At 42.7% G+C, this 72,089-nt stretch overlaps 2 protein-coding genes and 1 long non-coding RNA gene across 3 annotated transcripts; 1 reads left to right on the top strand and 2 right to left on the bottom strand.

Annotated features, from left to right (window-relative positions):
• Nucleotides 1–26,828: 26,828 nt before the first annotated feature.
• On the bottom strand, nucleotides 26,829–33,576 carry LOC137764251 (uncharacterized). The gene is made up of 3 exons (XR_011073941.1): nucleotides 33,007–33,576; nucleotides 32,647–32,702; nucleotides 26,829–28,251 (listed from the first exon to the last, which is right to left on the bottom strand). It is a non-coding gene; the product is annotated as an uncharacterized lncRNA (long non-coding RNA).
• Nucleotides 33,577–34,723: 1,147 nt separating this feature from the next.
• QDPR (quinoid dihydropteridine reductase) lies at nucleotides 34,724–51,908 on the bottom strand. The gene is made up of 7 exons (XM_068543183.1): nucleotides 51,742–51,908; nucleotides 49,399–49,491; nucleotides 45,830–45,926; nucleotides 43,478–43,618; nucleotides 39,302–39,410; nucleotides 38,194–38,277; nucleotides 34,724–35,404 (listed from the first exon to the last, which is right to left on the bottom strand). Exons 1-7 carry the CDS (start codon nucleotides 51,838–51,840, stop codon nucleotides 35,299–35,301), a joined length of 729 nt encoding a protein of 242 aa, XP_068399284.1. The 5' UTR covers nucleotides 51,841–51,908; the 3' UTR covers nucleotides 34,724–35,298.
• Nucleotides 51,909–53,927: 2,019 nt separating this feature from the next.
• On the top strand, nucleotides 53,928–64,947 carry CLRN2 (clarin 2). The gene is made up of 3 exons (XM_068542269.1): nucleotides 53,928–54,180; nucleotides 62,167–62,346; nucleotides 64,682–64,947. The coding sequence occupies exons 1-3, from the start codon at nucleotides 53,928–53,930 to the stop codon at nucleotides 64,945–64,947; spliced, it is 699 nt and encodes a 232-aa protein (XP_068398370.1).
• Nucleotides 64,948–72,089: the final 7,142 nt, after the last annotated feature.

The raw sequence follows: 72,089 nt of genomic DNA, 5'->3' as shown, positions 1-72,089 counted from the left end.
GGGTTTTATCCTTCAATTTGTTAATATGGTTTATCACATTGATTGATTTGTGTATACTGCAGAATCCTTGCATTCCTGGGATAAACCCCATTTGATCATGGTGTATGATCCTTTTAATGTGCTGTTGGATTCTGTTTGCTAGTATTTTGTTGAGGATTTTTGCATCTATGTTCAGCAGTGATATTGGCCTGTAGTTTTCTTTCTTTGTGACATCTTTTTCTGGTTTTGGTATCAGGGTGATGGTGGCCTCGTAGAATGAGTTTGGGAGTGTTCCTCCCTCTGCTATATTTTGGAAGAGTTTGAGAAGGATAAGTGTTAGCTCTTCTCTAAATGTTTGATAGAATTCACCCGTGAAGCCATCTGGTCCTGGACTTTTGTTTGTTGGAAGATTTTTAATCACAGTCTCAATTTCAGTGCTTGTGATTGGTCTGTTTATATTTTCTATTTCTTCCTGGTTCAGTCTCGGAAGGTTGTGCTTTTCTAAGAATTTGTCCATTTCTTCCAGGTTGTCCATTTTATTGGCATATAGTTGCTTGTAGTAATCTCTCATGATCCTTCATATTTCTGCAGTGTCACAAACTGGGGCATTTTTGAGACTAAATTTTTTAAGATGACATCTATATAATTTTTGAAATATTTATTTACTGACCAACAAATTGGTTTTCTTCAATTGGTGGACCTATAAAATTGTCCTATTCAAAAACTGTTTTCAAAAGTAAATACTTTATTTTTTAATTTTTATTGAAGTATAGTTGATTTACAATGTTGTGTTAGTTTCTGGTGTACAACAAAGTGAATCAGTTTATACACACACATATATCCACTCTTTTTTAGATTCTTTTCCCATATAGGTCATTATAGAGTATTGAGTAGAGTCCCCTGTGCTACACAATAGGCCCTTATTAGTTATCTATTTTATATATAGTGGTGTGTATATGTCAATCCCAATCTCCCAGTTTATCCCTCCCCCTAGAGTCACAGATATAGAAATATTTTCTAAAAAGAAAATTTGTGACCATTAGAGTAAAATGGGAGAAATGTTCTTTATGTTGATTTTCTGAACATTCAAAATAACAGGCAGAATAATTATTCTTTACACATTGAATACTTCAGTTTCTTAACCGTATCTGTCTCTAGTAAAATGTCAAAGTTATTTTCTAAATAATTAACGGTTTTATCATTTTTAATGTTTTCATAAAATTGCCTGCCCTATTTTTCCAAATTGCATTATACGGTTAATCAATTTGAAATTGTTGAACACTTCAGTTGACATTTGTCTGTAGATTCTGATTATTAGTGGGCAGCTAAGAAAAAAGGCATGTCCTGATATTCTGAGGGTTTTTTAAATCTGACATTAGCTTAATTATAAAAAATTGTGTTGTTCGGTTACACAAACAGTGTATGTACAAAAAATTGTATAAAATTTCACAAATGAAGCTCTATTTTCATTAGTAGAATATCATAGCTTACTTGGATGCAATTTTGAATCATGTATACAATCAAACAATTCTGAGTAAAAAATTTGCTCCATGGTTTCATAATTTAGTAAAAATATTGTTTTACCTTGGCATTGTGTGGCACCAAAAATTGTATTTGTGTTACTATGTTACGACAAATAATTTTATTTTTAATGTTGAAATTTTGAACTTAATTTACAACAAGAGTCACCATAATATCATATGATTCACCTTCATTAAAATAAATTTCCAAATTTATTTAGTTTCCAATAATTTGGGTGAAAAATTCAAACCATTATAGAAATTAACTAATTTTCTATTTGAACCATCTCAGGACATGGATATGAAGTTAGCACCACTTAACTCTTTGCAAAGTTCTTTTATTGGAGTCAACCCATTAACAGCTGTCGTATTATTTTTTCTATTGCATGGGAAAACCTGGAAAAAAAGATGAGCAAAGTTCGTTTAGAAGAGAAGTCACTTGATCTAAATGAAGAGTCATGCTTCACATAGTATATGCAAAAGCACCTATGGCCACAGCACACATCAATTCATCATTATTAGCCACAGTATTATTAAAACAACTACTAACATTTGAAGTAGATTCTGATACTCCAGTAGATTTGTATCTCTGGTCATCATGTAGTCAGGGAAATATTATGGCCCCCATTGTGAATGATAAATGTCAACAAATACCTTGTACAAGTTAATCTTCATCACCAACTTTCTTGAGAAATGGAAATTCATTCTCTAACTTTTCGTTAAACATTCCCTTTTTTAAGTTCATTGTTGTTAAAAGAATGTAAATATCATCATAAGACAGAAAAGTATTACCTGACAATGAAATAAATAGTTGCAGATTCCACCACACAATAACTGAAAAAACCACGGTAGCAAGATCATGCAGATTACTCTCTGTGCTATACACATGCTTGCTCCACATTATTTCACTTAAACCTCACTTATAATTTCATTGATCCCGCCAGCTGGAGGCCTGGCACAAGCCACAGCACTTCTGTCTGGTACCTATAAACCACTTGACCAGGAGGGACAGCGGCATGGAATACTTACCCCACCACCACCCAAGACCAAAACAGTTAGCAAGCCCTGGCAGCTCCTCTGCAAGCATCTTGCTTGCAGTCCTTGATGGGGTGTTAGTTATTTTATGTCAGAAAAGGCTCAGGACTAGAGAATCATCATGACTGGGTGCCTTTTAAGTTTAGCCATGGGCTAAAGTCAAAAGTCTGTTCACTATATATGCTTCTCTCACACAACTAGAGGAGTCCATGGTAAAAAGTAGAAGTGCAAAGTGGAGGTCTACCAAACCCATTTTTGTTTATTTTAATGTCACTGTTAATAATATTTTATTAAAAATAAAGAAACAAGGGTAAAGGCTAAACCGCTTAGGAAAGCCAACAGGTATAAATCTGGGGACTATCTCTTGCAAACCAGAACACATAGAGGTGGGCACAGCTTCCAGCCTATCAGAACACTGCAACCTCTGGGTCACAGTGATTGGTTCAAAGTTGAACACATGACTCTTGTTGAACCAGTGAGAATCAGCTCCAGATGTTCTGCTGGAAGTCTTAGAAAAGAGCTGCTTCCTTTCCACTAGGGTTGCTGAGCTGAATCTGTCATCTTGTCACCAGCAGAAATAACCTGCCTGAGAATAAAGCCAACACAGAGAGGCAGAGCCACCTGATTCCTGATGATGTCAGTTGAGCAGCGGGTCCAGCTCTGCCCAAAAATAGATGAGACTTAGTCCTAGCTTTCATGAAGCTAATTATATTCTTAGGAAAACAAGTCAAACCAGGAGGCCATTCACAATTTAAGTTGATCATTTTGCGCTAAAGGTCATTAGCTTTTTATGATAAAATAATAACCCAGGTGAGGTATTTAGCAGCATCAGAGATCACCATGGGCTACATTGGTGGGAAAAGGCTGCACGGAGAAGGTTAAAACCTGAACCAGACTTTGAAGAGTGAGAAGCAAGAAGAGAGGACAGAGAACAGCCTGAGCAAAGTTCAAGGCAGGAATGAAAATGGCATTTGTGAAGCCATCTTGCTATTCACACAGTGCCTTTCATAATGCAGCTATAACTCAAGGCCCACTTTAAAGGCTTGAATAGTTGAAAGGGCCAAATAGATGGTCAACAAGTATCAAATATCTACCTAGCGCCTATTAAGCCCAAGCAACTCTACTGGTGCCATGTAGAAAAGCAGAATGAAGCAAGATCCTTAGTTTTCAAGGAACTTAAAGAATTATTGATATAATCTATAAATGTTAAAAAAATTAATTCAGAATCATGTAATACTTCGCACATCCAAACATGAATAGGTGCAATGCTGTAAAGAAGTGCAGCTTATCCATTCTGCCCATTCAGAGTCTTGAATATAAATGATAGGCAGGTCACTCTAATTCCTATCCTTTCCTTTAAACATCCTGGCATGGCTCTTTTTCAATATTTACATTCTGAAGAACAATGAAGACAGTAATTGAGTAAAAGTAAACTCATCAATGAAATGATCATTACACACAGTTTACTACATAGTTTTCTTGAGCTTATTTACATACAACTAAATGAAATATTATATTATATTATACTATAAATGAGATTTGCCATTATATTATAATATATTATAATTATATTATAAATGAACTCAAAATAGAAATATTTAACTATGGTGCAATTCTGGCTTTAACTACAATTCTCCTTATTAGGGAACTATTCCCTTAGGGAAAAAAATGTCCCTGTCCTGATCCAATTGTTTGTGTTCCTTGTTTAACATTTTTCAAGGACCTTCCTTTAATTCCCATGTTTACTCATACGTCAGGCTACACTGGAAGGATGGCTACACGGCACGGCATTTCACCAGCTCATTGAGAGGAATTCTCTGTTTCTCTCTCGGCCATTGTTCACAGGCTTCAGCATCCATATTTCTAAGCTGCAGCTATTATTACCACTGATTTGATACCACATAGATCCATGTAATGGTGGAAATAAAGGAGGCTCATATTTGTCCAATTATACTCTGCAACATCTCCTGCTGCAGCGGCCACTTTCTCCCCGTTGTGACATCAAAGATTGGGTCAAAAATGGGTTTTCATAAAAAAAAAATATATATATATATATATACATATAAATTCTAATATATATGTATATATATACACATATATATGTTCTAAACTGTTCTCAAAATCTCAAAAGGCTTCCACTATTTTGGAGGGAAAAGAAAAACAAACTATTGTTATTTACTAGGTTATTCTAGCAAATATTCCCCACCATCTACAAGTATCAGAGTTTTACTTTCTACCAATTTACTGTTCAGTTATTAGGGCAATACTGGCACTCGTTAGGGTGATATTGGACTTCCAATAATAAGTACCACGTCAGTGGTGCAAACAAGAAATGCCATAGACGTCTACAAAAAGAGAAATCTTACTTCAGGGGTAACCATCCATTCATTTACTCATCTATCAATTCAGGGAATATTTATCGATAACCTGCCACATGCCAGGCACAGAGCTAGGCGCGGTGACAAGCCAGAGACATGACTTCTGTCATCATGGAGCTTGTAGTTTAGGTAGAGATATGTACAGGAAACAGTCACACAAATAGAGAGATCATTCAAAGTGTTATAAGTGCTGTGCAAAGTGCTATGAGAAAGGGCAACCAGTATGGGGAAGGGTTTAATTTAGATTTGGAGAGAGGTTAGGACTTGATTGAGCTATAGGCAATAATCAAGATTTATCATGATCAAAGGAGTCTGAACTAAAAACTAGGTTACCTGAATATTGGGGCCCTGTAAGAGGGTGTCAGACAACCAAAGACAATTATGACGACTTCTAGGTCCCAACAGGTGGTGACCCCTAGCAGGTCACAGGACTAGGGTGTCACAGATGAAGCCCTTCCAGAAGCTGGTGGCTCATCCCCTCTCTGACATAGGTTTGCTATTCAACTTCTGCTCAGATTCACTCCCACCTGTGAAGTCCCCCAAACTATGATGGTGGCAAATCTCATTAGTTGTTTTAATAACAGTCTTTGGGATACAAGTAGTCCCATCCAGGGTTCTTGTCGACTAGCACAGCAGTGGGTAAGAATTAGGGAAGTCTTGGAGTGAGCCTCGGTTGGTCAGTCACTGAGTAATGACCCCAGTGTTCTTGCACCTGTTGCTGAGCCTGGGGGAGAGAACTAGTCAAGGTTGGCATTTTCTCAGCTCAGGAACAGCAAAGAGTAAGAGAGTAAAGGGGAAATGAGCATCCAGGGCATAATTCTAAACTATCCTCTCAGCACCCCTCCTCTCAATTAAACCAAAGGCAGAGTTTCTTTACTGCAGGATTTCTCCATGTCTTTCTTAAAATGCCTTTGTTTATTGTAAATCTCCAGGAAAGAAGTATATTATGCAATATTTTCTAATCTCTTATGACTAATGTGATAGATTGCAAAATTATTTGCCATGTTTCCAGTTTCCCCCCCTGAAGGAAGAATATACATCTCTACACTGATGAGCTCAAGTATGACCATATGGCTTGGTTTGGCCAGTGCAATGCGGATGGAAGTGACATGTCATCACTGCCTGTAGTCATGTCTGGGCAGAAGCCTTAAAAGCCAGCTCATAGCTCCTCTTGTGTCTTCTCTCTACCAGGACAGTCATCAATATTCCAGAAACAGTCTGCTCCAATTCCTGGGTCTTGAAGTGAAGATGACACAGAGCAAACCTTTAACCATTCCATATGGACATGTAGTATGAGCAAGAAATAATGAGCCTGGGAATTCCCTGGTGGCACAGTGGTTAAGAATCCACCTGGGGCTTCCCTGGTGGCGCAGTGGTTGAGAATCTGCCTGCCAATGCAGGGGACACGGGTTCGAGCCCGGGTCCGGGAAGATCCCACATGCCGCGGAGCAACTGAGCCCGTGAGCCACAACTACTGAGCCTGCGCATCTGGAACCTGTGCTCCGCAACAAGAGAGGCCGCGACACTGAGAGGCCCACGCACCGCGATGAAGAGTGGCCCCCGCTTGCCGCAACTAGAGAAAGCCCTTGCACAGAAACGAAGACACAACACAGCCAAAATAAATAAATAAATTAATTAATTAAAAAAAAAAAAAAAGAATCCACCTGCCAATGCAGGGGACACAGGTTCGATCCCTGGTCCAGGAAGATCCCACATGCCGTGGAGCAACTAAGCCCATGTGCCACAACTACTTAGCCCACGTGCCTAGGGCCCGTGCTCCACAACAAGAGAAGCCACTGCAATGAGAAGCCCGCACACCGCTATGAAGAGTAGCCCCCGCTCGCCTCAACTAGAGAACACCCGTGCGCAGCAACAAAGACCCAACACAGCCAAAAATAAATAAATAAAAGAAATAAATTTATTTTTTAAAAAAAGAGTCTTTGCAGTGTAAGCCCCTGAGGTTCTGTAATCATTTGTAATCAAGGCATAACACACTCAAAGTGTGGTCTTCAACTCCTGTGGGTCCTCAGACGCTTTCAGTGTATCCAAGAAGTCAAAACTATTTTCATAATAATACTAAGGCATTGTTTGCCTTTTCCACCATGTTGACACTTACATTAATGATGGAAAAGTAATGGTGGGTAAAACGGCTGGTCCTTATCACAAATCAAAGCAGTAACACCAAACTGCACTAGTATTCATGGTATTCTTCACCCCTATGCACTCATAGTTTTAAACAATACAAATTTCCCTTTATCACTTAATGGAACAGAAAAAAGGACTAATTTTATTAAATCTCACCCTTGAGTACACATCTTCTTAATATTCTTTGTGATAAAATGGAAAGTGGGCATAAAACTCTTTTGCTGCATACCAAAGTACTACGCTGTGTTGTGAGGAAGGGCACTTGTAATTGTTTGAGTTGCAAGCTGAATTAGCCACTCTTTCATTTAAAAATTTCTTTTTATTTGAAAGGATGACTGACAAACTATGGTTACTCAGACTTAGTCAATTGTCAGAGATTTTTCTTGCCAATAATACACTTCAGTGACTATTAGAATTCAATTAATATTAGAACATTAATGTTAGAATTAATATTAGAATATTAGTATTCAAGTGAGTATTTGAATTTTGTTAAGCTTGTATCTGTCACTGTGATCTTGACATTTTTCTAATAAAGATTTTTTTCGGATGAGATCAGTGGTAATATTAATGAATGTGGTTTTCTGATATTGTATAATGAAATATGTCACCACTTGGAAGATCTGTATAACTCAGTGAGCCAGTATTTTCTAAATGACCAATTTTGAAATTGGAAATGCATGGGGTAAAAGACACTCAAAGTACAAGAGAGATCAATGAATTTTAATTTCAGATTTCACATTGCAACTAACCTCTTGAAAACTACCACTTGTTGAATTTTTGTGTTGCATCAGAGAAGAATATCCGCAATTATCTTAAATACTCCCCCCTTTCCAACTATATATCTGTGAGAAGCCAGGTTTTCTTCATAAATTTCAAACTAAACAACATATCACAGGAGACTGCAGAAGCAGATATGAGAATCCAGCTGTCTTCATTAAGCCAGCCATGAAAGATATTTGCAGAAATATAAATCAATTCTACTCTTCTCATTAACACTTTTGGTTTGAAAACTATAAATATTTTTCAACAGGATTTAACATGTAATGAATGAATGGGCTTATCGTTTTAAAGGAATTAATAAATACATGTGTTTAAGTTTTGTTTTACTTTTATATGGTAAGTACCAATAGATATAACGTACTTGAACAAAAGCTCTTTGGGATCTTCAATAATTTTAGGAGTATAAAGGGGTCCTGAGAATCAACGTTTAAGAACTACTGCTGTGCGGTCAAGGTCAAGAGCCATGAAGGAGACAGAAGCCACAGGGAAACTTGAACAGGGAAAGCTTAACATAAAGGTTACTAACCATAAAGAATTTTTCAACATAATAATGGAGTAACTATAAAAATGAACCGAGAACTCTAAATAATGCCCTAGGACCAAGGAAGAGTAACGGAGGAAGGACAAAATCTTGCAAGACAGGGCCTGTCCCCACAGCTGGGATTCAGAGGAAAAAGTGTAGCTGAAGCACACTGGATGGCCAAGAAGGCCTTGGGCTACAGCTGGCCCACAGTCTCAAGGTGAGCAGGAAACACTCCTCCAGAGAGCAGAGGGGCAGGCTGCAAGGTTGTCCGGGTAGCAAGTAGCACAAAGCCTGAGTGCAGAGTGTCCACATCAGGACGACTGTGTGAGGTGATCACCAGGCTGGTCAGGGGCTGTGAGCTTGCTGGGGAACCGCATGCTCTGGGCTTGCAGCTGGGGAACGAGTGCTGCTGACAAGGGTGCATCAGAAGCAAGAAGAAACAAATGCAGTCTGGAACCAAGAAAAGCATCTCCTTCCTCCTACAGTGACTCTCCCGCGCTCTCTACTGACAAAGCTGAGTATCACAGCCGCTACAAAGGAGAATTACTGCAAGCTCCATGACAGAGCTAGTAGTACTCAGGGTGAATTCGGAACTGAAAGCGCTGACTTAAAACACACCACATAAACCCTTTTTATTACATCTATACATAGTTCCAAAAATAATGTTCTGGGGACCACAGTTTAAGAAAAACTGATCTTTGTATATTGTAGACTTGTTCTGAGCCTCATATCCCCCTTGTACGTATTCGTTATTGTGGAATTCCAAAATTCGCTTGTCAACAACCACATCTGGAAAGCACACTCTGCTTAGGAAGGCTGCCAAGGGCCAACAACTGGGTGCGTATACGTGCGGGTTAAATTCTACAACAAGATTTTTTTTAGTGCAGAAAGCAAAAAAGATCTTATGAATCATTAATAAGGGCAATTTAGCAAAATATATCAACAAGTTCTTGCATTCAGTGACAATGTTATGACTATTTTCCCATTAGCCCAGATCTCTGGTTACATCGGCTTTGAAAATGCCCAACTTGCACATCTCCTGCACTAGTGTTTCCACAGCATAGAAATAAAAATCCAAAAAGCTAGAGATACAACACTGGCTGTTCTTCATTTCTCACAGAAAGCTGTCAAGGTCTTTCTCGTCCTTCAAGCACTAGCTCAAACATATTGTCTTCCCACCATGCCCGCCGCCCCCCTCACCCCATCAATGAATCTCTCTCTCCTCTAGACCCTGGCTTTCTGTTGTTTATGCCTCCAGTGAAGCACTTCCCCAGGCTAACTTGTTTTGCAGCTAGTTATGTCTGCATCTTTCTCTCCCACCGCACTGTGAGTTCCTCCAGGGGAGGGTACATGCCTCATTCATCTTTGCATTCCAGAGCCAGACATCTGACTGGATGTGGTAAGCCCACAACCCGTACATGTTGAGCCAGATTTGTTCACTTCAAGTGAAGGAAGAACGGGAGCTTGAAGTCTCCCGATTATCATTCCCAGTTTGAAAAGGAGCCTGGCCACAGACAGGCACTCAGTTGCTTTCTGCTGTGAGCAATCTTCAAGGCATTTTGAAAACAGTGGTCTTCAGGGGGATTCTTCTGAGTTGGGCAAAGAGTACAGAATTTATTTGAGAATTCTGGAATGCAGAAAGTTTATATGGTAATTCAAAACCCAGAAGAAATAATCAGGCACTATTTAATGCTGTAATTCTCTTGCAGCTTATCTTGATTCATTGCTTCCCTTCTTCTTACCTCCCACCTCAAGCCTTGAACCCCCGTAACATAAGACAGGACTATTTGTCTGGAAGAATCTTAAGATATTTTGTTGATAGCATGGAATGCTCCCCACCCTATTTGAAACCCTCCTAAAGAGTCTCTGCTGGTCAAGATCAACTGGATTATGAGGCAGTAACAAATATCAATAAATTTCTGGGCCTTAACACCTTAATAGTTTATTTCTCACTTTTGCGAAGTCCACTATGGGTCTGGGCAACTCTCCAGGGCAGCTGTGACTAATGCATTTACTCAATGATGCAGGTGACTCACCTGGTGCCTCTGAGACAAGGTGAAGAAGAGAGAGCATGGAGATTTAATGTCTGCACGTCTTTTGCTTTGACTCAGAAGTGACACATGCTGTTTCAGCCACAGCCCCTCAGCCAAAACTAGACAGGTAACCCCACTAATAGGCATGGAGGCTGAGAAGCACTGTCCTCTGTGGACCCAGGAAGGAGAAGAAACCAGATATTAGTGAGCTCTGGTGCTATCTACTTCCAAGGCTTCACAAGGACTTTATATGTTAAAAATGTGCAAGTGCCCTTCCTATCAAGCCTGTTCCCCTTGTGAACCTCTACACATAACTGGCAGAGGGAAGGCAGAGGGAAGAGGCAGCTTGCTTCTCTCACCTTTGCCTTCTGTCTTAAAACACACCTAAGAAACCAGGAAAGTTGTCCTCAGCATCTCCTGAATCAGACACCTCAACTGCACAGAGCAGAAGGAAGAAGTGTATCCCCCTCCTTTTCTCATCTATGATCTTATTTACCTGGAGTCATGTTCCAGTAACAGAGGGGTTCTAACCAGCTGGGTAGTTAGAAACAAAGCAAGTAGTCGAATAATTGCCCATTCCAGGACATCTGGCCTTGAAGAGTTCCGTGACCAGGAAAGGAAGAAAGAATTAAGTTTGAAAGGTTTCAGCTTTCTTTCCAACTTCAATAACTAATTTTATTTTAATGTTATACCCCATTTTGATTATTAATATCATAACTCAAAACCTCCAATAAATATTCATTAAATACTTACAATATACCTGACTGCATAAAAAGGAGACCCATGGGGCTTCCCTGGTGGCGCAGTGGTTGAGAGTCTGCCTGCCAATGCAGGGGACACGGGTTCGAGCCCTGGTCTGGGAAGATCCCACATGCCGCGGAGCAACTGGGCCCGTGAGCCACAACTACTGAGCCTGCGCGTCTGGAGCTTATGCTCCACAACAAGAGAGGCCGCGATAGTGAGAGGCCCGCGCACCGCAATGAAGAGTGGCCCCCCGCTCGCCGCAACTGGAGAAAGCCCTCGCACAGAAACGAAGACCCAACACAGCTAAAAATAAATAAATAAAATTAAAAAAAAAAAGGAGACCCATGCATTTTTTGAACAACTATGATGTTCCAAGTTTCAGTGTATGCCCTTTACAAATAATAAATTATTTTATCCTTTTCACCACACTTTGAGGTTGTCATGTTTGCTCCCATTGTAGAGCCAAATAAACTGAGGTTCAAAGAATTATGTCGTTTGTCCCAGATGATGGCAGGTAATAGTGGGAAAGGGGGATCTCAACCCACATCTATCTGGCTCATAATAAGGGAATCCCACATATTCACATCAAATTAATTAGAACTTAGAAGTTGTTGGCTTACAGCCTGATTTTTACTTTATATACTTGAAAAGTATAATCAAGAGATTATTCATTCACTGGAATAACTAGAGTTCTATTTGAAATTTGAAAGAATGTTAATCATCTTGTTTGTGTACTATTCATTATGCCATGATGATATTTTCAACTACATCAAATTTCCTTTCTCTCAAATAACTCACTGAACAGAATGCAGTTCTATTATATGGTCCAGAGATGCCATGTAACTCCTACCCCAGGATTAAATGAAATCATGCTCTCTTAACAAAGTGTCCATAACAAAGTAAGCAGTTTATAAAAAAGATCAACTAATATGTTATTTGGCAAGGTTGTAGAACATTGGATCCTTATCTCATATAATGAGTAAAAATCCAAAAATAATAAAATCCTAATACTCTGGTAGAAGTGTAAATATCAAAAACCTGATAGAACTGAGATGTAGATGGAGATCATTATACATGTGTCTAAAGCAGCAAGTCTTTAGCTTCAAGCTCATGAGCTTAACATAAGCAATGGTGGGTTCAATTATGGAAGAGCAAAAACAAAAACAAATTTAGAAATATCCTGAAATGTTGGAAATGTATTGGCAAAATTCCGACTAAAGGACAAGATGTAAATAAAGGTGTAATAATATTGTTGGACCTTTCGAGAACAAACCCTCCCTTATACTAGATAAGCCTGATGTTTAGACTTTCTTACATTTGATTTTATACCCATTTTCAGTAGCCACTATACACACTCTTCGGATAATGCCAGTGTGTAGTTTTGTACTGTGTCCCAGCATCCAAAGCAGTACCTGGCACACAGTAGGCTCTCAGCAGATATTTGACGAATAAATAAATGACCAGATCTACATAGGAGAATAGATGTGGCAGTGAGAGAAAAGTATTTCAAAAGGTGGAGCTGAACTCTTCTTGGGGAGAGAACTGCCTGTTTTTTGGATGATACAGTGATGGGACTTTTATTTCTGGCAGGATGGCAGACAAGGTACTTTGAACTGCATTTCCAATGAAGAATCACTAAAATGTGAAATGAAATCTTAAAAAAGTATCTTTTAAATGCATCACTAGGTCGGGCTTCCCTCGTGACGCAGTGGTCAAGAATCCGCCTGCCAATGCAGGGGACACGGGTTCGAGCCCTGGTCCGGGAAGATCCCACATGCCGCGGAGCAACTAAGCCCGTGTGCCACAACTGCTGAGCCTGCACTCTAGAGCCCGTGAGCCACAACTACTGGGCCTGTGTGCCACAACTACTGAAGCCCGCGCGACTATAGCCCGTGCTCCACAAGAGAAGCCACCGCAATGAGAAGCCTGTGCACTGCAACGAAGAGCAGACCCCGCTCGCCACAACTAGAGAAAGCCCGCGCACGGCAATGAAGACCCAATGATGCCAAAAATAAATAAATAAAATAAATAAATTTATTAAAAAAAAATAAATAAATAAAATAAATGCATCACTAGGTAAGCTGCGACAGATGTAAGGAGTGTACAGAAGCAAAAACTAATGAGACAAAAGCAGGAGGTAACTGAGCTCTAAAACTTTCACTGAAGTTTTCTGCTGCACCCCACAGACCCTGAACTTTCCTGGGTGATGGGCTGGAATGAAGGGGTGGGAGGCAAAACCAAGTCTGCTCAAGATGGCCAATTCTTATTATTTTTACCCCTTTCTAAGGTTGGCTGCATATAAAGCTACATATAAAGCTGGTACTACAAAGGGCTATAATTCACTTGTAGAGAAGAACCAGAAATTAATTTGTTGTTCAGAAGGGGAGTATCTGAAAGGGAGGAAGGTGAGTGGAAGGTCTTAGAGTGAAACCCAGACTCTGTGACCCCTCTTCCCATTGAGTGATGAAGCCTACTTGTTTTCAGATGTTTTATCCAGAATACCTCCAAGCTCCAAGTTCATGTGAGGTTTCTTCCCAATTTAGTGTTTTAGATCAAGGATTAAAAAGTACAGCAGTGCACTCATTTTAAGGAAACAGCTTATCTTTCTTTACTGTATCAACATTTGTTTTCCTTCGCTTAACCATGAATATGGAAAATGGTCACCTGCTCAAGATTCTCTCTACTTTATAGGAATCTGCTGCCCTTGATTTTGGTGTGATTTGGTGAGAACAGCACATTGCTTGGAGAAGCCACTGGTGACTGACTGGCTATGATGGTCATTAGGACATCACACAGGGGTTTGCTGTCACGTTCAGGGTGTGTTGAAAACTCAGCCCTGGGTTTGACAGACACTTTCATAGTATTGGAGAAATTACATCTCTTCATAATCAAACTTCAGTATTCTATTGATGCCTCCCAGGGACAAGGGGTGCGATTAAAGTTTCTGCCAAAATAATCAACTTGCTATAAACAATAGAAGAGGACATTGATATGCCAGTGAGTGTCTGAGAGGGAAAACAAAGGAGAGGAAATAGATTTTCAAAAGGCACCAGGAAAAAACAGCGCATTCAATTCAGTTAGACTCTACAGAAATCTACTGAACATCTACGTGTAGGGCACAGGACAGGACGAGGCCTGGGCGTAAAAAAAAAAAAAAAAGACCAGATAACACCTGGATGCACACACTCCATTCCAGTGCCATAATCAGTGCTTCTAACAATCCATCCCACGTTTTTGTAAATGTCCTTATTGAAATATAGCTGACTTACAGAAAGGCCCACGAGTGTACAGCTCTATCAATCTACACAAGGTTAACACTTCTAAGCAACCCCTACCTGGATCAAGAAATAGGATATTACCAAAACTTATTTGCTGCTTTGGTTGTCCTCTGATGCCTTCAAACAGCTGTTTTTTGTAATTTTTCCAACTTGGCTATTTTTGCTATTGGCAGGGTTAGTCTCTTACCAGCTAGCTGTGCCCTCAGCCTTCAGCAAAATTTCATTATGTACTACTGAATTCTCGCAAAACACTGTGAGGTGGCACCATTATCCTAATTTTCAATTTTAGGACACTGAGTTTCAGAGACACATACTTTACTCAAGAACACCAGCTGGTAAGTAGCGGAGCCAAGGTTTAAACTCCAGGATTGACTCAGAGTACATGCACTTAACCACAACAGTACAGTGCTTTTCAAATAAGACACGGCCTGTGCACTAGAAGCTCACAGTCTTGAAGATATATTATCATATTACATGAAAATTTGGGTACCAACTTCTTTCTCTATCATATGCACATATATATTGTATACAGATGAATTACACAACATATATTGTCTCATTGAACCATTACAGTGTATTGTCTCATTTAAGCACCGTAACAACCCTATGAGGTAGAAATTATTCTTCATGTATTATGGTTGTTAAGCGACTTTCCTAAGCATGTCACCAATAAGTAGCCTGACTCCAGAGCACTGGCCCCTCCCAGCTCTCTGTCAATCACCCGTCCCTCATCCACACCACCCATGTAGTCTATGGATGTCTGTGGAATAAAAGAATGAAAGATGTCAACACTCACTGGTGACTTAAGTTGACAATAAAACAGGACAATACCGTTGTTCTGAGATCATTCACAAAAATGGAACGGGATGTGCTTAAATGTCAGCCCCGTTGAGAAGAGACAAAAGCCCTTGATCGAGTTGCCTTCTCATTCTTTATCAGCAACTAGGAACTGGCGTGACCTATTTGTCTTGATGCAACCCTCTTCCTGCTGGTCCAATCGAAGTCATTCTTTAATCTAAGAAGGGAGGCATTCAGAGAAAGGAAACTAGCAGGTTCCTGAAGGCCAGCTATGTGTGTGCAGGAAACTATCAATACAGTTCATCATTTCATCCCCACAAAGAACCTGTGAGGTAGGTGTCAGTGCTCCCATTTTACAGATGAGGAGTCTGAGAATCACAGGGGTGCAGTAATGTGTCCAAGTTCACACAGATAGAAGCGGAAAGACTTGGGAATTGGATTCTGCCATCCACTTCAGAGTCACATTCCATTGTAGGTCTTCCCCACTGTTCTGGAATCTTAAGGTCTTCAAAGGCAGTAACTGTCTTGAATCACCAGGATACCACGCAGGGCTGGCACACAGGAGGACTGACCAGTTACCACTAATAGATCTCTGATGCCCAGCGCTGGCATCATGCCACCTCCCTGCCAGCTTTGTAGACGTGAAACTCTGCCTCGTATTCACTTCCCATCCTAAAACGACTCTTGATTAGTTTGTCCTCTTGATAAGTACCTGTTCTCTTAAAACTCAAATTCTCTTCCATATTTTATCCTTCTGCCCCTGGGGAAAGGCTTCTCATTTCCCTGCTCAGACAGCCGGTTTAGGGAAGCTGTACACAGGAAGGAGATCTGCTTGTCCATTGCACTGCCAACCAGGAACACGAGCTACATTTGGAATTCACAGCACAGGAAAACATCCAGCCCGCTAACAAAGCATCTGCAGAGGCTCAAAGAAAACCAGATACAACATAATCCTTTTCTTGTGCTAATGACACTCTCATTTACATCCTCGCCATATTAATTCTCTTTGTTTCAACCTTAACTAAAGTCAAGGAAGGCTTCTTGGGCAACATTATTCACATGTATTTGACAGCCCTAAAATGACAAAATGCTCTAATTCCATCCGCTGATAAAAGTCAATTTGACACCAATGCTAACCTGTTATTTTTCAAATAACAATGGTAACATTTAATTAGAATTTAACTTGGCTGCTTGCTTTCACTTAACAATGTACACTGGTGGTTCCCTGATGAAAGAAAATATTGACATTCAGTGTAAATGCTGTATTTTTAAAAGAGCTGCACACTAGTCCTGTCTAATTATGCATAACATTCTGCTATTAAGTGCTAGTATTTCAAGTGGCTTGAAGGGTCACCTGGTCTTTAGTCCTTCCTATTATGATCGCAGGTTATGTTAAGTCTTTATGGGGCTATCACAATTGCCTTGTAAAGCTTACTTCTATCCGCAGACCCTACAGAAGCCCTCCCAAATGACTGATTATATCTCATGATCCCATTTTAACTAAAAAGATTATAAGAAAGCATCTAGCATCATGCCTGGCACACAGTAGGTGCTTAGTAAATGGTAGCTACTGGCATAGTAAATGTTTCATAAATACTTTGGAATTCAATCATTACCATAGTCTTGAGCTACATATTGATCAGAGAAGTTCTCTTTCCCCTCCTGGAACTCCTTACATCATCTGTAACATTCACCCATTGGTTTATTCATGCCGCACACATTCACAGAGCACCTGCTCTGTGTCAGGCACTCATTCTCTCTAGATATTGATCCCCAAGGAAATGCTGCATGCTATATCTCCCTCTTGGAGATTCCCATTGCACATATTAGAGGTTCTAAGAAGTTCTGTAAGGAATACATAGATAAATGAGAGACAGGCAAAAAATGGATGGATGGATGGATAGATAAATTGATTTTCAGTATTTTCCTTACTTGTGGAAACTTTAAAAATATCTTTACCATCTCTTTTTTACTGAAATATAGTTGATGTACAATATTATATAAGTTACAGGTGTACAACATATTGATTCACAATTTTTAAAGGTTATATTTCATTTATAGTTATTGTAAAATATTGGCTATATTCCCTGCGTTATACAATATATTCTGGTGGCTTATTTTATATATAATAGCTATACCTCCTAATCCCCGACCCCCTTTTCGCCCCTCCCTCCCTTCCCTCTCCTAGCCGGTAACCACTAGTTTGTTATCTATTATCCGTGAATCTGTCTCTTTTTTGTTACATTCAGGAGTTTGTTGTATTTTTTAGATTCTACCTATAAGTGATCATACAGTATTTGTCTTTCTCTGACTGACATTTCACTTAGCATAATGCCTTCCAGATCCATCCATGTTGCTGCAAATGGCAAAATTTCATTCTTTTTTATGGCTGAGTAGGAACACTTTTTGTCATGAAGACCTATTACCACCCTGAGACAATGGCGTTCTTAGGAACACGCTTTGGTAAAGAGTGCAGGTGCATATCCATTACAATGTCCCATACCCCACCTACAAGCATAGTTATCCATACATTATAAATTTTCAGAGCATACTCATTAAATTTGATACTGGACAATATAACTGATGCAACAATGAGTTTCAGGTGAGGCCTGAGCTCTAGCATCAAGACCACCCTATCTCTAAAATGCTATAACCAGGCATGTTTGTCCATGACAACCAATTTGAGAACTGGCCTTCAAGCCAACACAGACATGACTAAAGACCCAGCTGGTCCATTAAGTCCATTGCATAACGTCTCTGGGTCTCAGAGTGTCTAGTGGGGATTAACTGAGATAATGCACAAGGAAGACCAAAACTTCCCCTGAGATATTTGCAAAGGCTTTATTCTCTCGGGTCCCTCTACTTGGTCCAACCTATAACACTGTCCTGACACCTGTTCTGTTCACAATCTGTCCCTCAAGACCTGGATGTGTAAGTCAGTCTTTCCCTTAATTGGGAAGAGGAGGGGCCGGGGATAAAATGTTGGCCAGTGGGAGCCAATAACTTTTTTCAAGCACAGGTTCACACACGTATAAAGCATTTTTATCCCGCCCCAAGCATGAGACCAGACGAAGGAGTGACAAAGCAAGAATGAAAACAACTCTAGATTAAATATCAACATCCTGTTCTTTAAATGTACCTCAGCCTCACACCACCTGTACAAGGCTGTGCATCACCCTTCCCAGTAATTCTTCTCATGCTTTTACGTAGAACAAGTCAGCTTTTTCCAGCGCCCACTTCCAAATTAAACTCCACGTCTACCTGCTCTCAGAAGGGCTTTCCCATGGCACGACCTGCCCTCATTAACAGGCAATTATACATAAGCAACAAGGTCCTACTGTATAGCACAGGGAACTATATTCAATATCCTGTGATAAGCCATAATGGAAAAGAATATGAAAAAGAATGTGTATATATATATATATGTATAACTGAATCACTTTGCTGTACAGAAGAAATTAACACAACATTGTAAATCAACTATACTTCAGTAAAATAATTTAAAAAAAAAACAAACAGGCAATTATGCCCTCAGATAGCAAAGCTTTCCTCTACCTGACCCTTCAAATACACAAATCCCTAAGGAAGCTGGTGTCACGGCTGTAAATGTTCTCCAAGGAAGCAGCTGGGATGTGAGACAGTATTTCCCAAACTTCAGTCATTCAAAGACCTTCGTGATCTCACCACATATTTATACCATCTCTACTCTATGACAGAATAATGGTCCCCAAAAGGTATTTATGTCCTAATCTCAGAACCTATGAATGTGTTCCCTTACATGGCAAAAGGGATTTGGCAGATGTAATTAAATTAAGGATCCTGAAATGAAGAAATTATCCTATATTATCTGGGTGGGCCCGATGTAATTACAAGGCGCCTTATAAGAGGGAGACGAGAAGGTCAAAGTCAGAAAAAGGAGACGTGACAACAGAAGCAGACGTTGGAGTGATGCAAGGAAGGGACCTCAAGCCAAGAAAGGCACCATTAGAATCTAGAAAAGGCAAGGAAACAAATTACACCCTTCACAAAAATTAGCTCAAAATGGATCACAGACCTCAATGCAAAATGCAACTTTAAAACTCCTAGCGTAGGAGAAAACCTAGATGACAAGTATGGTGATGCCTTTTTAGATAAAACATCAAAGATACGGTTCATGAAAGGAATAACTGATAATCTGAATTTCTAGGGGATGCTGTGCCCAAGAGCCTCTGGAAAGAATGCAGCCCTGCTGATCCCTTAATTTTAGGACTCCTGACCTCCAGAGCTATAAAATAATAAATCTGGGTTGTTTTCAATCACTAAGTTTGTGGTAATCTGGTACAGCAGCAATAGGAAACCTATTTTAGGTAATGTATTTTTTCAAGACTATCTTTTCAAGAGCGGGGTTAGGTTTACCTAAAAATTGAAAGGACGGTACAGAGATTTGTCATAAACTCCCAGCCCACACACGTGCATAGCCTCCCCGTTAGCAACATCACTCCCCAGAGCAGTACCTTTTTTACAGAGGATGAACTTACATTGACACATCATAATCATTCAAAATCCATAGTTTATCTAAGGGTGCTATGGGTTTGGACAAATGTGTAATGACATGTACCCACCAGTATGATATCATACAGAGTATTTTCACTCCCCTCAAAATCCTCTATGCTCTGCCCATTCATCTCTTCTCCTACCCACCCCCGCTACCAACACTGATCTTTTTATTACCTCCATAGTTTTGCCTTATCCCAAATGTGATATAGTTGGAATCATACAGTCTGTAGCCCTCTCAGATTGACTTCTTTCATTTAATAATATGCATTTAAGTTTCTTTCATGTCTTGTCATGGCTTGACAGTGCACTTCTTTTTAGCACTGAGTACTATTCCATTGTCTGGATGGACCACAGTTCATTTATTCATTCACCTACTGAAGGACATCTTGGTTGCTTCCATGGTTTGGCGATTATGATTAAAATTGCTCTAACCATTCATGTGCAGGGTTTTGTGTAGACGTTAAGTTTTCAACTCCTTTGGGTAAAGACCAAGGAGGGTGATCCCTGGCTCGTACCATGAGAGTATGTTTAGTCGTGTGAGAGACTGCCAAACTGCCTTCCAAAGTGGCTGTACCACGCGGCATTCTCACCAGCAATGAATGAGAGTTCTGGCTGCTCCACATCCGCACCAGCATATGGTGTCGTTGTTTCAGATTTTGGCCATTCTAATAGGTGTGTGGTGATATCTCATTGTTTTAACTTGCATTTCCCTAATGACATATGATATGGAACATTTTTTCATATGCTTATTTGCCAGCTGTATATCCTCTTTGATGAGGCATCTGTTGAAGTCTTTGGTCCATTTTTTAATTGGGTTGTTTGTTATCTTATTGTTGTTTTTTAAGGGTTCTTCGTATATTGGCTAACAGTCCTTTATCAGATGTGTTTTTTGTAAATATTTTCTCCCAGTCTGTGGCTTTTCTTCTAATTCACTTGATATTTTTGTTATCCAACACAAGTCCATGTGCCTGAAGCACAGTGAGGCCAAACAATACCAAAACGTCAGAGCTGGGAACAGAGAAAGGCCTATTGTAGGCCCATGAAAGGAGACGGGTGGCTCATGCCTTAAAAACCCTGCGCTCCTCGAAAGCTTCCAGCAAAGCCCTTTAATAGGAAAGGTGAGGGAGGGGCATGGTTAGTTGTTGCAAACCTCTCCGTGTCAGATCCTTTTTTTGAGGTCAGGTCACGGTCAGGTCACAGAGTTCCCATAAACCTCCTCCCAAACAAATGTTATTCTCTGTTCTGACAAGAAAGGGCAAGGTCCCAAGGCTCAACTTTCCCCCGCTGAGGTCCAGGCCCTGGCTGAGAGGAGAGGGTCACTGCACGGGCCAGTTACCCGGCCCAGGAGCATTCGTCCAGCACCCAGGCTGGATCCTCCTGCCGGGGCCCAGGCCTGGCTAAAGGGGCAGATCTCAGCTGTCGGCGCCCTCAGGGCCAGGTCCCCAGACCCTGTCCAGCCGTCATCACTGAGGGAGCCAGGCACCCAGGATCTACCGGTCCTTAGGCTTTTCATTTAAGCTGGAGAGAATCATTTGTATAGGATCAATAGGAGCAAATACCCATCAGGTGAATTCCCAGCTCCCAATTGCTCTTCTCTGAGAATAGCGCTAACCACAGAGGTGGACCTGGAGTAATGCTGCACAATGTCCTTACACCTTAACCCTGACCTCTGGCCACCTCCTAGGCTGATCTCAGCTGATCTCAGCTGTACCAAGTTTTGAAAATTGAACGGAGAGACGGAAGCTGGTTGAAGCTGTTACCTTAATGGCAGTGTCCATGTACTCCAGCTGCTGAGGCCTCCGTGGATTGTGACCCATGGTGACTGCCACCACCATTAGGTCGACGAGGTGGGGACGGGGGGTGAAGGGTCAAGGCTCCTTCAAGGCCTGGGCCCGGCCAGGGGGCGGCCGCGGTGAGGGCTCTGGAGCTCTATAGGACACAGCCCTCAGGCTGTCCCCGGGCCCCCCAGCTCACCTGCTGGCCCCAAGGCCAGAGGGCCCGGAGGGCCCCGGGGAGAAGGCTGCAAGCCGCCTCTTCCCGCACTCTCCGCCGCGCGGACCACGCTGACTGTCTGCACAGCCGTAACTCCGCCCAGGAGGCTCAGGGTCTCGCGATAACAGCTGCGTGCCTGCTCCGCCTCTGTTACATTTCCTTTCACGGGGCAGAACTTTTTAATTTTAATGAAGTCCAGCTTATCAGTTATTTCTTTCATGGATCATGTGTTTGGTGGTGTATCTAAAAAAGCATCACCATAACCAAGGTCATTTAGGCTTTCTCCTATGGTATCTTCTAGGAGTTTATAGTTTTGCATTTTACATTTAAGGCTATGAAATGGAGAAATGATCCTATATTTTGAGTGAATTTCCTGAAGGATGTAAGGACTGTGTCTAGATTAAATTTTTTGGAAGTTCTGTTGTTCCAGTACCATTGTTGAAGAGACTATCTTTGCCCTGTTGTGCTTCCTGTGCTCCTTTATCAAAGATCTACTGACTGTATTTTTATCAGGGTCTATTTCTGGGCTCCTTATTGTGTTCCATTGATCTGTTTGTCTATTCTTTCATCAGTACATCACTGTCTTGATTACTCTAGCTTTACAGTAAGTCTTGAAGTCAAGTAGCATCAGTCTTCCAACTTTGTTCTCCTTCAATATTGTATTGGCTATTCCGGTGTATTCTTTATGTAACATTTAAATCGATCCACTTTTTTCTTGCTATCTAATTTAGTCGCATCCTGGCCATAATATCCATGGAATTGAAAGCTTGCTACATATTTTTATATAAAATAGATGATTATTAAATAGAAAGCATTCCCCTGTGTCCCACCCCACATCTCCCTGTACACGTACCCCAATGGAATGGCTCATACTTTGGAAAACTGGTGTAAGGAAACATTCAAAGCCCCCAGAGTTCCACACCTTGCTCTACCATTCATTGACCTTAAACTGGTCATAGCCAGACCCCTGGTCCTTTGTCTTCCCATCTGTACAAGGGGTTCGGTGGAACAAATATTTATTGGACCCCAGCCCTATGCTGGCCACCAGGACTATCCAGGACAGTCCCTGGCTGAGCAGAGGGTCACAGACCACCAAGTTGTCCAAAGTTTTCACTCTCTGCTCCCTTAAGTCTGCTCCCCTGACTGAGCCCTCCAGCCTCTGACTGACTTGGAGTCAAAAAGAACAATGACAGCCCCTGTTCCCTCATGCCTCTTCTTTCCCTCTGGAGCATCTATGCACTGAGCTTAGTTGACATCAGAAGAAAAAGCTGCCTCTCTCTTCCCCACACTGGTCACCCTGAATCATATTCACATTGGGAGATGGGGCTAAATCAAGCAATCCCATGGGGTTTAATGGCAGGGACACTAGAGTAAGAAGTCCAAACTCTGGCTTAAATTATGTTTCTGTGACCTGCCAGCGGCATGATCCCTCTGAGACTCAATTGCCTTATGTGTAAATAGGGAAAGGCCTACTGAGCTCAAAGTACTGGTGTGAAGATTCGGTGAAATAACATACTCTCGATCTCCCAGCACCTAACCTGACACACAGTAGGCATTCAGTAAACGTCAGTGAGACCTGAATTGGAATCAATAACCATCTCCTAGCGTGTACAGGTGATGGGAACTTTACAGGGACTCCTGACATACTGACAGGAAACAGGTCCTTTTCCCAGCGGCTTGTGTACACTCTAGCAGTCTGAACTGTTGCTGTTTCTCGTGTGTGTGTCGTCATCTGTTTGCATGGAGATTGGGCTTTTAAGACGTTGCAAGCTTGGTCATGTTTAGGAAGTTATCTACTACTTTTTTAAACCTGACTTTCCACTTCAGTGAAGAAAAGTACACAAGAGGATGCAGGGCAGAAAGGGTGAGAGGAAAGGAGGAAGGCAGGGAGAGAGAAAAAAGTCAGGATGCACAGCAGCTAGTCTCCAATACTGAGGTTACGTATCGATCTTAGACCTACTCAGAGAGCTGAGCAGAGGCCCCCACAAGGAAAAGAAAATTGAACCAGTTTCACACGCTGGTTTTCCGCACCAATATTCCCATCTATTGCCAACGGCTGCCCCCTTGTGGACGTTCTTCACACTGCTTGGATCTTCTAAAATGCAAGGAAGCGGAAAGCCTCACAGTGGAAAAAAATGTTTTAAGCTTTCAGAGGTTCCCCATTGCCTGCAAGACAAAATTCACTAAACAAAGATCCTTCATGATCCAGCCCCTGCCAACCAAGACAGCCAGAATGGACTAAGACAGGGATGGATACTAAGCTTGGACACACCATGTTCAAGTTACCTCTGGGACACCCAAGTGGAAAGGGTGAAGCAGCTCCTAGGAAGCTTTAGCGCTGGAGTGTGAAGAGATGGAACAGGAAGTTGAAAGGGACCTGGTGTGTCAGTTTTTCTGTTGATGCCCACAGGTGAGAACGTGATAGGTACTAGGTCCCCACATGCCCAGACATAGCATTAGATCATTTCTGCAGGGCCCATCGAGAGCCTGGGAAGTCATTACCAGAGTCCTGGACACCCACCTCCAGTCTGTGACAGAGGAGAGATTGCAGAGGGACAGACAATGTCTTCGGAGAGAACTACTGGAGAGCTATGGCACTTCCCTTCCCTTCTCTGTAAGTGAGAGGAGGCAAAGGCTTATGTGTTCCCGCAGGCCAGATGTGGGCCATGTAAGAAGGAGCCAACCTCGAGGCATCTTGTAAAGGACACCACCCAGGAGAATGGCCTGGAAAGACAAAGTGGCCCAGCACAGAAGGGAACCATGGCAGGTTAGCAGCCGAGGGTTACACCTGCTCAAGGAACAAACTATATTCAGGGTTGCTGGTCAGAGGACTCCAGCACGGATGCACCCAACAAAAAAACCAGCATTTAAAACTCTGCCATTCCCAGACAGCACGTGTGGCTGAATAGATCTGAACTAGTCCAGCACATCATTCCCGTTCTGTACCGTTCCTGGAACCAACTTCCCAGCACCTCCGGAAGTGGATACTCCAGCCCCAATCAAGCCTCCAGATGAATGTAGCCCCAGATGACATCTGACAGCAACTTCATGGGAGACCCTGAGCCAGAATCCCCAAATTAGCCCCTTCCAAATTCCAGACCCACAGAAACTGTGGGAGATAATAAGTACTGTTCTTTTAAGCCACTACTCGTTATGCAGTAGCAGAAAACTAATACATGACTCTACCCTACAACTATGATTCAGATCTGGGGAGGTTTCCAGGAATCCATTTTTAATAAGCTCCCTAGATGGTCCTTTTGACAACTAACTAAAGTTAGAGGAAGAAGAGGACTAAGGCAGTATCTCTGGGAGCCCTGACATTCAGTGCCCCCATGAAGCTTACAGTCCTGTGGGTGCAACAGGCAATAATCACACCAAATACTGTTTTAGGGTCTTGGATTTTGTTTTTATTGAAATATAACTGACATATAATATTATGTAAGTTAAAGGTATACACCATGTTGACTGATACACTTATATACTGCAATATGATAACCACCATAGCTTTCAATAATATCTCTATCACATCACAGAATTATCATTTCTCTTCCGTGGTGGGAACATTTAAGATCGACTCTTTTAGAACTCTGAAGTATATAATATAGCAATATTGACTATAATCCTTATGCTGTGCATCAGATCCCCAGAACTTACTCATCTTCTTGTTACAAGTTGTTTAGTTTTAATTGTAGAATCTGGGTTTGAAGGAGCTAGGAGTTGTCTGGGGCATCAATTTCCAAGAGTCATTGAAACAGCACCGAAAATTACTTGCAGGTAAGCAAGCCAATCACACTTCCACCTAAGCTGACAGCTCCACCAAGTGGACATTTCAAAAACTCCTCTCATCTGAGTGTTTCCCTTTTCTACGCTCGAAGTCACAAGCAGCTAAAAGCCCAGCGTCACCACGGGCTGAAATGCTGATTCAGAACTTGTTTGCCTCTCTGCTGCTAACCAGCTATTGGCCTCCTAAACTGCAAGCCTCTCCATCTGCCTCCCGAGGAGTCTGCTTTAGAAGATCAGACAGGAAAACTGTGAATTCAGAACAAACACTACAAAAAAGTGATGTTGCAAAAGTATTTTCAAAATGTTGGGTCTGCTTCTGCCCATGGAAATAAATATGTTTTTTAAAAAAAAGCATTCTGCAAGAAGTCTTTATTAACCAAAAATCTATTTCTCCACAACAGATAATTTTCACATTCCTTGAGGATTGTCTCATATCAATAAGAATTGTTTGAAAATGTGGTCTTTGATAATGGTATTATATTTGTTATTGGCATAACTAAATTGTGCTCATCATATGGCTTATTTGCAGGCTGCTGTAGTGCAGTGGCTGAGAACACAAACGTTGTAGTCGAAATGCCTGTTCAAATCCTGGCTCTACCTCCTAACTGTGTAAACTTGGGTGAGTAACTTCTCTCTATGCCTCATTCTTCTCAACTGTAAAATGGACTTAAAAATAGGAGTCTCTTCAATAGAATTGTGAGGATTTGTTAATCCTTGTAAAGCCACACCTACAGCATAGAAAGTGCTCAATAAATGTTAGCTACAGTGATTACTTAACAATACTTTATTGTTGGGTCTTTTGAGTTGTTTCAAAGATTGCAGTAATTAATGATGCAGGAATTCATATATTTGTTATATTTCTTGTCCTTGTTTCTTTTTTTATTTTATTGAAGTATAGCTTTTTTACAATGTTGTGTTCATTTCTGCTGTACAGCAAAGCGATTCATATATATCAATGTATACATTCTTTTTCATATTCTTTTCCATAATGGTTTATTACAGGATATTGAATATAGTTCCCTGTGCTATACAGTAGCACCTTGCTGTTTATCCATTCTGTCTTGTTTCTGATTATTTCATAGAATCTAAGATATGGGATTACTAGATCAAATGGTGAAAAGGTTTTTTTTTAAACATCTTTATTGGAGTATAATTGCTTTACAATGGTGTGTTAGTTTCTGGTTTATAACAAAGTGAATCAGTTATACATATACATATGTTCCCATATCTCTTCCCTCTTGCATCTCCCTCCCCCCCACTCTCCCTATCCCACCCCTCTAGGTGGTCACAAAGCACGGAGCTGATCTCCCTGTGCTATGCGGTTGCTTCCCCCTAGCTATCTATTTAAGAGTATTGATAGAGTATCAAGTTACTCTCCTAAACAGTTCTATGTGGCCCTCCCACCAACAGGGTTCAAAAACACATGTCAGCACATGCTTTAAAAATAGTTGCTAGTTTGTGGTGGCGGTGGGGGGAAGAAATTTTCCTCTACCCTTCTAGGTTCTTCTGGCTGGTCTAAGAATTAAGTTGACATGAGACACATTAAAAGGAGAAAATCAAATAAAAGTTTAATAACATGTATGCATGGGAGAGACCCAGGAAAATAGTAGTAACTCACCAAAATGGCCGAAGCCCTCACCTTAAATACCATCTTCAGCTAAAGACAAAAGAGGACACTGAGGGTAGTGGTTGGGGACTTCAAAGGGGAGAAAGACAATTCACATGAAAATGAAAAAGAAAATGTTTGATAAACAAATGTTTGCTAGGCCCTGAAGAGACAAGGGACACAGAGTGAACTCCGATCTCTCTCCCACCACACCCCGCCCATATTCTTTGCAGATACCTCTGGGGGTAGCTCTATTCTGGGAACAGTCCCTTTATCTAAATTCTTTAGGCAGCTAAGGGAGAGGTCAAAAGAAGGAATTCCTGAATCTTCTTCTTCTTAAAGATAATCAGCCTAAAACAATCCTCATGCCAAAGATACACATGTTTCCGTGGCAAATTTGCTCCCCTGCATTTACCTAGTACGACTGCCATCTCATTGTTTCAGTTTGCATTTCTTAAATAACCAGTGAAGTGGGACATTTAATTTTTCTCTCACTCAGACTTCTAGTCCAAATTACTTTATCCAGAGATAACATAATTTGCAAAAATTTTAGTAAGAAATTCTCCCTGAAAGTGGAGCAAATGTAGCTCTAGGAAACTGAGGCAGAGGCCAGAAAGGGACTTGCTTAACTTGGGAGTATTCCTCAGGACACAGTCTCTCAATGCTAAGAACATTCTAGAAACACAGCAGGTTTCTACCCATAATCCCCTACACACAGGTTGGTCTGGACCCCAAGACAACAGAAGCCTCTGGCTGAGTAGGATTCTCTAGCTAATGTGCTTCCCTTAGCCTCCGTGGAGCTTTTTCCCCGTAGAATGTCCCAAATGGTATTTATTTTAATCTAAGTGATAGAGTGTCACAATAGAATTGATCTATGGGGAAAAAATTGGACTCAACCCCGATTTTTTTCCACCAACAGAGACCCAGAAGCAGAACCTTCCCAGCCCTCTTTCCAAGCCCCCAGAGAGGCTCTCGGCTGCACTTTGGATGAAGTGTCTGCCTTCGCATTTTCCTTAGACACAGTACTTCAGCCTTTCCATTTTCTAGGGTTGTAAACAGCTGTGACTTGAACAGGCCCAGAGTAGCAGCACCACTCTCCCCAGGTCCCTGGCTGAGCTGACCTGCCACAGAACGAACATGGTCACACTGGGAGGGTCTCTCTCCAGTCCCAGGTTATTCGGCTGCACTGATTCAGCCCCTCAGGAGTGTCCAGCAGGGTGAGTGGTGATACTGCCACCACCTCCCTTGGGTGAGAAGTGAACTTGAGGACCAATGACTTTGAGGCAAATTAAAAATGCAGAAGTCAAAACATACTCTTTCCTAAAATAGGCCCACTATTTCCCCCTGAAGTATGATAATAAGAATAAATAATCATGTACTATTTCACTGAATCCCCACAGCTACTCCATAAGGCAGATATGATCATTCCCATTTCACAGATGAGGACCAGCCAGCAAACAGAAACTACTCAAACAGGGGGGGACTTAATAAAGGAAATAAGCCATATGGAAGGTGGAAAAATCCAGAATCCAAACACGGGATGGTGAGGTGACCCAAAGATTAGCAACAGTGGAAAGCCACTGCTTCTCCAAGGGCTGAGAATCAAAAAGAAGAGCCCAGTGGGCAGGTCTGCAGGGAGCCACAGGGGAGGGGCTGGCCAGTGGGAGCTGGGGCTGTGGAAGTGATACTGCCATGGCCAAAGATGCCACTGCCCCCAGAGATGCCACCAGAGGCAGGAGGGGACATGGAGATACTGTGGTTTCTCCCCTCTCCCCCACTTCAGTCTTCCACAAGGGACCCCGCTGCCAAAACCTATAGGAAGACAGTTGGCAAGGGAGCCTGGGAAAGGCAGGTCCCTGCAATACAGAGCAGGACAGAGAAGGGCAAAGAACGGGGCTGAGAAAAGAGACCAGTTCTGGCCCATTGCTCATGGTCCTTCCACTACCATGTGGCAGAGCCAGGTATGCAAACAAGGTGCACTTGAGTCCATCAGCCTGGGAGAGGCAACAAGGGAGATGACAGGTGGACAAAATAGCAGATGGAAGAAATAAGATGGTTTAAAAACTGGCTGTGGGAAGGGAAATGACAGTCTTATGTCTCTAGCCAGGGTATCATACAAGCAACAAGGGGTGGGGATCTGTGGACACCTGGCTCCATCACTTACTTGCATCACGTACTAGGAGCACACCGATTAGTTAACTTCTCCAAGCCTGCCTTTCGTCCACTCATTCAACATTCACTGAACACTGAGGATGGGGAGATGCAAAATGGAAAATAATGCTTTAGGAGTTCAGGGGAATCTAACCTTCATCCCTCCTCTCCCTCATCCTCCTCATCGGATAAATCCCTCATCCTCCTCATCCTCCTCCTGTGGCAAGGACCTCAAGAGAGGAAAAGATGTGTCCCTGCAAAAACTGCCCCTGGATGTAGACCCCTTAAGAATCCATGAGGAAGAGGAGCCAGGAATGCACAGGCTGACCTCCGAGCTGGTGAGAGCCCGTCTGCGGAGGGAGCAGAGGCCGACCTCTGGAGTGTGGCAGGAAATGAGCACCTGGGACAAGGGCGCTTCAGGTGAGCTCAGGTGAGCTCAGGTGAAGGGAATCAGAAAATGCCATAAACCAGGCTGCAAACTGCATGCCTCAGATCAGCTCCCCGAGAAAGGGCTTCAGCAATAAAGTAAATCTATGAGAACAACGCAGACCCAAAAGCCTGGTAGACATTTTTAGATTCTGTTCAAGGATAAAGTTTAGAAGACTCTAACAAAGTTAACTCCTTTAACAAAGGCGTCTGTACACCCATTCCTCTTCTCCCCTGCTCTCTTAAGCTCACTCTAACCTTTGACCCCCACTGCTCTACTGAAAGTGCTTGTCAGCACCATCCGTGAACTCCCCACGGCTAAGTCCAATGGTCAGTTTCTAGCCTTTATCTTCCTTCACTTCTCAGCAGCATTTGGCATTGCTGTTCATTCCTTCTTTCTCGATACACTTTCTTCACTTTACTCCCAGGACTGCACATTCTGCCTTATTGGTTGCTCCTTCCGGTGTCCTTTGTTGACTTTTCCTCTTCTTCCCAATCTTAGAGAGCTCAGTCCATGGTCATCTTCTCTGCACACATTTAATGTTTTGCTACTGTCTTAGTTCAGGCTGCTATAACAAACTACCATGGATAGGGTAGCTTATAAAAAAACAGAAATGTATGTCCCACAGTTCTGGAAGCTGGAAGGCTGAGATCAGGGGGTCAGCATGTCTGGATCAGGGGTCCTGGTTAGGACCCACTTCTCAGCTGCAGCATGCTGACTTCTCATTGTGTCCTCCCGTGGCAGAGAGCAGAGTAGAGGGAAGCAAGCTGTCCCGTGACTCTCATAAGGGCACTAATCCCATTCATGAGGGTTTCACCCAATGATCTCATCTCATCCTAATTATCTCCCAAAGGCCCCACCTCCTAACATCATCACATTGGGAGGGTAGACTTTCAACATATGAGTTTTGGAAGGACACAAACATTCAGTCCATAACAGCCAGTGTTTTGCCGCACTGCTCCAAGGTCACCTTCATGGGCTGCTCTGCAGTAATGGTGGTAGACCCTGTGAGACTTCCTGCACAGTTGACATCATGCAAAGTTTTGCCAACAGAGAGTGTTGGAAACCCTGCAAGAAGAAGGGGCTTCTCCTCCTGGTTCTGGTGTGTTTCCTTTCTGCTCCTGGCACATGGATACCACGTGCATGTGGGAGACATGAAGCAGCACTCCCAGGGACAGCTTTGCCTTGAGTTTCGGCAGCACCCCATGGGCAGGATCCCCAGTGAGTCTCAAAGGCACCCCAGTAGGGGTGCTTCTAGCCTCGGTCTACCTGCACCTTGACAGGGTGTTTCCTGCTTCCCCAGTGACTGTAGAGCAGCACTGGCCCAGGAAACCCAGCGAAGCTCTCTGCCATCCACGGAGCCACAACCATCCTGGCTCCAATGAGGTCCACATCCCAGCCTTGGGGAGGGGTCTGTCTTCCAAATGTGTCTTTCCTTGAGTACTCTCCCCCAGCCAAAAGGTATTCTTTGGGGTTCTCTTTAGTCCTTTATAGTTTATTTCTTGTTATTCAATAATTCTTCATGTTAAACTTGCCCTGCTTACATCACTGTGTGGTTTCCACCTCCTAGATGCCATTGACACACTCCCTTAGTGATCTCAGCTAGTCTCCTAGCTTTAAATGCCAACTGTATGCTCATGACCCCAAGTTTTCATCTCCATCCCAGATCTCTCTCTTGAACTCCAGACTCAAAATACAATTCAACATCACCACCGGGATAGGAAAGAGCAAACCTATAAGTAAAAAACTACATTCCTGATATTCCCAGCAGAACTTGCTCTATCCACAGCCTTCTCCATCACATTTGGCAAAAAACTCAATCCTTCCTTCTGCTCATGTCAAAAACCTTGGGAGTCATCTCTGACTCTTCTCTCTCACCCTCACATTCAGTCCACCAGGAAATCCTGTTGACTCTACCTTCAGAATACACTTTCCTCTCACCACCTCCACTGCTACCACCCTAGCCACCATCATTTCTTGCCTGGATCATCACAACAGTCTCAGGATTATCTTCAACATAACAGCTGAAGCAATCTTTTAAAATATATCACGTCACGCCTTTGCTCAAAATCCCCACAACAGCTGCCAAAAGCCAAAGCCAAAGTCCCTAAAATGCACACCACCTTACACTTTCCATTTTCAAATTGTGCACCAGGCACCCCAGGGAATTCACAGGGTCACCACAGGCTAGTTTACATCTCCTAGGTTAACATAGCGATATCTGTCCCACTGGGACTATTAGATTGTTAAGTTAGATATAGTTAGATATATTGTTAAGTTATAAATAGTTAGATATAATCTAACTATTTATAAAGCCACTGTTAAGTATTTCCTTTGATGTAGGGGCACCATGAAAAATTGCTAAGACGCTAATGGCACCACGGACCTAGGAAGTTTGGGAACCTCTGCGCCACACGATCATGTCTCTGGTCTCATCTACAATGGCTCCTTTACTGACCCCACTCACTCCACTCCAGTCCCCAAGTTCTCCTTAAGCTCCTCAGCCATACCTGGCACACTCATGCTGTGGGGCTTTTGTCTAAAACACTCATACTTCAGATATCCAAGGGGCTAACTTCTGCACCTCCTTTAAGATTTGCTCAAATGTCATCTCTTCAAATGAGGTCCTCCCTCACCGTCTTAGTCAGCCCTGGCTGCCATAACAAAATACCACAGACTGGGCGGCCCAAAGGACTGAACTTAATTTTCTAGAGGTCAGAAGTCCAATACCAAGGTGCCAGGTGATTTGTTCTTGTAAGGACTCTCCTGGCTTGCAGACGGCCACCTTCTCACTGTATCTTCACGTGGCCTTTCCTTGGTGTGTGCACTGAGAGACAGACAGACAGAGAGAAAGCGCTCTCTGGTGTCTCTTCTTATAAGGACACTAATTGTATGAGATCTGGGCCCCACCCTTGTCACCTCAATCAACCTTACTTACTTCTTTAGAGGCTCCATCTTCAGCCACATTGGGGCTTAGGGTTTCAACATAGGGATCTGCAGGGGGGACACAAACATTCAGTCCATAACTCTACACTGTCTGAAATTGCAACCCCACCTCCTCAACATTCCTTAACCCCCTTACCTTGCTCTTTTTTCCTCACAGTTCACACCTTTTTCACCTACTCTAACTTATATTCAGGCTATATTTCATTGTTTATTGTGTCTGCCCTCAGTGAAAGGCAGAGGGCTTTGCCTATTCCATTCACTGCATGTCATACATTAGCACCTATTACATAGCTAGCACTCAAAACTTACTTGCTGAATGACTGGCTAAAGCATAAGAGGAAAAACATCCCACCTTCCTCACACCTGATCCCATTACATTCTCTTGGCATGTCACCAGGTTGTAAGGCCTAAGGAAAGGAAAAGAAACACATCTAAATAATCAATGATAAGGTCTGGTTTCTAAATGGAATGAAGACGTCTCCTGAAATTAATTGTATCCTCAGCAAGTCACTTAACTTATGGGACTGTTTCTTCATCTGAAAATGGCAACCATCTATCTCAGGTATTTTGGGGAGGATGAGATGGAAGAGTGGGCATGTAAGGTGCTGTGACTTCCAGCTGTACTGCTCTCTGGGTGGGGGTCTTGGGCCACTCGGGATGCTATAATGAAATACCAGACTGGATGGCTGATAAAAACAGAAGTTGATTTCTCACAGTTCTGGAGGCTGTAAGTCTGAGATCAAGGGGCCAGCAGGGTTGGGTGAGAGCCCTCTTCCAAGTCACAGACTTCTTATTGTGTCCTCACTTGGCTAAAGGGCTAGGGATCTTGCTGGACCTGCTTTTAAAAGGGCACTAATCCTATACATAAGGGCTCACCTCCCAACGGCCCACCTCCTAACACCATCACATTGGGCATTAGGATTTCAAGATATGAATGTACGAATTTTGGAGGGGACAGAAAACATTCAGACCACAGCATTGGGTGACTTTGAAGAAATGAGTCCTATCTTTCTGCGCTCACATCTTCTTTCCTATAAAAGTTGGATAATATCTCCTTGAAATGCAGTGTCAAGAATCAAAAAAGACTCTTCAAATAGTTACACACAGAATTACCAGATGACTGAGCAACCCCACACCTGGGTATATATCCAAAAGAACTGAAAAGAGGTACTCAAATACCTGTACAGGAATATGCATGGCAGTACTATTCACGGCAGCCAAAAGGCGGAAAAAACCCAAATGTCTATCAACAGATGAATGGATGAATGGAGTGTAGTATATACAAACAATGTAATATTATTCAGCCACAAAAAGGAATGAAGTGCTAATAGCTGCTCCAAAGTAGATGAACCTTGAAAACATGATAAGTGAAAGAAGCCAGACACAAAAGGCCACAGAGTGCATGATTGTATTTACATGAAATATCCAGAACAGGTAAATTCACAGACAGAGAACAGATTGGTGGCTGCCAGGGGCTGGAGACAGGGGGAATGAGGAGTGACTGCTTAGTGGGTATGGGGCTGGATTTTGGGGTGATGAACATGTTTACAGAACACTGTGAACAGACTAAACGCCACCAAGTTTTTTCACTTTAAAAGGGTTAATTTTACGTTATGTGAATTTTACCTCAATAAAAAAATTTTTTTTTAAGAATTGAAAAAGAAAACACATGGTAAAAGCCTTTATGAATAGCAGCCATCTGGTGACTGGGTTCTGGGCTTAGTTCTGCCACTTACTGGCCATAAGAATGGAAAGTCGTTGCTCTGGGTCTCAGTTTCCTCATCTGTAAAATGATGGGGTGCACTAGACCACTAATTCTCAATCAGAATGGCCGGTATCAGTCACGTGGAGCACTGTTTCTAAATGCACAGGGCCATCCCCCCAGCTTCAGATTCTGATACGTCCAAGAAGGAAACGTGTCTCTGTCACTGTGCTGAGAACACTTACTTCAGGATTTGAATCCACCCCCCTTTTCGAGAACATCAGGCTAAAGACCACTAGCAGCCTGTGATTCTAGTACCTTCATCTATGACTGTTTCTAAGATGCGTTTTGATTAAAGACAACACAGTAAATGAAGTCCATTTATTAAGAAGATAAACTCCAAACAATCACAAGTAGTTCTCTTGCGCACTTGGCAAATGCACAGGAAAAAGGTACCTTAACAGAGTCCACAGGATTTTGCTTACACTACAGAAAAGAGTTTTATGGCAGTTTAATTCGAGGCTACAAAAACTATGGCTGTGACATAAACATAACATTCAAAAATAACTCAGGGTCCAAATGTCCCTGACCCAACAAATCTCTGAACTAGTCAGGTCGACACAGCCACTGGCAGGGACACAGAAAGAGAGCCTCAAAAGCAATTCAACATGACGCTGAAGCGGAGGGGGCCGTCCTGAGACCTCCTAAATTCCGTGGTTAACACAGACTGACAGTGCTATCTATCTGTGGGCTCCACATGTTTTTATTTCACATAAACCTGTTACACTGTCCTAGGAGAACAAATGAACGTTAGATGAGAGAAAGATAGGACTCACTGTCTTGTACCATGAACAGGATTACAGAAAATGCAAGGCCGGATGTGGCCACGCTAATAGATTAATGACTTTTCTGACAGGCACCTCACAGGCAATGAAACGTAGCTTAAAAATACGCTGGGGTAAGCTCCGTCCTTCCCTTTGTGGTTACCACCTGGATTAGGCTTCCTGAGCTTGGTCGGTTTTTCTCTGTGATCCAGTCATGGAAGGTTCTAGAACAAAGAAGAGAAGCTTTACATTTTAAAAGGAAGAATTTGGACACATGCTTAGAGTCACATTACTGGTTGGGCGGGTGACGGGGTGAGGGCACAGCAGCAGCTGTAAAAAAGCCTCTAAGGCCTCATGGACACAAACCTAGGTCCCCGATGATTTCAGAACTTTACTCCTTCTAACTCCTGAGTGGCTAGATTTGGCAAGGTTTTCATTTTGCTATTTTTCTGCATTGTTGGTATCCTTTATAACACGGTGGTACGATTTTATGTTTTTAAAAAAGATTTTAATTAGTTCATTCTAAGAGATAGACATGGACACAATACTTTACACTTTGTTAGATCACTCCCCAGAATTTAAGAAGAAAGAGAAAAAATTTATTATTTTTTTTAACAAATATTTATGGAGCGCCCACAGCTGTGCCAAGCAATGGAAAAAGATGAAAAAACAGTCTCTTACAATAAAATGCGTTCGGTGTTGGAATGGGGCATTTAATAACCAACTCTGTGGGGAGGGGCAACCAACCGTGCCTGGGGAAGATGGGAGACCTCGTCTAAGAAGAGAGGAATGAAAAAGGGCGCAAGGAATTCACAAGGTTTAACAAGTAGCTGATCAGTTTTAAAATATTTACTCTTGATGTTGAGTATACCATCCCCTCCCACAAACCCCAGGTGGGACCCTGGCCCTTCCTTCGCCGGAGAACTCTCAGGAGCTCCCGGGATCTTTAATGCCGATAAGTAACCTGTTGGACCACAGCTGACGTTCAGCTGTCCAGTCATTCGAGCTCCCACTCTGGGAGTTGAACAAGTGAAGGGACGTCACGCAGGCTCAAAAACCCAAGTGCTACTCCAACTCCCTAAGGTACTGTCATGTGTCCTGAGCCGTCTCTGGGGACAGGGCTCAGGCGACAGCTCTGAAGGAGACCAGTCACAGCTGGATGTGCAGAGGCGTATGTGTTACTTACGCAGGTTAATAAATGGTCTTACTTCTCCCTCCTCCTCGTCAGCCGTCTGGAGTGGGTGGGAGAGAATGGCCATTCTAACCATGGACAGCCAAGAAGGTAACATGCTCACAGACATTGCAAAGCCAACTTTATGTCAACTTGTCACGTGAGTTTTCAAATACCACAAATGGGTGAGCATGATTTCTGAGGCAAGGCATGGCTGTCCCAGCCCACCCTCTGTCAGTCGTGGCCCAGCACTCGTTTACACACGTGGCCCCAGATGTTCCATCTAGGGTCCTGGGTCAATGTCTCTGTCAAGAATTGCTGGCAGTAGTGGCCTTTAAAAAGAAACTCAGGGCTTCCCTGGTGGCGCAGTGGTTGAGAATCTGCCTGCCAATGCAGGGGACACGGGTTCGAGCCCTGGTCTGGGAAGATCCCATATGCCGTGGAGCAATTAGGCCCGTGAGCCACAACTACTGAGCCTGCGTGTCTGGAGCCTGTGCTCCGCAACAAGAGAGGCCACGATAGTGAGAGACCCGCGCACCGCGATGAAGAGTGGCCCCCACTTGCCGCAACTAGAGAAAGCCCTCGCACAGAAACAAAGACCCAACACAGTCAAATATTAATTAATTAATTTTAAAAATTAAAAAAAAAAAAAAGAAACTCAAAATGCAAACACCATTCAAGCGTTGTTCCTTCCACAACTTCAAATTTTTTTTTCTTTTGCAAATCCAGCATTAAGCACGACACCCGGCAAAGACAGGAGTAACTGTCGGGACAGTGGTTAAGACCGAGGGCTTTGCAGCCACACTGCCCGGGTCAGATCCTGGCTCTGCTGTGCGACACTGGGCAAGTTCCTTAGGCCCACACTCCCCATGCCTCCGAGCCCCCAAACCTTAGATAAAGACGACGGCACCTCCCTCACAGACCCGCTATGAGCATTTAATAAGATCATGGTTATGAAGTGCTTAAACAGTGCCTGGCATGTAAGTGCTTGTTCCAAACATAAAAGTCCCAAATATCTCCCAATTCCATTTAAATAAGACGTAACCTCAGGCCAGAAGCAAGCTTCTTCTCAGCCCAAGCTTTAGAAACATCCTGTGCAAACAGCCGTCAAAGCCGCTCAGACACTGGCTCTGCTGGGCGAGTCCGTCCCCACTGCATGAAGGCAGGACCTGCATCTTATTCCAGCAGAGCCCCTGGCCCAAGTGGGTGCTCAGTGAACACATGCTTAACACCCCCTTAAATAGAGGAGTGCGGGAAACTGAGATCTAGGCAAACACAAAAGAGCGCACTCTCTCCGTGACCTTCCAGTGCCACCCATACTCACAAAGTTCTGAATATGATTTCAGGGACAAAGGATGCTTCCTGTGGGTTTGTGGCTTGGCACTAATTCAGGCATGTGGGCCCAGACGTTCCACCTAGATCGGCGGCTGACTCCATGCAGCCGCTCCTCTTTAACAGACAGAATACGGTTTACAGGCTCCAGGCTTACCCAGCCCTGCTATGGGTCACACACAGTGCTGAGACCTTGGCACACACTTCCACGTCTTACCCTCCTAACAATTATCACCGACCCCCATTATACAGACAGGGAAATTGAGGCCTAGAGCAGTTAAACAACATGCTCAGATTGGCCAGCTGGTGGGTGGAGGAGCCAGGATTCAGGTCGGCACCATCCAACCCCTCCACCCCGTGATATTGACAATGAGGTGCAAGGTGCCCTCGGAGGTCAGGCCCTCACGAACCACCCAAGCTGATAAGCCAAGAGAACATGGGCCTGTCCTCTCTCCCACAAGATGCAGAGAATGGAAGCTGCTGAGTCACTGAAATGATTGTGATACTCACTCGACTAGGAACTCCAAGGGCGTCCAGGAGCTGAAGTCGGCCTCAGGCATTGATTTCCTGTTCATCGGTGTGTCCAGGGTAACCCTGCGGAGCACAGAGATAAGCGTGTCACATGTGCCTCCCCCTCAGAACAACAGCTGCCCGGTCCTCCTTGGCCAGGAAAGTACGTGGAGAGATCACACGAAGATAATCAGAGAGAGGCCAGGAAGCCGTCCACGGTTACAGAGATCACATCCCAGCCTGACTCAGCCAAGCGCTTCAGAACTCACCCTTCAGGCAGACAGGAACAAAATGAAACGGCCATGTTTTGCCTTTTTTCTGAAACAGTGTCTTTACTAAAGTAAACTGTTCTGCTGTTTATGTCTCCGTTCACTCCCTAAAATGTGGCAGACTCATTTCTCAGGTTTTTGTAAGTGTAATCATAATATTCCTTTAAATATGGGGAAAAGACAGCCTCGTCCTTCATTTTGTGGCTGTTTTCCATGAAATCTTCTAATTTTCAGCAAGGGAATACAGAATTCAGATATGTATGACTTTCCCAAGAACCTTCAGGCCTCAGAAATCATTCAAAATAGCTGTGAGACCAAGTCACAGAATCACAGAAGCCCACAAATGAATACATGGACAGCCCAGTCCCCTAGAAGACAGACATCCTCTTTATAGGACCACAGCTAAGAGACAAGCCATTTGGTCCTGGAATCCCTCCAGAAACGTCTCCCCATAGTTTCCCAGATTCTTCCCCAAGCTCCCCCTCCCCCATCCCACAAACCTAATACAGTCTCTCTTCCACACCGACCTTATAAAGACTTGAAAGACAGAACTACAAATAATAAAATTAAATGTGTAAACTATTTTTTAACAAGGAGGGAGGGAGGTACGGATAGAGGGAAGGAAAGAAAACAAGAAAGACAGAGGCAAGAGAGACCCATCCCATCAGCCAAGCAACCATTCTGGAAAGCCCAGGATAATCCAAAACCTAAACAGGTATCTTCAGGGCCTCTGGTGAATTTCAGAAGCCAAGGTGACGGCACACACGCACCCCTGGTGTAGAGTGACTCTAGGACACATGTGAACTCTCAGCCGTGGGGCAGAGATGGGGGAGACTTACGGGAGCACGGCGATGGCAGCAGACCCGGACGGCATGCCGCTGTCCTTCCCGGCCAGGCTCTGGCAAAGCTGGTGAACCGCACCCTTGGCCATGCCATAGCCAATCATCCCTGGGAAATAAGGAGAAAACATTTCAGTGACCACTGGCCACCACTGATATGTCCAAAGAACACCACACCAAGGTCCAGAGGAGGCCGGGAAAAGAGAACCAGGGACGTCCATGGAGAGAAAGTGGAAGGGACATAACCTTCTATTTGCCTGGCACTTAACATTTATCACAGAAGCCATGAGGTTAATCTTATTTTTATTGCTAAGGAAACGGAGGCTCGGACAGGGTGAGTAATATGCCCAGGCTCACACACAGACTCGCACCGAGGCCAATGGAGAGGTTAAAAGCCACGCAAGAGTTCTGAACCCTTGAATCGACAACTGCTTGTGAGCAGCCTGCACACACCCACCCTGGGTGCCCAATGGGTCAGCAAAACCGAGCAGTCATTTGAAGCGCAGGCTTTAGAGTCAGGCTGCGCAGGTTCAAAGCCCAGCTCTTCCACTTACCACTAAAGAAATCCAGGCGGGTTCTCAAAACCTTTCTAATCCTCAGTTATCCCATCTGTAAAATGGGGATAAAGTACTTAATTCTAGGCTCAGGACAGGGTAGGACTTCCATAAGTGTTTCCCATCAAATTAATAGAAGTGCTATGCCCTGGAGTCCAACTCCTTGTTTAAAGCATACCATCTGGGGAAATTCCTTAGCGGTCCAGGGTTAGGACTCCACGCTACCACTGCATGGGGCACAAGTTCGATCCCTGGTCCAGGAACTAAGATCCCACAAGCCACGCAGCACACCCAAAAAATTAAAAAATAAAGTATACCATTTGAGCAATTGTGATATATGGGCATACTAGCTACCTATTAGCCTTCCTTTCCTCCCACCAGTCAGAAAATGCTTGCTGACAGAAGTAAGGCATGCCTTTTTTTATTGAAGTAGTTGATTTACAATGTTGTGTTAATTTCTGCTGTGCAGCAAAGTAATTCAGTTATACATCTATATACACTCTTTTTTTAATATTCTCTTCCATTATGGTTTATTACAGGATGTTGAATATAATTCTCTGTGCTTCACAGTAGGACCTCGCTGTTTATCCAGTCTATATATTGAATACAATAGCTTATTAGGACAGGGTTCCATCTGACACCCCCAGACACATGGCAAGCGAGATCTCTCTCCTCTCCAAAGTTCCCCACAGCACCCAGCTGTAGGTGCACTAAATGCAGCTATCACAGTAACAAAGAATGGTTAATTGCTGTCAACACCCCTCCACCTTCGGAAAACCACTACTTCCAAAGGTCAGCAGCGCCCTTAAAAACCCCAGCAGGCATGCTGTTTAAAGAATAACAACTGAGGAGGCATCAGAGGTCCAGGGGGAGGTGGGGCTCACAGCCCAGCCAAGAAACCAATCACTGAACAGCTTCCACAGTAACCTCAAATTGCAAAAGAGGGTCAAGGTTTCAAAAAGTTATTTAGAAGTACAAGAAGAATATTTCACCAAACCTGGCTTCTCTGTTTAATTAGGGGCAGGAGGCCAACAATAGCAGGAAGATCTAACAGTAATTAAAATAAACCGGTGCATGAATCTCATTCGTTCAGCCCCTGTCCCCAGCAAACTCCTGGGACTCTCTCTTCATTCCACTCAAACAGCATGAAAGCAGGGAATGAGATGTAGAAAGAAACAAGCAGCCAGCAGCCCTAATGGTTTAATTCCACAGAATTCTACACAATGCGGGTAAGGGCATCATTGGCAAGATATGGAAAAAAATGCATTTCATTAAGAAGATAAAAACTGTCTTTCCAATTACAAAATGATCAGTGTAGTCCCTAAGGACTGATTTCCAAACATAAAACAGATCCTTAAATGGCAAACAAAAGTGATCACCATCACTTCGATACAGTATACGCTCCAGTGGACAGTCTACAAATACAACCTTGGAAATAGGAGGGTGAGGGTTTTCTCAGTATCTTCCCAAGTGAAAAACTTTCTATTTTTGAACAAGTCTTCTTGGGTTTGAAGGACTCTTAAGCCTGTTCATCACCTGCTTTCACAGATTTCCCCAGATTTTTCTGGGGTCCGAATCAGTTAAAAGATTTCATGACTCAAATTTAACAACATCTAACTAACGAGCTGAAAGATGAACAAATTTATTAACATCTGAAGCAAGAGTAACTGAGCAAAAGTAAGCCTGGAGTAAATAATAATAATAGTTCACATTTATTACTGATTCTAATACCTTTTTTTAAACCATTTACATCCATTAAGATGTTTACAAGTCACAACTACCATATAAAGAAAGTATTACTATTTACCTTCAATTTACAGATGACAAAACTGAGGTTCAGAGAGGTTAAGTAACTTGCCAAATATCGCACAGCAACTAAACGGCAAAACCACAATACAAAACCAACCCGTGTAGTTCCAGATCCCATAGTCTTAATCAGTATCTGAAACTATAAGCAAAGAATGATATTTACAAGCCAAAGGCAAGTAGAAGACTGTTTTGTCCTTCAGAAAAATTAGTCTTTCAGTCCTAGGGTTTTTTTTCAATGTCAAGCTATTACTCATTTCTCTATTTACTTTCTAGTACCTCTGCTCTATGTCACCTTTAATAAAAATCAGATCGTAACCAAACTAGCATCTAACATATGCACAGCTTTAATCATTGCAATAGCCATGGACTTGTAAGATCACATGCTCTGAGAAACATAATAAGAAAATGAGTGGCAAGAAATTATTAATTTGTAAGAGCCTCACAGTTAAGTTAGTTACATTAAAATCAAAAAAGGTGCTCAAGGTTTCTACCACTTACTAAAGAGATCCCAAAAAAGCTCCCCCCCTTTTTTTAAGAAGAGTTCAATGTAGGTAGTCGAGATAAGACAGTTTCTGCCTCCCTGTGCTAACTCCCTGACCCCCTGCTTAAATTCTTTTAGCCCGATCCCAAAGGGACAGTGATGGGTTGAATTGTGCCTCCCAGCCAAATTCAGATATTGAAGTCCTAACCCCCATACCTCAGAATGTGACTGTATTTGGAGACGGAAGTTAATTAAGTTAAAATGAGGTCATTAGGGTGGGCCCTAATCCAATATGACTGGTATACTTCTAAGAAGAGGCAATTTGGACAGACAAACACAGAGGGAGGACAAAGACACAGGGAGAAGACAGCCATCCACAAGCCAAGGAGAGAGGCCTCAGAAGAAAGCAACCCTCCTGCACCTTGATCTTGAACTTGTAGCCTCCAGAACTGTGAGAAAATACTTATGCCACCCAGTCTGTGGTACTTTGTTATGGCAACCCTAGCAAGCTAACACAGGGAGTACAAAATGCAAAGGGAACTTGGATCTGCATGATGTAACAAAAAAGCACAGAATTTAAAAATGATCAGGGTTTCAATTCAATGTACGTTTGCAACTTATTTTTTGCATAACCCAGACAAATTACTTACCCTCTCTAAGTTTTAGTTTCCTTATCTGTACAATGAAAAAGATAATAATGACCTCTACCCCAGGATTAAATGAGAATATATAATAAGACTTACCATGTGCTGGGCACTTTGTACATATTAATACCTCTAACACCTTATAACTACTCTTCAAGGTAGATATTACTGGTGGCGTTGGTGGTATAGTGGTGAGCATAGCTGCCTTCCAAGGTAGATATTACTGTCACTATACTACAATTAAGGAAACTACAGCAGAAATGTCGTCAAAGAGAACAAATGGTTTGTTCTAGGCCACACAGCTAGGGTGAAGAATCTACCTCAGCGTCTCTCGCTCTACAGCTCACACTATCCTTGGGACACATGAACACAATGTGACTATTACCTAGCTGATAGCTACTGCAACACCATTCATTCCCTGGGTGCATCACAGATAAATAAACAAGATGAGGGGCTCCCAGATTACAGCGGTCCTTCACCACCGCGAACATGAGGACAATGCAAATGAAAAGATCAGGAGTTTTTCCCCTAAAAAAATCTGGGCCTAAAAGGAAGCAAAATCCATCAAACTGTAAAGCACCTGAGACGGTAAAGGGCTTTAAGAGTCCTCATCTCACAGAAGTGTCCAGCAACCCCGGCGAGCAAGCGTCAGCATTCCCATTTCACAGACAGGGAAATGGAGGCTCACCCGGAGTCCCATCCAGGGCGGCCTTGGCCCCTGCCAAGGTCAGGAGGCCTCCTTCCTTGAGGTGCTTGGTGGCCAGGTGGCTGGAGATGGTCGACGTCCACATGCTCTGCTTCCACATCAGGTCACAGTTTTTAAAGAGAGCTGAGCAAAGAAACACATGAGGTGAGCATTCACAGGGAAGAAAATGACAGGTGAGCTCAACTCACGGCGCCCGACACTCCAGGAAGCCCTCACGGCCACTCTGTGTCTACAAGGAGATCTAATACAAACAGCCCAGGGCTTGCGGTCAGAGACACGGGTTCGAATCCAGGCCACATGATCACCTGAGTCTCAACTTCCTCACCTGTAAACTGGTAAACGTCAGCCAATAAATGAGGACTGTTGACAAATATGCAGGACTGGCTTGAATTCAAACACTGTCCTACTTTATAAAGGGCATTAGATCTATAATTAGAACCTACATATCTAAGTCAGGTTTCATCTGTGATAAAAAGCTCAGGGACTATTACCACCTGGACATAAAGAGGGCTTTTATGCAGCTACATTGAAACAATGTAGAAACAATGCTAATTTCATTTTTTATGGCTGAAAGTTTAATGCCAGCTTTAAAGACTCTTTAAAAATAGCTGAAATAACAACCATTTTGCAGTTGCTTTAACCCTCTGGCCTTCCAGAGACGTGAAGAGGAATAAGTGGTAAGGAGTTTCACATCACCAGCTGAACAGTTGTCCCCTTCCTCCCTCACAGGACACATAGAACCCAGTAAAGCTGCACCCATGACCCAGAAAGAGAGCCCTCCTGATACAGGAGGAGGGGTCTTCAGTTGGTGACAACCAAGGTACTGCATTTCCCTGCTAAAAAGAACTACAAAAAAAAAATGGACGGACCCACATTTATCACTTCTTGTTACCAAAATACACAAAAGGCCATCAGGGTGTTTTGCCAACCTGATCACCACACAAAATACCAATTTCAAATTTAAGTGTGGTTCACAGAAAATCAACTCCTTTTTAAATGGCTTTGGCTGATAAATGTAGAAGGAATGACAGAATTAGAAAACTACCATTTTCCAATCCCCAATGGGATGACTGACTCAGGTAGAGATTACCAATGGATGCTTATAACCATTAGGTTTTGGGAATTTGGGGTTCTCAAGGTGTTTGGGAACAGGATATTCATACATGATGCCAAAGTACCATCCCATAGGTCACTTATAATTGCGAACAGAAAAATGAACCTTTATGATGGAAATCTATCAGCTTACCACCTTAACCAAGCATGAAATTTGGCATCACTCTGGATGGAGAAGGCCACGTGACATGGTAAGCTCCCTATGTGATGTAGTGTGAAGTCCACATCACTCAGGAAGCATTCTCACCTCAAAATATTTAACCTGAATCTAAGCAAGCCTCTAGACCTACCTTCCAGTTCACAGGAAATACCAGGGACAGAGGAACAAGGTAAATGATACCTTAAAGAAACAGTTTGACAAGTTCAGTGTGGGTGACAGTCTATATGAAAACTGCCCTGGACCTGCCAAGTCTGTCACAGGAAAAAAAAAAACGTTCTAGATTAAGAGACTAGAAACAACAATAAAATGCAGTACATAAACCCTGACTGGAACAAATTTAGAGAAAACAACTATGAAAGATATGGAATAAACTGAGGTAATCAGAACATGAGCTGATACTATTAATCTTATAGAATCACTGTTAATTTTCTTAGGTATGAGAATGGTATTACGATAACGTGGGAGAACGGCTTCATCTTTGGAGGCGCATGTTGAAATACAGTGAAGTGTCAAATTACTTTCAAATGATCAACAACAACAAAAAAATACACAACAGAGGACACACATGTAAGAAAGCAAGAGAATGCAAGTATAGCAAATGTTAACAAGTACTGAATCTAGACGGAGGACATAAGGGTGTGCATTGAACTGTTCTTTCCATTTTTCTGTACATCTGAAAATGTTCACAATAAAAAATGGAAAATATACTCAGCTTTAACAAAAGCTCAGTTTTGAGTCCTTTTGATCTTCAGAATGATCTCTCCATTCCATTCACATCCCCCAACTCCCAGTAATAAGCCCTGAAAGACTGGGGTAGAAACAATGCTGATTTCATTTTGTCTCTTTTTTAAACGTCAGTCTCAAGGTCCCTCTGCCCTAACCCCCTTCTATGGGAAGTTTTTTCTTTATCTGTAAAACGGGGTGTTGATCCCTACCTCACAGCTATGGTAAAGCTTCTGGGAGACATACAGGAAAACATCTGACCTGACATATAGTATAGACCCATCCCACGCACCTGGACAAAGAGAAGAGCAAAATGACTAACTCAGAAAAGGACTCACACTTGGACTTGGCATTGCCCCCAGCCCATCCTCCAGCCACACAAAGGATTGCATCCACCTTCTCTGCACCCAAGAGCTTTCCAACCTCAGCGGTCACCTGAAATAAAAGGGTCGGGAAGATGCACAGTCAGGTAAACCTCAACAGGCTGACATCTTCACAGTCACCTCCATTTATTTTTCACTTCTTTTTAAGTCAGTTCACAGTACCTGGCAATTAATACTTTGAAAATAAGATGCAGGACCAATTTATAATGGACATTTGGATAGTGAAGCTCGACTACATTTCAGTGTGATTCTTATAAAGCAACCTAGTCTTCTTCTGAACATCTAAAGGGTGGAGACATATGCATCCCTGGAATAAAACAATAAATAAAGCAGGAAAAGTTTTAAAAAAAATCACCTAGGGCTTCACTGCCTACAGCTAGCCTTCTGGTATACTTCTTTGCCGACTTTCTTTGCAAATCACAGAATCATAATCTGAAATAATCAATTCTACTCTCCTTGGAATACAAGCATCCCATTAACTGCAACTCCAAGAAAAAAAAAAAAGCCAAAGAGAAATTATTCTTTTTAAAAAGCAATAAAAAATAGTCAATGGCAAAATGTTGGTAAATAATGAGTACATGGGGGTTCATTTTAATTCTCTATTTCTGTCTGATTAAAATGTTTAAAGTGTTAAAAACATATACATGTCCTTCTGTTACAATTTATTAAAACAAAAGTCTGACAAGACAGACAACCCTGGTCATTACCCATGACCCATTTCCATATTTTTCTGGAAGGCAGCTATGCTCACCACTATACCATATTTTTCTGGAATGGCTGAAAGGACCACAGCCTCTCAATAGCTTTGTTAAGATCAATCTTATTAAGACTTAACACAATGGTGTTAAGTGTAAATGGTGTAATTCTCCCAGCAGTAACATTTCAGTCTCTGACTGCTCTCCCTAACAATTTCCAAGCCTCAAATTACTTTTTCAAGGGACTTCCCTGGCGGTCCAGTGGTTAGGACTCCGCACTTTCACTACACAGGGCACGGGTTCAATCCCTGGAACTAAGATCCTGCAAACCATGAGACCCAGACAAAAGAAAAAAACAATTACTCTTCCAAAGAGACTGCTTTGGCAATGGAAACCAATCTTTCCTCTCCGTACATTCTATACCTAAAGCTTTCATTTTAAGAAGATTCCTGAATATCCCTTGGCAAGTATCTCACTTAATCCTGATTTAGCTTTTGTTGACCTTTCTCCTGTTACCCTGGTTCCCTGGCTGTCCCTCCCTTGATTTCTAAGCCATACCCTGTTGCCAAGAGCCCAGATCCCAGCTGCAGGAAATTGGCTCATTTCCCCTGACCTCTGTATAGGCACACAACCTGTGCTCTCTACATTTTAGGGAATCATGGAGCCCGCACCAACAATGCACCTGCTTGATTTGTTTTTTTACAACCTCTGTCTTTTATTTTTATAATAAAATTAAAACGAGGCATTTTAAAACTCCTTCCCCTTAAATTCTGCTTTCTGCCCAATAGTTTTCTAAAGATTTAGTACTTCTCTCACTTCTTCATCTTATCACCGTCATCATGAATTTCCAATCCAGGGGGCCAATTTTACGTGTATTAGGATTGAACTTCCTCTTCTGGAGCTTTAGAAACAAAAACTGGATGTCATGTTTTCGTCCAGAAATTCTTAATTGAGTGACTGGGGGATGAGAGAGTCTCCTACAGGAGGGGTTAAAGATGTTAAAAGCTAAGCTTATAATAATGAAGGCATTTCCCAATCTTCATCGTAAAGATGCACTGTATAGTCAAGACTCAGATGCGGACAACTTCACATTCAGAAAGGGATACAGACATCAGAAACCTGCAACTAAAGGAGCAGGAGAGACACTGATTACAGAGAACCACGTCTGGAGGAGTTGCTGCTATCCAAGCCCAGGTGCCTCCCTAGCATTTGGTTTTAGTTTTCATTACTTTATTCACATGAAGCTATTTTGCTGAGAATCAACTTAAGGTACAGTTAAGAGCACAGACATCAAAACCCCCACTGCCCAGCTTCAAATCCTAGCTCTGCCACCTACTAGCTTTGACCTTGAGCAAACACCAGGGACTTCTATGCCTCAGACTCCTCATTTCTAAAAGGAAGATAAAATAAGAAACTGTTTTACAGAGATTGAGTTAATGCAAATGCAAATACGGCACTTAGTATGGTGTCTAACACACAACGAAGCCACGTCAAGTTTTACTATTAGGTCCATTAAAGACAATAATATCATTAAGTATGGGAAACATTGGGAGCATATTATAAAAAGTAAGGACAACAAAAATCTACATTTTGGAATAAGTCAGCTGGGTTCTTATATTCTAAACCATGATGCTTTAGGAAGAGCAAATGAGCAGTTACAGTGTAGTCATAATTTATTTGGGTTTTTTGGGGGATTTTTGCCGCACTGTACAGCATGCGGGATCTTAGTTCCCCAACCAGGGATCGAACCCATGCCCCCTGCAGTGGAAGCGCAGAGTCTTAACCACTGGACTGCCAGGGAAGTCCCAGGATTTTTTTAAAATTTTTAGATTTATACATGTATACGTTTGGAGAAATGGAGTGGAAGAAAATATAACAAAATATTAACTGCATCGTGAGAACAGAAATGATTTCCTTCTCCTTTTTGCTTTACTGTATTTTCTACATCATACATGCACTACTTTTAAAATTTTAAAAATTTGTTATAAGAAATAGCTGAGGGTTGGCATGAGAACCACATAAAGCACATCCTCATGCAGCTGGTGGGAACAGCTCTTTCAGAAAGGCAGAACCGCTTAAGAGCATCTCAGATATTTATACCAAGATATCCATCAAATTGTTAACAGTGCTTCCTTCTGGGCGGGGGGAGTGACACTATCACAGAAAGAGGGGTATTTCACAATTTACCTATATATTTGTATAGTTTTGTTTGACTTATTTTACAGTAAGCCTATAATTTTATAATTAGAAACAACCTGCTTTGTTAGTATTCTTGCTTTGAACGGGGGGAGCCCACTTTTTAGAATGTATGCTAAATAAATAATCAGAGATAGAGACGAAGAAGTTCACCACAGTATTCTTGATAATGGTAAAAAAAGAAAACCTTGCAAAAAACTTAAATGTATAATGAAGTGCAAACTAAACAAACTGTGACCAATCCACACAAAGAAAAATTACATGTCAACACAGGTTTTATTAAGTGATCTGAATAAGTATCTAAGTTAAAGGTTAAGTTTTAAAAACAAAGCTGACCATAACATATAAAATATGAATTCATCTCAACTTGTAAAACTAATAACATATAGTACGCATAGGAAAGACAAGAAAATGGGCCAAAATGTGAACTAACTAGTGAGCTAACTAGACATGAATTATGGGCTATTTATCTTTGTGTTTTTTTTCATTTTTTCCAAATTTCCCTCCATGAGCACAAATGGCTTTCATAATTAGAGAAATAATACCTGAAAAAAAGGAAGAACACACAGCCAGTGGAACCCTCTCCCCAGCATTCCCCTATCACATGCGCGGTAGGGCCTTCTCTAGACTTACCTGGTCAGCCTGCTCCGTAAACGAGTCTGTCATTTTAACCAGGACGCTGGCACTGGCCTCTTCATTCTCCACCACGTCGATGCTGGCGACCCACTGGATCAAGGAGAAAACAGCTTCGGTCAAGAGACAGTCAGTTGTTAAAGATCCATGCCCAGGACTCGGGGAGTGGAGGCACATAAGAGGCTTACATGAAAACCCCCTAGAGAAAGGATCTAGCAACCGACCTCTCGCACTCTTTGCAGGGCATCTGGCTTCAGCCAGTGTACCCCTTACTGAGCCCCAGGCTAGCCCATTCTGCCCCCAAACACCTCTTCCTCTTCCACTCTCACCTCTGAAAGCCAAACCCTGATCGTGCAGAGACCCCCTAGACCAGGGGTCTGCAAATCTTTTCTGTAAAGAGCCAGAGAGTAAATATTTTAGGCTTTGCTGGCCATACAACCTCTGTTGCAACTACTCAACTCTGCTATTATAGCTGGAGAGCAGCCATAGACAACAGTAAATGAATCAATGAATGAGCGTGGCTTGTGTGCCACTTGAACTTCAGACACTGAATTATGAATTTCATATAATGTTCACATGTCACAAAATATTACTCTTCTTTTGATTTCTTTTCAACCATTTAAAAATGGGGAACTATTTCCAGCTCTTGGGCTCTATGAAAAAAGGTGCCAGGCAGGATTCAACCCACGGAGAACTGGAGTTTTCCGACCACTGTCCCAGAGCATAAAGGGATGACTGTGGGTTCGGAAATCAGATCAGGCTTTGAATCCTGGTTCTGCCCTAGAGCGGCTTTCTCGCTCACCCGCTCTGCAGAGGTTCCTCACCTGTAAAATGGGGGTTGTCAACAATGAACAGTGTTAGTGTGAGAATTAAATGAAATGTAAAATTCTACAGCTGCTGGCACAGGTGACACATGGTTCTTACTCAGAAAGCTCTAAGGTCCGGGAGTCTGAAGGTCCCAGAGATAAGCATCTCCACCACAAGCTTTGAAGAACACAGCATCCTTTCAAAACACTCATTACTTCTGTGTCACAGCCATGGGGGATACTGAGACAAAGAAAAGGTTCTATCCCCGCCCTCCCGGAGCCCCCAGGAAGGAAGGCAGAGAAAGACAAGAGAGTCACAAGTAAATCAGCTCTGCAGATTCACCAAGTCAAAGGGCCAAAGTGCCCCCACCGGGAGGAAGCACAGCCCTTGTATCTATAATGTAGGTGGATACAGGAGCCCTGTATTAAAGTTACAGGAAAGAGTAAAGGAAACTAAGTATGTAGGAGCACAGTGCTTGGCCTTTGGCTGGCAGTCCTTAAATGTTGCCATTGTCACCACCATCCACGGCTGAAGACCTGGGAAGATACCCCAAGACAGGTAAATGGTGGGAAGGTGATGCATTTAGAATCCTTCGAAGCATATTCCTATACCAGACTGTGAGTAAGAAGAAAACCCTGGCACCCTTTCTCTCTGGTCCCAGCGCACCCTTGCTCAGGCTGCTGCTAAGTAAACACCCATGAAAGCTCCCCAGAGTGAGGTCCCTGAGTAAGAAACAGCTGAAGCAAGAAGAAACTGTGGGCGTGCGCGGAGCCCTGTGGCTGCTGGGGTCAGGATACCTGACCCCGCCACAGGCTCCGCGACAACCTCGGCTCTTCCTTGCTGCTTTCTGGGGAGCGGCTACTGATTATGCAAAGTAGTAGAAGTAATCTTTGCAAAACAAAAGGCATTTGCGGGGCTTCAAAGTATCACATACAACGGAAGCAAATGGAACAAAGGTATATATCAATAATATGTATGTATATATATCAATAATAGCTAACATTTAAATAGCTTTTACCACGAGTCAAGCAATTTACAATTTATGCGCAACGACGCCATTCATCTCATTTAATCTTCGTAACTCCCCTAAGGGATAAACACTATTATTATCCCCATTTTACGGATGGGGAAACTCAAGTTCGCTGACGTTAAGCAATCCATTCATGGTCATAGAGCTAATAACCCCAGGCAAGCAGTGTGATTCCAGATCCTTCCCTCTCATTACCTCTTCCTCCGTCTCTGTTCTCTCTCGAGTCATGCCAGACTTTCCGGGCCTGGAAGAGGCCGACGGAGCAGCCGCCGCATGCCCCCGAACCTTTCTCCTTGGAGAGCAAAGGCCCTGCACCTCGGGCCCCGGGGTACGCACGCACTCGGAGACAGAACAGACGTGCAGACGTGTGCATACATGTGCAAGCACCCATGTCTGGGGGTGCTCGGGGGCCCCCAGCTTCCTTCCAGACCGCGCTCCGGCGCTGCACCGGCAGGTCCCTCTGGGCCCCAGTCACCACGGTGCCCGCCCGCAGCCCGCCGAATTACCCAGTTGCGGGCGCGGAACGCCTGCACGCATCGGGAGCCCAGCGCGCCCCTGCCGCCGTACACCAGCACCCGGCGCGTCTCGCCTGCTACCGCCGCCATCCCGCTCCTCCGGCTCGGCTTCCGCTGCTCTGAAAGCCCTGAGCACGAACGTGGCACTCCGCCCCGGCCGCCTACGCCGCCAAGAGGGACCGCGCGTCGGCCGCGCCCGGAGACGAGCCCGCTGCCGCCGCCTAGCGCGCGGCCACCCTCGGCGAGCACGGCCGCGCCCCCTCACCCCCCCCGCCCGCTGCCCCGCCCCAGCCCCAAATAAACACCCACGCACGGCGAGAAGTGATCTCCAAGTGCCATTTCATTTTAGTTTACTCAACAAGCCTATGACAAGTTAGGAAACTGAAACAGGAGAGTCTCAGCCACTTGCCCAGAAGAGTAGGAATCTGAACCCAAGTCTTTAACAGGGTTCTGCCTAACCACACCTCCATTCAGCCGGGAGGAGCATGGGCTTGGTGAAGATCCGTCGATTCCCGCAGAATTTTTCGAAAGATAACTGCTTAACCCCTAAAACACCAAAAGTTGACATAGGTCCATCATTTGGGGCAGAGACAGGTTGCAAAGGTATTACACATGGCCTGCCTTCTCAAAGCGTGCTTCATGTTACAATAAGGATAACGAATGTTATTGGTCACTTACTAATGTGCCAAGCGCTCTCCTAAGCCTTTTATAGGTATTTTGTTGTTCATTACCAGAAAAACATTTGCTATGTCAAGGTTATTGTGATGAAGACAGCTGTTGCATTTCAAAGACCTGATCTCCAGCCCCAACCCTGACATCCAGTTTTCTCAGGAGATAAATGTCTGGAATAGCACATCCCCTGCCTACCACAAAGGGTTGCCGCACCATCAGGGGTGAGCAAGCATATGGTAAGAGCCTTTGTACACCGCACAAGCTGTGGAGACACTCTTTATTTTCATTGCGGAGAGACCACAGAAGTGAACCCCCATTAGAGGGAAGAAAACTATTTCCATCACCATGTCTCTCTGCCCCTCTGTGCTCTCCAAGTGAGATTCCCAGAACTCCTGTTGGTTAACAGGGCAACCTCCTGAACTCCCTCCAGAGCTCTGTGACCAAATAAGGAATTTCACTGCCACTTCTGCCCCACTTTGCCCCCAAAGCTACCGACAGTGACTGTTACCAGCCTCACGTGACGTGAAGTTGACATTCAGCAATAGACTAAAAGTTAAAATTTTAAAGCCACAGTATAAGATAGAAATTGTGGAATATTCCATTCTTTGTGCCAGTAAATTAAAAGAAAAAGACAGATCTTCACTCTTAGGAGAGACAAAGATCCCAGCAGGGTGATGGGAGATTATTATTTGCTAACACATTAGAAAAACACTTTCCCGTTTCGGATGACACAACAGGCGGTGGCAGGGGGGAAGGGTGGAGATAAAGGGGGGCTGTAAGTGTTGGGGTCCAGGTTTCCCCAACAGTCACAAATTGACTCTGACTCAGGCTGCAATTTTACCCGCAGCAGATTCACCCAGTGATAAATTTAAGAATCATAAAGCCTTGTTTACACATTTCAATTAAAAGGCTTGAGAACAGAGGTCATTTTGTGGTATTAATAACACTTCTAGGGATTCTGACAGCAGTGACATTTTAGAGAAAGAAATGCCAGGGCATGCATCAAAGCGATCAACATTTGATACGGTGCATTGTTGGCAATGTTCAAGAGCTAATCATTCCATTTTTGCTTTCCTTCTACCGTGTGCATTTTTTGAGACTGGTTAGCACCTCCTTATAGTCAGATCTACCTGGTTATGCCTGTTAATAACTTCCTTGTCATTAAGAGGTCCACACCAGGGTTATTCAAATACTTGAACCGAGGAACAATTAAGCCCTCTGCTGAAACCTTAGTCTAGTGGGGGATATAGGGTTACTTCCTTCGGTAAGGCACTCCTCCACACTCCAGTCAGGTGAAGACGCCTCTGTAGAGACTTCCAATGCAGCTGTAGCAAACATGGGCTGTGGAGGCAGACGCTGAGGGAGGACCAGGAGATGGACCTGAAATCTTGAAACAGTGTGTTTGGAAGAGCTGACCCTAGAGCAGGGGATTGCCGAGTGTCTGGAAGATGTCAAGGACCCCCGCTGTTGCTCAGACACCTGGGGCATGACCTGCACCCACCAGGATGCCTGGATGGTTCAAAAAGGCGTGGTATGGGCTGGCATCTTTACTCAGCTTCTCCTCCTTTATCCTGATCATTGTTGCCCTGGCGGTGCCCCACTGGCTGAGTGGGAAAATCCTTTGTCAGACTGGAGTTGATCTTGTCAATGCCACAGATCCAGAGCTGGTCAAATTCATTGGGGACATTTACTACGGACTCTTCCGCGGTTGTAAAGTGCGGCAATGCGGGCTCGGGAGCCGCCAGTCCCAATTCACGAGTGAGTATATTGGGGGGCACGAAACCTGCTTTAGAACACTTATTTTTAAATATTCGTAAGGGTGCTTGTGTCTAAATGAGAAATTCAAGTGCCATTTCAGTCTAAAGCATAATGACTTAATCCACAGTAAGCCAAGGACTTACTCTTGTTCAGCACCCGGAAGAGACCTTTTTTTTCTGTGGAGGCTGATAGAAACATTAGAAATAGGGATTTGTATATCTTTGTAGTTTACCTCTATGAATAATCACTAAAAATATTGAGTGCTTACGTGTGTCAGACATTCTACTAAATGCTTTACATGGTTTGTCTCTTTTAAGCCTTATAACAAATTTATAAAGAAGGAATTATTAACATTCCCATTTTGCAGAGGACTACACCGAGGCTTGGAGAGGTTACAAAACTTGCCTGAGGTCACCCAGCGGAAAACTTTAGACCCAGGTCACGCGACTTGGGTAGGCTCAGCCAGTGTGGCCTGCGGGTGTAGACGACCTGCTGAAATGAACCTTCCACTTCTATTTATATAAAAGCTTCAGAGTCTGCGAAAAAGCAAAAGGGCTCTGCGTCTGGGCTCTGGAATCAGACTATCTGGGTTCAAAGCCCAACCCGGATGTTTCCTGGCAAGGAGACCTCGGGCAAGGCTGCTGTCCGTGAACGTGAGCAGGTACTGACCTGGGCAGGCGGCCATCCAGTGTCACAGCAGAGCTGCTCTGCATGTAGATAGAGCAGGAATCCAAGACCAGCTTATGAAGGATCTTCTGGGAAGAAAAAACCAAAACAAAAAAGGCAATATTCTGCACATCTTTAGACTCATACAATTAGATCGTTGGTGAGACCAGTATCCTACAAAATCATAATTAATCAACATAATGCAAATGCAAGGGGATAAGGGATTTATTCATTATATGATTTCTATATTTCATAACTGTAGTTTTCAGAATCCTGGCCAGGGTGTCTTATTAAACGTATAAAGTCAGAAAGCTGGAACCATTGACAAATATAACAATACAAATTGGCATCATTTATATACATGAAGGATATATATATTTGTTATGTATAGCAAGAAAAAATATCTCTGCGAATACTTATATTTACCCAAAAATTAAATTGGACCAGGGATATTGAAAAGCTCTGTTAAAAACATAACATAATAAAAAAAGAACAAAAATAAACATAACATAAAAAGCTGAAAACATACTTAACATAAAGAAATAAACAAAGAAATAAAACAAAGAAATAGGACATGCTAAAAGGGGATGATGACAGCCGTATTCAGTACTTGGTTCTGAGCTGGGTCAGTTTACTCTAAAGGATGTCACTGGGACAATTGGTGGAACTTGAACGGGGTGTCAAGATTAAACAGCAGTCATATGCCAGTGTTAACCTACTGATTTTGATAGTTGTATCATGGTTGTGAAAGACAACGTCCTTTTTGAGGAAATTGACCCTGAAGTGCTCAGGGTTGAAGGGGCAATTTACCCTCAAATGGTCCAGAAGGAAAAAAAAAAATTTCTTTGTACCATTCTTGCAACTTTTCTGAAGTTTGAGGTTGTTTCAAAACCACAAATACACACACAAAAAGGGGGAAATGGCACAATTTTTTAAATAGTTGTAGATAATAGGTTTTTTTATTTTTTATTTTATATTGGAGTATAGCTGATTCCCAATGTTGTGTTAGTTTCAGGTATACAGCAAAGTGATTCAGTTATACATAAACAAATATCCATTCTTTTTCAGATTCTTTTCCCATATAGGTTATTACAGAGTATTGAGTAAAGTTCCCTGTGCTGTACAGTAGGTCCTTGTTGATTATTTTATATACAGTAGTGTGTAAGTTGTAGGGAATTGAAATTAATGAACCTCACGAAGGAAGTTCCAAAGCTTGAACAAGGGAGCAATAGATTCAAGAGCAGCAATACTCCAGAGGCTTTAATAAGCAAGCCAGTGCTCAGGGAACATAATAAAAATAGCCCATATAATTATGTAATTATATAGCATGATGTACCACGTTACCATCATAACCACCTTCTTACACACCAGATCATTTATTTATCTGTTATGTTTATTATTTATTATGTCTCCACCCCTTTGGTATATAGCTCCATTAGGGCAAGGATCTTGTCCATTGATGATCCCAAGCCCCTAGAACAGTGCCTGGCACACATTCAAAAACATTGGTTGAATGAATATCAATAAAGTACTTTTAAACTCATTTGTACTGAATGTTCATGTACAAGATGCCAGACATGTGACCTATGCTATACTCATCTTCCACAAACCTGCCAGATAGAAGAATGAGGCTCAGAGAGGTTAAGCAACTTGATCAAGGTCACAGAGCAATGAGTACCAGAGCCAGGCCCCAACCCTGGTCGGCCTTACCCTAAAGTTCCCACCCTCCACTGTGTGCTGTTCCCTCGGGAATCTGTGACTGGCAACTTTCCCAAGGCAGAGTGTCACCCTAGTAGTCTTTACTGTTCTTCCGGAATTCAGCAAGTTCTGGATGTTGGGGAGGTGGTGGATGGATGTGAATTCTCCAGGATGGGAGGATGCAGGCGGATGGCTCCTGTCAGAAATGACTGAGGGGTCATTTGGGAGGGTGTGTTAGTTCCCTAGGGCTGCCATAACAAAGTACCACAAACGGGGTGGCTTAAATAACAGAAATTTATTCTTTCACAGTTCTAGAGGTTAGAAATCCAAAATCAGGTTGTTGACAGGGCCGTTCTCCCTCTGAAACCTCTAGGAGAAGGAGTCTTCCTTGCCTCTTCCAGTTTCTGGTAGCCCCAGACATTCCTTGGCTTGTGGCAACATTACTCCACTCTATACATGGCATTCTCCCTAAGTCTCTTCACATGGTCTTCCCTCCATGCATGACTGTCTCTGTGTCCAAATTTCCCCTTTTTTATAAGCACACTAGTCTTACTGGAATAGGGCTCACCCTAGTGACCTCATTTCCATTTGATTACCTCTGTAAAGACCCTATTTCCCAATAAGGTCATATCCTGAGATGATGGCGGTTAGGACTTCAACACATTTTTTGAGGCTGGGTACAGAATGCAACCCATAACAGAGGGTGTGGAGTGGCAGATGGTGGGCTTAGGATAATTAAGGAAGTCACCAAGCACAAGCACTGTTTCTGGAGAAGCAGCTGAAGCAGAGACAGGCTTTGCAGAAGGAGGAGGTCAAAGGAGGGCAAGACAAGACCGGGCCCTTCCACTGTGATGCTAATTAAACCCCTGCCATCCCAGCTCACAGAAATGCAAACTACCTCTAGCCCTGGAAGCCATAAGCTAAGCAAATGAGCACTTCCTGTTTGCCCACTGGAGGCACTCAGTACACTTTCCTTTCCTCCTCCCTCTTCCTTCTCAGAGGGGTGACTATGGGAAAAAGCCCCCTGGGTTCATCTAACGTGGTCTGCTCTCTGAAACATCAGAACTGTGTAAGAATCATAAAGGACTTTTTAATATTAGTTCTGAGCAGGATAATACTCAGGAAAGTTTTATTTCTGGCTGCCCTGGGTGGTGTCCCAGAGGAGGGTATATAACCATGATGTGATTCTTTTTGAAAACTTGCACTGGGAGCTGGGGCCAGGTTCCTCCTGGCTTTGGCTGGTTTTACACCAATGCCGCCCAGGGACACCGTGTCTGTTATCACGTTCTCTAGCCTCAGAGGTGAGTCTCTCTACCTTTAGATGTACAGCTCCTAGAGCCAGTACCACCTACCTGTGTGAGGCAGCTATGGGGTGTATCAGAGCCCCCAAACCCCAAGGTGGAATCAGGGTTTTCCTGCTACTGTCACTGTTGTTCCGAAGAAAGAAAGAAAAAAAAAATCCCTGCTCCCAGGGCGCGTGTGCAGATCAGCGGAGAAGGGGGGTGTGAAAGTGCTTTGTAAACTGGAGTAGGAAAGTTTGATTGGGTCTCGTGGACAAACAGCCTCAATTCTCACCTTCATAGGGGTCTCCCCTAGAATCACCCAAGAGAGTCAATTTCCAAACCAATCATGGAGAAAAGCAGAGAACTATACAGCATAATCATAATTAAGATCCTTTTTTATACCCAGACTTTCTGAAATAAAAACAAATCAATCTAGCAGTTTGAGCAGCTGGGGAAAGAAAGGGACAAACGCTAATGTAGCAGTGTTCACATATTCAGCTGTACTGTAGAGTATTTATGGGCCTGGCGCTCTTAGGAAAACAGGGATAAACTAAACAGAGGAGTGTCTGCCCTCCAGAAGCTTTCCATCTGGGAAAGAGAAAGGCAGTAAATGAGCACTGGGCAGTGACACATTAATGTCTCAAGCTGTCACCTCTTTGTTCATTTCCTTCAACCCACTCTGCGCTAGAGGAGAGATTTTATTTATGCCCATTTTACTGATGAGGAAATTGGGGGTCAGAGAAATCAATAAATGAAATAATTTCTGTAAAAGCACCTGATGTGGTACTTGATACACAGTATGTGCTTGATAATTTTTAATTCACTGGTTCCCCCCTCATCTCCCACCCCCAAGCATTCCATCAACAGCCAGACCTGGATCTGACTTCAGATCTCAGGCTTTTCTTACCATTGTCCATTTTAGATAACAGTCCTTTCTCAGATGTGTCTTTTGCAACTCTTTTCTCCCATTGCAGTTGCTGTGTTGTCATTTTTTTGACATTGTCTTTTGCAGGGCAGAATTTTTTCATTTTAGTGAAATCCAATTTATCAATTATTTCTTTTTTAAAATTAATTTTTGTCTTGCTGGGGCAAAAGGGACTGCTGGACTTCTCTGGAGTGGGGAGCAAACAAATTACTTAATAATTAGATAGTTATCTAATTTGAGTTGCTGACAGGATGATTAATCACTTCTGGGATTCAAGTGAGTTAGCTTTAATATGTACACCATAAGAATATTTATTCAAATTCAAAATAAGACCTCTAGACCTCCAGCTGTACTAGGATTAAACTTTTAAATCTTTGCTTATCCAAGTTATCTGATTTTCCGGCAATAGATCCTGCGGCAAAATCCTGAAGCCAGAACTTCCTGGCTGCGTGACCTGGCTAAGCTATTTAACTTCTCATTTCTAAGACTCTAACTTACGCATCTGTAGGAGTGAGAGAAGGTTGCCGTGAGCAGTGAAAGAGAGAAAGTGTATATGTGCTGGCACACAGTCTGCGCTCAATATGTGTAGCTAGTGTCACTTGTCACCATGGATCATATGCTTTTATGGTCATGGATTTCAAGCTGGAAACTTAAGTGTAATCCTTAAGTCAGACATGTCTCAAACTTTTGGAAACTGGGTACAAATATGAAAGGCAAGCAAGCAACAGGTCTCCTGGGATGGCACTTGTGTGACAAGAGCAAAAGTAGAGTCACCCCTTAAAGAAATTATTAATAGAAGGAACTGATGCATGAAAACTCGTGAGGAAAGATTTGAATTTCTAAATAATGACATATATAAAAAATAATAAGATCTCAATTAACTGGGAGATCTAGAGCCTTGGAGTATGGCCCACGATTGTGGAGGCTGAATGAGATTCAGCCCTTTGCCAGTAAAGATTTTTTTTTTAATATAGTCAATGCATTTCCTACTGCGGAAACTAAGATTGGGTATTCTTTCACCATCCCTCTCCATATCACTCCGTATGCCCCAAATCCCCTCGCCCCATCATCATAATATGGTTACTTCTCAATTTTTTTATTGAATCACACCTGGAGATGGGTTCATATCATTCTATGGATATGATTAATTCTTTTTAAAAGTTACTTTGTGTGATTGTGCTTTAATTTATTAAATCTATCTCCTATTGACTCATATTTTGGTTTTTTCTCCAATCTTTTGCTACTGTAATGAATATCTGATATACACAGTTTTGAGCACACGTGGGAGTGCTTTTCCTAGAAATGAAATTGCTGTGATAGATGTTGCCAAATTGCTCTCTAAGGACATTGTATGAATTAATATCCCTACAAGTTTTGACAACTGCTTCCTTCCCTACTCCTTCATTAACATAGTGTATTAGCAAACCTTTTGATCTTTGCCAATCACACAGGTGATGATTTTTTACTTTAAGTGTTTGGTGAGGATTATTATGCTGGTCATGTGTCCTAAGGATTGCATGGCAAGAAAGAGGATTATGAAACAATTAAGTAATCAGGCATAAGCTACCATGTTTGGAATGAAAAAGTGCTGAGAGTTTGCCATGAAAAAAAAAAATCTAAAGGACACTGAAATATAAGGAAAGGAAATGGAAGAGAGAAGTCCTACAGAAAAAAAATCCCACGGGAAGGAGTTCATTTTCTGGGGTAGAGTTTCTGATGCTGATGAGATAACCACATGTAGATAAATATACCTGGAAATACAGAACTGGAAAGAAAGCTAGATCAGAACTAAAGACATAACTGTGGAGTGTCTGGAAACTTCTGAGTGGAAAGGACACTTCAAAGGAAGAAGGACAAAAATTCTTGTTCTCAGGCTTGGGAGACACCAGCCTTCTGTGAATAAAAATGGACAGGTGAGCCAGCAAAGGAGCCAGAGCGGGACGGGGTCAGGGAGTGAGTGGAACCTGGAAAGCTTTGAGTCCTGGCTCCCAAGTGGGGCCAAAGACAGGTTGGTCAGTTGTATCAAGTAATAAAGCAGGGAGGTTGGAATTCACAAGATGGACCCAGATTTGACCAGGAGGTATTCAGTAGAAACTTCGGAGTAGTTGCAGAGGAAGGGGTTTGCCCAGGAGTTTTTTAGCTTTCATCATTTTAAATCATTCATTTATAATAACTGAAATCAGTGACTCTAAACTCTATATACCATGTGATATATAGGACTTTGGTCCTAGATAGAGTTCAGGATCACGTTGCTCAAAGACAAGGAACTTAGTGTCTCCAAGCCTGTGGGTAAGGGCGTTTAATAAAATCTAATTCATATCCTTGTCATAAGGATTGGATGAGATAACAGATGTAAAGGGCTTGGCCCCTGACTGTGCTCAGTAAATGTTGATTACGCTCAACTCATATGCAACTATTACTATCCCCATTGTACTGATGAGGAAACTGAGGCTTGAGAAGTCACATGACTTTTCCCAAGTCAGAGGGTAAAATAACAGCAACAACCACAGTTGCCATTTTTGAGAACTGACTCTGTCCTAGACAATATTTAAACACTCTACTATGATATATCATTTAATCTTCACATAGAGAGAAATATAGAGAAAACAAATCCAAATTAATATCTCACTAAATTACCCTGCCACATTAATATGGCAAATTAATATTCTAATAAAGTGCAACATGAGAATTACATGCCCATCATACACAGGGAATTAATGTCTATCTTACTGAATCATTATGAGGAATCCAAAATCATGCTCCTAGCTTTGCATTAGTGCCCACAAAGTGGGCACTATGATTATTCCTATGCCCTTCACTTGACCCGCTCAATATTGTAAGATGGGTAGAAGTAGGGTTTAGGTCATCCTAAATATTTTATAATTGTGGCAGATCAGCAAAGGTGGGATTTGAACCTGGAACTTTGGATGCCAGATCTAGGCTTCACTTTGCTACACCCTTCTATACTCTTCATGATATACCTGAGACCACTTCTACCTTTCTGATTTAATGAAGGCTACTCTCTGACCCAGATGAAAGCTTTGTGATCCATCAGCCTTCTTTGACTGATTCTCTTGCCAGCCTCCTTTGCTAAAGCAACACCATCTGGAGCTTGTATGGATTAGCTCACACCAGATCCTAGAGCTGCAAGGCCGATGCAACTTAAATGCCCAGCTGGGGCACATTCTGATTTTGCATCCACCCCAAGGAAGAGAAGATTGTTGGCCAACTGATAGGTGGTAAATCTGGGGGCCATGAATTCATCTCAGGAAGTCTCCTGCTTTTTGCAAACCCAGAACTTGCTGCCTTGCCCTCACTCCCCTCTGCTAAAGCCTTCATGGTAAGCAAGCCTGGGACGTACGAACTTGAGCCAAGCTCTGAGGCTGACATCTTGGCTGTGTCTTCTCTCCCCAGTCTTCCCACACCTGGTGAAGGAGCTCAATGCAGGCCTCCACGTGACAATTCTGTTGCTCCTCTTCCTGGCCTTGGCGCTGGCTCTGGTCAGCATGGGCTTTGCCATTCTCAACATGATCCAGGTTCCGTACCAGGCAGTCAACGGCCCCGGGGGCATCTGTCTATGGAATGTTCTCGCAGGTAAGGAAGGCCCCTGGGGAGAGAGATTCCTGTCCATGCCATCAGGAGGCTGAGTTCCAAGTAGGTGGGCAGAAGGCTTGAAGGAATTAAAACGCCCCACCTCAGCCTTCACTTCGCTGGGTCTGTTACTTCCTTGATGGGCATGAATATCCTTTTTACTAAAAGTTGAAGAATCTCTGTCATCATAAAGAACTGAAGTATTAGCGTGCATGAGTGGCTGAGGACTTAGAGCAGCAAAGAGAGGTCGGGATGAGAGAAGAGAGAAGACAGAGAGCTGGGGGTGAAGAAGAGGGGACCATGGGGTGAGTGAGGATGTGGGACTGCTGCTGTGATTCTGAAGGAACCTCACAAAGGACAGAAGAGAAGGGACCTGGGGGGCTTACATGTCTCATTTCGTGTAAACCTCACAACCTCTCTATGAGGCAGTATTATTAGACCCATATTTACAGGTGAAGAACCTGGAGCTCAGAGAAGTTAAAAGATGCACCCAAAGTCACACAACAATGAGTAACAGAGGCAGGATTCCAACCCAGGTATAACTGAGTCTAAGCCTTTTGTCCTTTCTTTAATCCATGGTGTCATCTATGACCACCGTGACTTATTTTCCAAGACAAAAGATGTGTGTGAGTGTGTGTGTGTGTGTGTGTGTGTGTGTGTGTGCACGCGCGTATGTGTGTGTTGATTTGGGAGAGTATCTGATATACAGAAATTAATTCACATTTAGTTCGGCACTGAAAAAATCACCTGTAATGAAAGTAACAAAATCCCAAGAATGATTTCAGAAAACCCAGGTCAAATGGTCAAGGTATCCTGATGACAATAACCCCTCACTACCTTTTACTTTATACAGGATGACCATAAAGTATAGAAACAAGTAATGTTGTTTTATCATGCATTAGAATGTAATGTCAGTAAATCAATTATTATGTATTTGCCTATGTTTGCAGACTGTGGCCATCCTGTAGAATTTCTTATAAACGTGGCTCACTCCCATCTAGACTTGCTTATCTCTGCCTGAATCCTCAGGCAGAGGATTGGCATGGTTGGCATGTAGAAAGTGCTCAATCCTGCTTTTGAAATAAATGCTTATCTCTGTCAATTCCCTTCCTCAGAGAGACAGTACTCTCAAGCTCTATTGACAAGAGTATTTTAAAAAACGCAATTTGACAAAACTTTACTCTCAAAAGGCATAAAAATATGAGTATCCTTTGATTAAACAATTCCAAACATTCATTTATGCTAAGGAAATAACAGGAAAAGAGCACCAAAAATGTACATTAAAAGGAGTTTCCTATAGCACTTTATAATATCAAAAAATTAGAAGCAATCTAGATATCCAGAAATTAGGTCACACTTAATTAAACTTAAAATAATTAGGTGTGTCGCTAGTATAAAACATCATACACAGTTTAAAGTGGTGCTTTAACAGAATATCTAACAACATGGAAAAATATTCAAGTAAGGGAAAAAAATCAAGTGTAAAGCAGTAAGAGTACCATAACACTAATTTTGTTAAAGAGATAGAAATGTAAAGAAATATACTAAAATGTTCAAAGTGTTTATATTTGGCTTTTAGGAAAAAAGCAAATTTGTCTTTTCATCTTTGATTTTCTCTGGCGTCCAAATTTTCTTCAATAAGAAGTAATAATCTAAACAGAGGGCATAATAAACGTGTTTTTTAAATACTAATTAAAATCAGGGCAGGAGAAAAGTAGAGAGAAAGAGAGAGAGAAAGATGGAGAGAGAAAGAGAAACAGAGGGAACCCGGACGGTCGAAGTCTGATGTGGGAAGGGAAGGATAGGGAAGGATGAGAAGGGAAGGGAAGGATGTGAAGTTTGGAATCCTTCCAGTTTTCTCCTCTCTCCTTTCCTTTCCTCCTTCTTTTATCTCCTCTTATCATTAAGCTTGGAAAGAGGACAACTGAGGAGGAGAGAACAGTCTAGCCCTCCATTCTGGTCCCCCAATCTGCCCCATAGGATGCTCTTGTCTCTTCCCTCATAAGCCTCAAGGTCTACATACACAGGCTGAAATACTTAGAGACTGAGCTTATCCAAATGTGCACAACCCGCCCCCCCCCCCGCCCTGCCCTGGGTCAGGGAAAAAGCCGTGGGGTTGAGATTCAAAGTAGATCTGATAGGAAGCTTATTCCCACACCTCTCGCCCCTCACACAGTGGATTATCTGCTGCTTTTAAAAGCATTTTAAAATTTGTGTTGCCCTAAGCATGTTTTACACCGCAAGTTTGTTGCCTGTGCCACAGAAAAGCCACCTCACATCTAGTGGTTGAATTGCAAGGAAAAGAGCTGTGCATGAGGGTGTCCTTTTTGGGTTTCAGGAGGAGTCGTGGCCTTGGCCATCGCCAGCTTCACGGCCGCGGTAAAATTTCACGACCTGACAGAACGAATCGCCAACTTCCAGGAGAAACTCTTCCGCTTTGTGGTGGTGGAGGAAGAGTATGAAGAGTCGTTCTGGATCTGCGTGGCCAGCGCCTCAGCCCACGCCACTAACCTGGTTGTGGTGGCCATCAGCCAGATTCCCCTCCCGGAGATTAAGACCAAGATAGAAGAGGCCACGGTCACGGCCGAGGATATCTTGTATTAATAACCTTCTCCTAAAATCAGTTCTTAGGAGAATGGAAACCTCCTTTTTCTTTTCTCCAGCTTGCACAGTCCTGAATGTCTATGTTTTGGCAGTAAGAAGAAGAAAGTGGAAGGGGGAAGGGTAGTACCTGGGCCAGAAAAGAAAACTTTCCGAATTTCTGGCATCCCTGCACTTCTTTCTCACTGACCTTGGAGTTAGAGACTCTGCCACTTGCCAGCCGTGTGTGACACTGGACAATTCATTTAGTATCTACTTCTCAGTTTCTTCATCTGTAAAATGGGGATATTAATGACCTCACAAGGTTGTAATGAGGTTTAAATGGGCGATAATGTTGCCAGCCTTTGTATATTGTAGAGCACCCGACACGTACTGTACACTCCAAGAAATGTCTATAGACCCTTGGTGTATCCCGCACAATATTAGGAGGAATGCAAAGAGGAATATGATAATGTCCCTGGCCTCCAGAAACACCGAGTCTTTCCACACGACACAGGAATCAGAGAGCAACAATAACAGTAAGAATGAAAATAACTACCATTCTTTGGAGTGGTTACTACATGCAGTTCTAAAAGTTTTACATAGAGTAAGTCATTAGGTCCTCACTATAACTTTGTTGGTATAGTACTACTTTAGTCCCATTTCATAGATGAAGAAACTAAGGCATAAAGCAGTTGGATAACGTGCTGAGGACAGGAATTAAATGGAGGGAAGTCTGGAGCCAGAGTCTACATTTTTAACCCCTTTGCTGATCTGATGTTTGGTGTACAAGCAATTGCAAGGCAATGTGATCAGTGTTATAACAGCACATGGAGAAAGGACCTGAGAAGGAATGAATGCTTCAGGATGGGATGCAGTATTAAAGAAAGTGTCTCAGAGTTGACAGTTGATCTGAACTTTGAAAGATGAGGAGACTTTTTCCAGTGGTAAAGGAAGCAAGGTTGGAGAAGGGCATTCCAGGATAAGTCAGTAATAAGGAGGAAGCACAAGGTATGAATTTACAAAGGGGGCTTGGAAGTATGTGAATACCCAGTGGGGTTAGAATATTGCTCTAATGCAGCTGTTGGATAAACTCCGATGTTTTGTGTTAGGTTTTCCTGAGTGGTACTGTGACAGTTAATTTTATGTGTCAACTTGGTTAGGCCACGGTACCTAGATATTGGTCAAACACTATTCTAGATGTTTTTGTGAAGGTATTTTTTTGGACGGGGTTTATCAGTAGATTTTCAGTAAAGCAGATTGCCGTCCATAATACGGGAGGGTCTCATCCAATCAGTTGAAGGCCTTAAGAAAAAGACTGACCTCCCCCAAGGGAGAGGGAATTCTGCCAGCAAACTTCCACTGGGCTCAAACTGCAACTCTTCCCTGTATCTCCAGACTGCCAGCCTACCCTGCAGACTTTGGATTTGCCAGTCTCCACAATCATGTGAGCCAGTTCCTTATAATAAATCTCTCTCTCTCATACACACAGACACACACACACATCCTATTGGTTCTATTTCTTCGGAGAACCCTCACTCATGCAGGTCCACAACTCTCTTAATTCATTTTCCCACCATGTCAGCTGGGGTGAATCCTTTCCCAGCTCTCCTATCTTCATGCCAAGTAAAAGTTATCTAATCCCCCCAGATTAGCTTCATCTAAAATGACAGTTGATTAGGACTCACTCTACTTTGCTTAACACTGAGCTTCAGAAAGTTTCCACAGAATCACTTCTGTTCTAACTGCTTCTGCTTCCCTGCTGTGTTCTTCTGCCCCTTCCAGCCCTCTATCCCCACCCCAGATACAGCTGCAGTCTTACTTAGCAGACTGATGTCACTCATCAAATATGCAGATGGCACATGGCTGGAAGGGAGAGTTAACATGATAGGAGATGGGTCCAAAAGGTAAGGACACACTGCAGTGCTGTCTTGAAAACAAGTGGAAAGCTCAATGTTCTATCAAGTTTAACATAAAGTCCTGCTGACAGTTTTTCTTTAAAATCAATAACATAAACACAAGACTCTGGCAACAGTTTATATGATAAACATCTGAGGGTCTTAGTACATTTATTCATTCATTCAACAAGTATTGAAACTTCTGGAAGTAGAGCAGTGAACGAACAGACAAAAATTCCTGCCCTGCAGAGATTTCATTCTCCGAGCAGCTGGGGGGAAGTGGGGATTCATACTGAGACAGCATGTGAGCTACTAAAAATGTTATCCCAGCCCAGCTGTAGCCTTCACCCTGATCACTGCCTCAGATCTGTGCAGGCCATCAGGTGGCGTGGCGGCAGAGTGAACTGGTTTTGCTTCTAATAGTGGAATTACCTTATCAAGGTGGTAACCTTGATCAAGCTGCGTATGTTCCATGGTGTCAAAGTGCAAGCTTTTGTATGAGTGTGTATTTTTCCAGTGACAGAGTCTATAGCTTTACAAAATGTTTCAGAAGCATCTGTAACACCTTAAGAATTTCAAACCCTGACCCATCAGGTAGCAACCTTCACGTTGCTGGAGATAATCAGGTTCGGTCTGAAAGTCATCTCTCAGGGATACTGTAGAAGAGATTCCTATATGGAATTTAGCGAGTTTTGTTAGGCATGAAGGGAGGAAGGAAGGAGGGAGAATACGTTATCTGGGTCACAATACACTCGCATGATACTCAAAGATATGGAGAAATTGTAGCTCATTTATTTTGACTATAGTTAATCTGGTCATTTTATGAATAAAGAAAAACTAATAATAAATGCCTGATTCAGTTTAAATTTAACCCGATCTGATTGTTTATACTTAGGGATAATGCTGAGGCTCTCTGGGATAAAATGGCTGGCTCCTCAGATAAGCTCTCTGCCCCTGCCTCTCTCCTGAAGGTCCTGGGGTTATGGGAGAGGAAGGTAGGCACACATATACTCCTGATCTCTGGGAAGCATCCCCTGGTATCCTGATGGTTCTTGGGGGGAGGGTGCCCTGGCTGGGCTCATTGGGCTTCTGTCCCCCTGGCTGCTGCTTGCCCTGCCAGCCTTCCCAGGGCAGCCTGAGGGTGGAATAATTTATGAAATGTTCTTTCAACTGGTCAGAGCCCGATCACTGCCTGGAAGACTTGTCCTTGTCTTGGATCCTACCAGCTGCAGACCCCCGAGTGGCCACCAAGTCCTCCCTCCGGCTCACCTGTCCTCTGGTCCACACCCAGGCTTCACTGCAGAGCTGCCCACCTGCCTTGGCAGCCTAGGAGCCTCACCTGGTGTCAACATAGCATCCTGCCCCGGGGGTCCTGGAGACACCTCTCCATTCACTCCCACGAAGTAACTAACGTGATTTATAGGCTCTTATTTCCCCCAAAATTGCAGACTTGAGAGGTTCCCTGCTGCTAATATGGCCTAGTCTAAATATGAAATAAACTTTATTCAAAAAATTAAGTCTCTGCAAAATATTAACAATTCTTAAACTCAGATGATGGATATTCATTATATTATTCTAATTTTCTTCATGTTTGAAAATTTTAATAAGAAGTAAAATAAAGAAATAAAAAAGAATAAACACACACACGAAAATTAAGTCTTTGTTTTTTAAAATCACCAGAAAGAGCTGTAAGTATATAATTGGTATAAAGTAAAACCTCAGACTCAGAGCCCATTGAGATGGTTATATTTTTCCCACACTTAGAAAAAAAATTCACCAAACTCACTTCCTGCCTCACCAAACTCACTTAATGCTTCAAGGAGGTTCAACAGTGGCTGCAGGTCAAACACGGAAAACCTCTTAATATGCCTTAGGTGAGCCTGGCCCTTTCGAGGTTTCTATTTCCTCATTTTTTAAATGAGAAACTTATACTGCATGATAATGACCACTGTCTAGTGTGAGACAGGCATTTGACATACTTTGTCCCTAATTTTCAACACAATTATTCAAGATATATATTACTGTCTGTATCTTACAGATGGGCCATTTTAGGTTCAGAGAACATAAGTAACTTGCTCAGGCCACATTACTAATAAGCAATGGAGAAAGGAGTCAGCCCCCATCTATGTAATGTCAAGGTCACCATTTTCCCACTACAGGATTGTGCTTCTTGCAAGACTTCTAAGGCGCCTTCCCAGGGCTCCGGCAGATGGCTGTGCAGGTTGCACCTCACCCAAGGGATGGATAACAGCTCAAATCTAGCCCATCCTCCCCTGGCTTCTCATGGCCTGAATCCTCCGGATGCTTCCACCCAGAGAGGGTGCCTTTCCCTCATGCTCACCAAGGTGTCTGGTGGGCTCACAGTGCCTCACCCCAGTCCATGTAAAATCAAACTGTTAATCATAATATTATTTTATGACATTGTTTATCAGCTTGTGATAATGATGATTAATTTCCATATGTCCCTTAAAGGTAACTATCATATGCATACATTGTCAGATTATTACTAACACTAACTGTAGGGACCAAAGCCAAGGAAACTTAAACTGTAATTCAGAGAAGTAATTAGTTATCCATGAGACGAAGTCCTACTCTATGTTCACTCTGTGAAATCTGAGTAATATGTGATGTCTCAGCCCATTCAGGCAGCTCTAACAAATCACCATAGACTGAGTGGCTTAAACAACAGGAATTTATTTCTCACAGTTCTGGATGCTAGAAATCTGTAATCAACGTGCCAGCAGATCCCATGTCTGGTGAGGACCCTCTTCCTGGCTTGTAGACAGCTGCCTTCTCATGGTATCCTCACAAGGCAGAGAGCAGAGAGCTAGAGCAAGCTCTCATGTCTCTTTTGTAAGGGCACTAATCCCATTCATGAGGATGCCACCCTCATGACCTAACCTCTTATAGGCCTCACCCCTTAATACCATCACATTAGGGGTTAAGTTTTGGGGGGATACAAACAGTCCACATCACATTGGGGTATAGTTGTTTTACAATGTTGTATTAGTTTCTACTGTACAGAGAAGTGGAGTTCCCTGTGCTATATAGCAGGTTCTTATCAGTTATCTATTTTATACACATTAGTGCATATATGTCAATCCCAATCTCCCACTTCACATCACATTTTCATTAATAAAAATATACCAATAGGGCTTCCCTGGTGGCACAGTGGTTGAGAGTCTGCCTGCCAATGCAGGGGACACGGGTTCGAGCCCTGGTCTGGGAAGATCCCACATGCCACGGAGCAACTGGGCCCGTGAGCCACAATTGCTGAGCCTGTGCGTCTGGAGCCTGTGCTCCGCAACAAGAGAGGCCGCGATAGTGAGGGACCCGCGCACCGCGATGAAGAGTGGCCCCCGCTTGCCACAACTAGAGAAAGCCCTCGCACAGAAATGAAGACCCAACACAGCCATAAATAAATAAAATAAAATAAATAATAATAATAAAAAAATTTTTTTAAATATACCAATAAAATATACAATTAATATTGGGATATTAATTCTTGGGATAGCAAGAACCCTTCCATATCAAATCAGAGTAGACATATTACAATATGCTTCTTTCTCTTTTGAGAAAAATATGAAACACTATGAAAATTTAATTAAACAATTTTTCGTACTTCCAAAAGCATGTAATAAAAAATACTAGCTCTTCCATTCTAAATAAAATTCATTTTCTAAATCATAAGGGCACTTTGCAGTAGTTGATAAATGAACAGGGCTAATGGTTGCTTTAACAAAAGTCTACAACATAATCCTAATGACAATTGGATACGTTTCCTCTTCTGACTGTAGCAAATTACACAAACTTGATAGTTAAAAACAAGAATTTATTATCTTAAGAGTTTTGGAGGTCAGAAGTCCAAAATGTGCCACTGGGGTAAATAAATCTGTGGGCAAGTCTTTGTTCCTTCTGGAGGCTCTAAGGGAGAATTTGTTTCCTTGCTTTTCCAGCTTCTAGAGGCTGCCTGCATCTTTGGCTCCTGGCCCTTTCCCAGCAATCTCATCTCTCCACGCTCTGCTTCAGTCATAGGGTGATGATTCTGATAACTGCGACCCTCCTGTCTCCCTCTCATAATGATCCTTGTGATTCCATTGGACCCACCCAGATAATCCAGGACATCTTTTGGGGGGCATTTTTCCACCTACCACAACAGTGTTTCTCAAATTCAGTGTTTCTTGTTCTAACAATATTCCTGAAAATATAATGTTTAGTACAAAATAAAAGAACAAAATATTGTATTATTAATCATTACTAATAGGCACCACAATTTAGAAAATTCTTGCTGGGAGTGGAGTGTTTACCTATATCACCTACAAGAATTTCAAAAAGTTATATATTATGCCAGGTATATATTTGGAAATCATAAATGGGTAGAAGAAAGCTAGGCAAGACACAGGGAATCACAAAAGTGAAAAGCAATTTCAGGATACAATGCTGGAGAGGGACACAGCCACTCAGAGAGGTCCCTGTGCCTGTTTTAGACAAATTTCCAACACTGTCTATAAACACAGTATGATTCCAAATCAATCGAAATTGTAAGACTGACCTGTTTCTCTAGCAGACCAACTCTCTTAATTATCACCAATACCTAAAATAATAAATACGCACAGATTTTAAACCCCAAAATATCAATATCTCGATTTTGCTTCTTTTGAATATTAATTCAAAAGAATTAATTCTAAATTAATTCTGTGCTTAATTCTAAATCTTGTCAGACCAAAAGATGCTTACTCACCAAGTTAATAATTTACCACCTGTCACAATTTTAGGAATTGCCTTCCTGTAAATTTTGGGAATTGACTTCTCAGAAGACTTGAGGTCACATTATGACCTTAAGTCTCACCTCCAAGACTGTGTGCATGTACCCACAGTTTGTGGACACTAGTACGTAAACTGTCGTGTATATGATTGAGTACCCAAAGTTCCTTTGTGTACACATATTCTATACACAGTTGCAAACATAGGTGCTGCCCTGCTGCGGGTGGTGGGTGCTTGGGCTGATTCAATCAGCCCCTTGGAGAACATGACTCCTATTATTAAATCAGTCCCCATAAATCAGGTGACTCCCATTGATTCAATCAGCACCCTTTTATCACGTGACTCCCATGTATTAAACCAGCCCCCTAAATCAGGTGACTCCAATTGATTAAATCAGCCCCATTAAATATCCTGACCCCCGTTAAATCAGTCCTTCTTCTTAAATCTCCTGACACCCCTTTTACTAATTAAACCTCTTAAGTTTCCTAACCCACCCCAACAATC

The sequence above is a fragment of the Eschrichtius robustus genome, chromosome 4 (assembly GCF_028021215.1).
Source record: "Eschrichtius robustus isolate mEscRob2 chromosome 4, mEscRob2.pri, whole genome shotgun sequence".
Taxonomy (NCBI): domain Eukaryota; kingdom Metazoa; phylum Chordata; class Mammalia; order Artiodactyla; family Eschrichtiidae; genus Eschrichtius; species Eschrichtius robustus.
This window is presented reverse-complemented; position numbering and strand designations above follow the sequence as displayed.

Bases quoted from the DNA above. Each gene is read 5' to 3' on its own strand.
- QDPR (XM_068543183.1), bottom strand. From the start codon at position 51,840: ATGGCGGCGGTAGCAGGCGAGACGCGCCGGGTGCTGGTGTACGGCGGC. The intron at 49,492-51,741 runs GTAATTCGGCGG...TCCTTGATCCAG, and splicing joins CGTTCCGCGCCCGCAACTGG to TGGGTCGCCAGCATCGACGT. The intron at 43,619-45,829 runs GTGAGTCCTTTT...TTCTTTGCTCAG, and splicing joins GGGCAATGCCAAGTCCAAGT to CTCTCTTTAAAAACTGTGAC.
- CLRN2 (XM_068542269.1), top strand. From the start codon at position 53,928: ATGCCTGGATGGTTCAAAAAGGCGTGGTATGGGCTGGCATCTTTACTC. The intron at 54,181-62,166 runs GTGAGTATATTG...TTCTCTCCCCAG, and splicing joins CCGCCAGTCCCAATTCACGA to TCTTCCCACACCTGGTGAAG. The intron at 62,347-64,681 runs GTAAGGAAGGCC...TTTGGGTTTCAG, and splicing joins TCTATGGAATGTTCTCGCAG to GAGGAGTCGTGGCCTTGGCC.